This window comes from Corvus hawaiiensis, chromosome 8 (genome assembly GCF_020740725.1).
Source record: "Corvus hawaiiensis isolate bCorHaw1 chromosome 8, bCorHaw1.pri.cur, whole genome shotgun sequence".
Taxonomy (NCBI): domain Eukaryota; kingdom Metazoa; phylum Chordata; class Aves; order Passeriformes; family Corvidae; genus Corvus; species Corvus hawaiiensis.
The window spans coordinates 35,442,397-35,514,485 of record NC_063220.1 but is presented as its reverse complement, the minus strand read 5'-3'; positions in this window follow the sequence as shown (position 1 = coordinate 35,514,485).

The following is a 72,089-nucleotide window of genomic DNA, read 5'->3' as shown; positions in this document are numbered from 1 at the left end:
GTGATGTTGGGAAATGTTTCCCAGGTTTCCTGGGAAATACTAATGGATGGAAAAGCAAGCCTTAAATTGCAGCAGTGTGCTGAAGGCCTAAATCTGCAATGCATTTGGGCACATTTCAATAAATCTGTGCCCCAAAATGAACAAAGAGTATGTCGAGATATACTTACTTCTGTAAGAAGCAATCCAGCAGAATCCAGACAAAGCCCACTCAAATTCAAGTGAGAAAGCACATAAAAACTCCCAGAAACATCTCCACATCTTTGTGAATAGTGTTACAAGGCTACAGGGCAGCCAGTCTACGAAAATTGCCAGCAGGAAACCTTTGGGAATACTGCATATAGGATAACTGTGACCTTAGTATGACACTTATATTGGAGAACCACTGAAATGCTAGCAATTACGTTTGCACTGCTAAAAAAATCCCAGAATCAGTATTTGGATTTATTCACTGTAAATTAATTATAATACACAAGAAGATGAAAGAAATTTTAAGGGACAAAAAGCTGCCAATTAAAGGGGTCTGATTCTAGCAAATGTCTAGTTTCATAAAAAAATTACTGTATAAATACTGCCATGTAATTGACCATCACCTAAAAGCAGGGAAAAGGTAGATAGCAAGGGAATATTCTGGGGAAAACTGAAGAGGTTCTTCTTTTTTCTTTTTTAATTCTGTTTAAAAAACTACAGGAGGAAAACAGAAATAAGTATTTGGAGGTGCAGAATGCACTTAAAAGCCTTCTCATTTTCTCTCAGCAAATTGTGAGTTGGCAGGTGTGAAGGACCTGCCTTTGACAGGCTATCAATCTACAAGGATGAATCTAACTCTCATTACCATTAGCTAGGTTAATCACAGAAATACAATATTTATATTCTCATTTCAATTATTTATGTAGAAACTTCACAGAAACTTATAGCTATTCTCAAAGCCTACTGTTATATATACAGTTATAAATTTATGCTCGTAAGGTTATGCAAGTCAAAGCTGAAGTCACACTGTGGTTTTCCCACAAGACACAAAAACCCATCTCCTACATGAAGTCATGGATGGTCCCACCAGCAAGAAACAGATTAGCAGAACTGCAAGAAGGGCCAGGGGCTATGTCTTGGTTTAGAAACAAGTTTAGGAGAAAAACACTCTGGAATGAGTGTTTCATCTAAGAAAAAGGGTTCCAACATTCCCTTTCTGTCAGTAAGAAGTTAATAGTAGTAGATGAAAGTGAAAAAAGCCAACCGTTTATTGACAAACAGAGTGCCCACATGGCACGAAAAAAAAAACCAATAAATGCTAGATATTGAATTGCCAGACCTTACACACACACACACACAGAGACACAAAAAAAAACCCAAAATGGAAGGTAAAGAAAAAAAACCACAAGGGCTGTAACATGGTGGGGGAAAAAAAACAAACGGTGCCAGCTCCTCTATCAGGGAAGGGAAAAAAACCAAAGCGTTCACACAGCAGCTTGGGCAAAACAGGTGAGACCCTGCTGTGGGTCCCCTATTCACAGCAGATGAAGCTGGTGGATTTGGTGTACTTCCTCTTGTCTCGGCTTTTCCAAATCTGGGGCTGGGATGGGGCAGCCCCTCACCTTCTCGCAATTCCCCAGCCGATTCATCTCCCATCAATTGTTCTCTCTGATCTCAGACCAAAACCAAACTGTCCAATTCAAGGCAAAAAAAAAAAAAGACGCTGAAGGATTGCTGTCGCAATCTCCAAGGCCAGAAAAAAACTTGCCTAAGCTAACAAAAACCAAGCTAGCTAAGCAAAAACAAGAACCCAGTCCGCATGCAGAGCCTCAAGGCTCCCCCCTCCCCCAGACCCACCTTAAAGCTATGGCAACCATCTCTGAGCATAGAGCAGACGATCAGGGAATAGAAAAACTGTGGGAAGAGATGGAATAAAGTTGAGTTACAAGCTGTAAAACCTGCCTGCAGGGGCACATGGCAGCACAAAGGAGCACATGGCGGCACAGAGAGGCTTGTCTCCACCGGTCTCTGAGGGAAGGAGGTGTCACACAGCAGACCCCTATGGAGAGGAGCCTGCCAGAAGCTGACAGGCGGGTGAACAGTGAGTGATCATCCCGTAGAAGGAAGTGTGTTGCTGATGTGGCAACATGGGATAGGTCATGTAGTGAGGATTATCATATAAGGAAATACTGTGCCTTAGAAAAGTGTATAAAACCAGCTCATTTCTTTGAATAAATTATTCCAATTCCCTGCCGGTCTGGGTCCGTGCCTCAATTGCTGACAAAAAACACCCCAAGATAGATCAGCACCCAGGTACATCTCCCTGGTGGACTTTAAATGTGGACTTCCTGAAGGGACTATGCGTCAGGAAACATCCAAGCCACTCATTTCCATTCCCAGATTTGTCACTTGCATATCAGATAGCAATTTTAGAACCCAAGTTTGCCAAAGCGTCAGATATACACCTTGTACCAGTCATTAGAGACCAGTTACATCTGTCCACTTTGAGCTTGTTTTCAGACATACGGACTAAGAACTCATATTTAACCAAGCACGGCACAAGCATAGGGCTATAAAGGGCACAGATGATCACCACTGAGCGCTTAGCAATGCAGAATAGACAATATTTGTTGTGCATGAAAGATGTTAATTGAGTTTATCCTCAAAGAACTCCATAGAGTTCTTTGGAAGAATTCTTAAAGAAAACTTTGGAAGAAGATGTAAGTGCTATGTTTTTCCATGCCAATGTATTCTACTGCCTAATTATTTCACCTATAGTTAGCCAGAACTTCCCTCACTGCAGTTTAAGCCCTATTTCTCTTCATGGTACACACTTGGACTTATGAGAGCATATGGGTATTTATGATCTTTTGAAACTATTCAACAGTGTCCCTACCCAGACAGATGCCTTCTCCATTGGCAGACACAGCCAATCCCAAACTATGTACAGATCAACTACTTTCTCACTAGTAGAAACTACTGTTTGGTGCAAGGAGAGTTTTAAATTCCACTGGGAAATTTCACGGCTTTTGGGGTAGCAATGCTCTTCCTGGCCTGCTGTTAATCAAACCATCAAGTCCATCTAGGTACCAGTGCAGATTATTGCTTATTTATGCTGAAATGTTGTCATTATAGTTACCAAAAAAAATCTCATCTGGTACTTTAGGCTGGCTTTTGTCTTTCTGGTTTTGTCCTTAGCAGTTCCTCAGCAAGCCAAAAATGCCAACTAGCTCCAGTCATGTTAAGATCAACTGAGCCCAGCTCCTTTTCTGGGCTTATGTCCCGCTGCATTATCCAAATCTTTATACTTTCGGTATTCCACATATCCTCCAACTGGCTCAGCTGTGCATTCAACTGGCTGGCTTCCATTCTGCTTCATGGTACATTGAATACATTATAGACATCAGATTTGAGGTCCTCCAGATATTGCTGTGGCTAATTTCAGATTATCTAGGCTTTTCATAAGCTCCTCTCTCATACGCAGTCTTCCAGTTAACAGCACTGGAGCTGCTGCCATTCCCACCATTGGAGTCTCAGTGCTTCTCAAATTAGTTTAAGGGTATAAAAAGTACTGAACTGACTTGGTATCCCATTGCTCACAGCAGCTGAGGTGCAAGGGAGATGCAAGAGGCAGCCCGCATTTACTGTGCTCTTCCCAGGCTGACTCCCAGCACTTCCGAGAACCTCCCTTGTGATTCCCTGACTCAAAGGGCAGTGTTTAAAATGGTAATTTTCAACAAGTTTTAACATAACTTTTTGTTTAGATTAATGATGCATGTATGCCCCTTTCAACACACAGCAGTGACGAGAGTTCACTGCTCACTCAGTCAGCAGACTCACTTGTCTATGCCCAGGAATGCCTCGAGCTGCCTGGAGAGACGGCACAAGCGATCCAGCAGCTCAGCGGCTCCGATACACAGCAAGTGATAGCTGTTGGGCTATAGTCATAAGCAGAAGCAAAGAGGTAGAAATACAGCCCTGACTCCATGCCTGTATTCCTGTTTTCTTTATTCCTCCTGTCCCGAGAGGGACGAGAGAACCAGTTCACAGAAGGGGAAAGCAGGAGCAAACAGGGGCAGGCCAACTGCAATCAGCTGCCTTAATTTGGGGGAGGGGAACAGGGAAAGCAGGGGATGGACCTGTGGTAACCAGCCGCTTGGACTCTGTTTCAGGGGAGTCCGTGCTGCTTTCAAATTCTACCCACACTTGGAACAAAGGGGATTCAGAGCACATGGCAGAGACAAGTCCAGACATGCCTGGGCAGTGCCGGGGCCAGGCTACACTTCGGGCAGGCAGCAACAATTCACCTTTTTTTTTTTTCTTTAAAGCTGGGCTGTGACCCTGAGTAACCTAAAAGTGTACAAAACAGTAATAAAACAACAGTGCAAAACATAATTGAAATCCACTGTCCCTATAACCCAACGCTACCCAGGATGTCCCTAAACCAGTCCCCCAGTTCTTCTTTCAGATGGTTGATTTAGTTCTGGTCTCCTTATGAAGACGTGGAATGATTTGACTGCAAGATGTAAAGTTCATGCAGCATAACCCCTCAAACTTGTTCTAGGGCTCTGGGACAGTCCACGCTGCCATTGATATGGCTTTCTAGGAAATCAGGTAGGGGAGAAAACTCAGGAGGTTAGTCAGGACATCTATGGTATGGGGTATCAGGATGAGGATCTACAAAATAAAGTACAAAATACGAGTGCAAACAGCATAATTTAACTTAGGGGATTAACATCGAAATCCAGTGCAAAGGGCTCAAATGGAGGTGTAAAATCAGGATCTTTTTTACAGCATCTCCTCCAGAAGGCAGTTTTTACCTCCTTGACCCACGCTTGGAGCAAAGGGGATTCAGAGCACATGGCAGAGACAAGTCCGGACATGCCTGTGCAGTCCTGGGGCCGGGCTACACTTCGGGCAAGCAGCAACACAGCAGAACACTGGAATGGCTGATATATGGCCTCTCTCAATGGGCCCAGGGTACAAAGTTCTTGTGCTCTCACTGCAATCAGTTGAAGACATCAATGGGCTCATGTTTAAATAGAGAAAGAAATTAAACCACTTACGCACAGAGCTTAAGATGGGCTTCTTTCTCTCATGACAAAATGAGTAACAGCTGGCATCTGGAATTAATCAATTATTCTTCCTCCAGCAGTTATTATTACAATTGCTTTTCTTTTTTAACTAATCATTTTGGGGAGAAACAGAACTCCTTAAACATCCTTCATACTATGTCCAGAAGCAATGGGAGCCTAATACTGGCATCCTCTTTGAGACAGATACAAAAGAAGGCAAAAAGGATAGCAGGGGATCACGCAACCCTCCTTTAGCTCCATGTCTGTCTCCGTTCCTGAACCAGGAGTAAGTTGAACCACTGTAGGACATTTAGCTGTATGAAAGCCCTATGAATGCCTCCTCTTGCCAACTTTTTTGGTCCTGACAAAGCTCTCCAGCATCTAGAAGAAGGAGGTGGGTGAGCACAGGGGCATGCTTGCCTGCAGCACAGCCCCCTTACCAACTTCCCTTTCAACAACAGAAATTGTCACAAATCCAGGGAGAAATTAAACTCCCTTCTGTACAGAAGATCCATATACAATGTTCCAGAGGACATGAATTATAACCTCCCCTTGGCAATTCACAGTAAAACCTTTGAATAACATAGAGTAGTCAGTCACATTAATTATGGCTAAGACTTGTATTTTTTCCCCAAGAAATGCCTTTGCAGCGAAGAGAGGTAGGTAGTAGCTCTTTGGAAGGAAAAAAACACTGTGGTTTTGGCTTACAGGTACTCCCAGAAGAAAGGTCAACTAAGACACCGGAGCACATTGCACTAAATAGACTCAGAGAATGGAGACTGAACACTACAAACTCCCCTGCATCAACATACCATCATTCAGAGGTCCAGGATGGAAGCAAAGAGATGCCAGTCACTGTTTGTCAGGCACTCTTGAATATTGGTCAGACACCAAGGAACTGGGGGCTTTGGGGGGCTGGGGAGCTTCCCATGATTGGGATGCAGTAAGGCACTGCTGGAATTCAGTCCTAAGGGCTCTGTGATCTCTCTTCTACAACTCCAATCTTGTTGCAAAAAACTTATAGCTAAAACTTTTACTTAGGATTTAAACCTCTGCCCTCTCCATTTCCCATTCCTCAGATTAAAACTTTCTCTGATCCAAATAATAAAGAGAAGGCTCTTCATGATGCCTCGCATTTTAAACTGTTGTACAAATGTGTTTATCTCATTTAAATTATAAGTATATATCATACAGTATATATTACTGTGGGGTATGCCCAGCCCCCACGCTGGAAGGACGTCTGTTAAGGAGAGTGCTTAACCTCCCAGCAGGACTTCCTGGAAAGGCAACCACTTTTCAGCTATGGCGAGAAGACAGGAAAGGCAACCACTTTTCAGCTAAGGCGAGAAGAAGACAGACCCAGAATCCTCTGGGAGACCCTATGCAGATCCTTTGTAACCCATTGGCCTTTACCCTCTGACACCCACTCCCTGTATCCCTATAAAGCTAGCCCTCTGCCCCTGCGAGGGAGAGAGAAGCTCGTCCCTGGCCTCCCTTCGCCAGGTGCGGACTAATAAAGCTACCTCGTGCGGAACAGCTATATGGGCCTCTCGTCTCTCTCTCCCTGGTCTGGCCTGGAGATTGCCCGCAGAGCAAGAGCTGAAATCACGAGCTGACAATCACTAAAGAGCTGACAGCCTCTCTTGCATGGGCCCTCTAGCTAGCAGCTGAAGGAAGACACCAGGCCCCGGGAAGACGATCTCTCTCTGGACCCTCTCTCCAGACCGGTCACAGCTTCCTGGGTCAGAGCTACTGACACCACATCAGCAGCAATATATTACAATGCTGATTTATACACATCCTCTGTATGCTTTTATAGGCAAAATTCTTGCAAAAAAAGAATAGAATAGAATAGAATAGAATAGAATGACTGAAATTGAGAGAATTTGTGCATTAAATCACCAAGTATAGGCAAAAATATTTTGCCACAAGTAACCAAAAAACTTCACAGATGGGGAAAAAACCCATATATTCAGGAGAATAAACATATTCTGGAGATAATATTATGTGAAGCCTACTTAAAAAGGATTTGGAGAAGAAGTATGAACAACATGATCCAACAGCAAAAGAAAATGTCAGTAAGTACATCCATAAAGTGCTCTTGACAAGGATGAGGAGGATTTCTTCTTTTCAGTCAAATAAGAACAAGGCATAGAACATCCAGAGTACAGGCCAGGCCAGTCCTATTCCCAACACAAAGAATACCAGACTTCAACATGTTCTATAGTCTGAAAGCTAGAAAAGACCTTTGGGGTTCCCAAATATTCAACAGCTGAAAAAACATGCTTGTTCATCTACGAGTATTTTCTGTGTCTCTTTCACTTTCTTGCATTGTAGTGTCTGGTCTCCTGGGAAATTAAGATGTTCATATTCTTAGAAGATATGCCTAAGATAGCCTTTAATTTACCTCCAAATTATTTATTTTATTAGATACGGCACTACATCTTTCTTTGCTTTTGAATAATCCCATTTTCCAATCCAAACATTCCACATTTGTTAGAATATAATTGCTGATATTTTGGCTATATGGTTTTAGATAGAAATCATTGTTTTAAAGATATGCTACACCATATACCCCAGTGACAGGACTTTATTCTGATTTGCTTTTCTTACAGGGATTAATTGAACTTTCACACAGCATTTTTAAATTTACAGTTACTTGGCTGCCCACCTTCCAGCTAGTGAAGCAAAGCTGTCCATATATCTTACACAGTAAACTTGCTGCAGTCTGATAACATACCCCGATCACTGCCATCCCAGCCACAGGCATATTCCACATATTTTATATTTGTAAGCTTATTCTAAAACACACTTTGAAGTTGTCAGTGGTATAAAGCCAGAAAATTTTAAACCAAAATACCCTGACATATATCCCTTTCTAAATGGTCAAATTACTAAAAAGTGCTTTCTAATTCTGATTATTTTTAATAAAATTATATTAGAAGATGAGAAGGCATGGAAATCTATAATAGTCCTTTTTTAAAAAAATAAAAATCTAAAGAGGTTCCATTCTCCCCCTCGAGGAAGATTGGCTCTTTTATATCATGTAGATTTACATACTGAATATTCAGTATCAGTTACACATCTCCCTCCAGTGCCAGAAACAGGTCATTAACTTGCTTTTTTTTCTCTTAATTATGAAGTCAGAAAAATTAATTTTCCACTTGTTTTGAACAGGAGAGACAAGTTCCCAATTAACTCAGCATTCAGGCTCCATCAGTGTCGAGCTTGAAAACTTTTCGAAACACAATGGCAGCAGTACCACTGACAATTTTTCCTATTTATAGACCTTGTACTTGCCCAGTTGAAGGCACCAAGGGCCTCTGGAATGGGCATCCACAAGTGGGGGTGCTTATATACTTTTCTTTATATACCCACAGCATTTTCCCAAAGGGGAGCATAATTTCAGCTGATGTGGACCGAGTTACTGTGAATCAAGTTGTTCTGTTCCAGAGCAGAGCATTTGCAGCCTGTCAGAAGCAGTAAGTTTCTGCTGGCGTATTTTTTTCATCTGGCACTCCACTAATCACATTTCAACTTGTTCTGCTCTTCATTCATCAGTTATGTTGAATCTGAACTTCCACTTACTGTCACTGGGGGGAAAAAAGCAATATACTGCAGCACTATTTCCCTTCCTTTTCATTTAATTTTTGATCTCTGCATCATAAAATGCTCTGTAAAATTTGCTAAATGTGTTTCATTTAAAATTACTAATCTATTTCGGTACCAGGTTTAAACATTTATATGCCTTCGTTATATTTTCACCAACTGGAATACGATTAGCAATTTTTTCTCCAAAGATGGGTGGTCAACACCTCTCTAGAGCTATTTATTCTGTATCCCCTTATCCCCAAAATGATAAGGTTATTTAGATGAAAGGAAAGGCTCATCAGCACATCAGTATCCAAATTTTGACTCCTACTGACTAGTGGTTTACAAGTTCAGAAAAAACCCTCCCAGCACAGTCTGAGCATTTTCCTGTGGGGCTTACTACAAAGAGCAGCTTGGTTCAGTCATCTGCTAGGCTGGCTTTTTCTCCCTGAAAAAAAACTTGATATTCCCAGGAAATTTTCTGTAATTTTTTATGATATGAAACCTTAACACCAAAGATCTCGCATCAAGATTGAATGATACACTGCTCCTTAGGGACAAAAAGCCAGAACCATTTCCAAGTTCTCACAGGCTGTCCTAGGTTACAATGTAAGATGTAACCAAAAGCATGTATTCTATTATCATCTTCACAAGCTGTTAAAGCAGGTAGGGCAGTGTTTGTTATCTCCTACCATGACTCATCCTTGATAACTCCCTCTGGGAGCCATCTCTGTTTAGTGGGCTATCAAGCACCCACAGCATGACTCATAGAATTACATCAACCCATTATGAGATGCTCCACCCAGGGGGGAGGAGCCAAGCATTCCCACCTGGATATAATCTGGGGTTTGGAACAGCACAAGCAGCCCTTACCTATTGGATTTCCAGAGGACAAGAGCTACCACTGGACTTTCAGGTGAAGACCAGACCCTTTTCTACAGGATCACTGCTTCAACAGGATCACTTCGTCTGGACTGCTACCACCACCCTGACAGAGGGTGTCAGGTTGTATCCTGACTCTGTCAGTGTTCTTGTACTATTGCATTTATTTTAATTCTCCTATTAAATTATAATTCTGACTTGCAATTTCCCATTGGTTTGTTTTCAAACTAGTACACAGACCACTGAGTTTGAACACTGAAGAATGCTCTCTCACAGGTTATCCACAGAGATGCCAGGACAGGAATTCTGCTATTTCTGACAATAGTAGCAGACTTCTAGGGAAGTCTTCAGGGGCTGCTTTGGGTCCTTCAAATGCATCAGTGAAACTAAAAGTGGAATCTCTCAGACCATAACACTAAGAGAGGGAAAATTTAACATTGGAAGGGATAAAAAAAAGTAAGATCCCTCATAACAGTAGAGGAAAAAAAAAGAACCAAAACAACCTACATAGTATGCACTGAATGTTCTAGCTTTCTGCCAGCATGCTTGTAGAGTAGGCTCTGAGGACATTCAGACTTTAAGGGTGCAAACAGGCCTTTAACCTCAACCAAAACCTTGAATACCAGCTCCTCTCCCAGTCTGTTCTTGCTGCCTTTCAGCACCAGTCACCTTTAGTACAGTGGCAACAACCTGTATAGCCATAGACCTCTTCTTCCTTCTCCTCCTTCTCCACACCATCACTTCACTGTCTTAATGGTAACAACAGGCACAGAGACATCCAGAAACGTCAGCAATTTCCTTCATGACTTACTCGTCCTATTGCCAAGATTCTGCTGTAAAGGTCCCCTTCAGTCCTTGGAAACTGCCATCACAGCTGCTGCTGCAACAAGACAGCAACAGCCAAAGCCAATATACACAAAGGCTAAAGAAAAGGGATTTAAAAGAAGTGTTTGGAAGAACCAACCTAGATAAAGTCAGACTAGTCTGCTCTCCTCTACATCAAACAAATACCTTTTAGAGTTCCAAATAACAAATCTGGAGGCTGTAACACCAGATTTTCTCATCCTTCTCTACCTACTTAACACAGCTAACTGCAGAGCTGTGTCACAAGTTCACATGTGAGATCTTGTGAATCCACCTGCTGCAGAATCCAGGCAAGGCCCAACAGGTGGATTGAAACATTCAAAACAACCTTGTCTGTGCTCTGAAAACCATGGAGAGGTTTTCCTAATGATTTTTATTTCCAAATTGACTGTGTTTGAACAGAAGCATAAGGATCAAAGCCTGCAGTGAGCTCAAGGACATTCTCTCTCCTGCCTCTGAAACTTTAAGAGCTGAGAAGCGAGCAGCACCCAAAGCAAACTGCAAAGATTAAAAAAAAAAAATCTAAAGTAATCCTGAAAAGATGTATTAAATGACCTGTGATGGCAAATTTGAGATAAGACAATGAAGCCCATGAGCAGACCGTATTATTCAACCCCACTTCATGGACACAAGTAACAAAAAGCAGAACTGACAGATGCATTATAACAGCCAAGACGACCAGCATTTCCCTGCATCCTTTAGAGAATTTGTTTTCCAGGTCTGTCTTGCCTTGTCTTAAGGGATGGTAGTGAGCAAGTAAAAAGTAAGCAATGTTTCTCCACTGCGTCTTCAAAAATTAAGGTTTCAAAATGAAAGTTTTAAATTGCCTCGAACAAAAACTTTAGAAACTGCTTTATTTTATAAAATAAAGCACCCTGTTGAAAGTTATTAATATAGCTTGTAGTTGATACACCAGGTGAGCAAGCAGCAGACTTTTGATACACCAAGCAAGCAAGCAATAAACTTTTTGATACATCAGGCGAGCCAGCCAATAAACTTTATGAAGCGGACAGGATGTTTGCCACTCTCAAAACCCTCTATGAGCAAGTGCCCAACCAGCCACGCATGGATGCACTGCTAAAATCTACATAGTGTGTCGTGGTTTAACACTGGCCCAATGCCAGGCATCCATAAAAGTTACTCGCCTGCCCCTGCTGGGCAGAGGAGAGAGAAAAATTTAACAAAGGGTTCATGAGTTGAGATAAGGACGGAGAGGAAACACTCCAAGGGCAAAACAGGCTCAGCCTAGAGGTACAAAGTTAATTTACTGCTAACAATCAGAGGAGGATAATGAGAAGTAAAAGAAGCCCTTCAAACACCTTTTTCCCTCCAGCCCCTCACTCCTTCCCACCAACAGCGCAGGGAGACAGGGCAGGGGGGTTTGGTCAGTCCATCACCTGAGGTTTTCTTGCGCTGCTCAGGGAGAGGAGTCCTTCCCCTGCTGCACCGTGGGGTCCCTCCCATGGGAGACAGTTCTCCACAAACTTCTCCAGCGTGGGTCCACTCTCACAAGCAGCAGTCCTCCCAAAACTGCTGCAGCATGGGTAACTCTTCCACGGGGTGCAGTCCTCCAAGGACAGGCTGCTCCAGCCTGGAAGCAGGGGCTTTCTCTCTCCCCTGGGTCTCCCACTGGATCACAGCCTCCTCCAGGCATTGACCCCCTCCGGCATGGGCACCTCCCCCACGGGCTGCGGGTGGATCTCTGCATCCCCCGGGGATCCCCAGGGGCTGCGGGTGGATCTCTGCGTCCCCCAGGGATCCCCACAGGCTGCAGGGGCACAGCTGCTTCACCATGGTCACCACCACAGCTTGCAGAGGAATCTCAGCTCGGGGCGCCTGGAGCACCTCCTCCCCCGCCTTCTTCACTGACCTTGGTGTCTCCACATTGTTTCCCTCACATGTTCTCACCTCCTCCTCTTCTCGGGCTAGAAAAAAACTGTGCCCCCACTTTGTTTTGATTTTCTTCTTAAATATGTTTTCACAGAGGTGTTATCAACCTCTGTAATTGGCCCGGCTTTGGCCAGCAGCGTGTCCATCTTCAGAGCCATCAGGGATTGGCTCTGCCAGACAGGGTGGAAGCTTCTAGCAGCTTCTCACAGAAGCCACCTCTGTGGCCACCCCAGTACCAAAAACCAGGCTGTGCAAAACCAACACAATAGTGCCAGGATCTTTGCTGTGCTGTGATGTCCTTTGCTGTCCTGGCTGCTCCTATGATACTGCTTGTGTACCTCCATTCTGGTCATGCTGCCCTGGCCCTGCTCCCTTGCTGGGCAGCTCTCTGAAGAACTTCCCCAGGAAAGACCCATCACACTCGACACAGACCTCCCCCATTGCACTCATGGACCCATACTGGTGGTAACCCCTTTCTTGTGCATCTCGTAATTACTCTGGGTATTTTTCCGACTTTGCTATTTTCTCTCTTTTCTTCCTCTTTTATTAATAATAAAGTTGTATTATTGCTTTGGATCCCAACATTTAACCTCATTTGTGTCTAAATCCTGCTTTTGGGTATGTTTAGAACCCAATTTCTTTACAGGAACAGGATTGGAACAGGGATCACTTACCAAATATTACTTGAGTTGTGTATCTTCCATCTCTGCCAGAAGAAAATACCCTTCACTGAAGGCACACTAGGAAACAGTGTTTTGGTTTTAGTCCTATCCCAGCTACGTCTCTTTGGCCAGTCAGAGATACAGCTTTATGTTCCGGTTGCAAAACAAGGGATTTCTGATATTTTAATACCTGGCTCATTAAGATACTGGATACGCAATTCTGCCACAAAAGTGTTTGGTTTTGTTTTATTAAAATTCAGCTGATGGGTGCATAGGAACTTGTGTACAAGGCAATCAATGCCAGAAAGTAAGGCAAGAAATCTGGCCAGAAACTGAACCTACGCTTCACTTTTTTTTCATTAAAAGAAACATTGTGCTGTTATTTGCATTACGCTTACTGTTTAATCAATTATTCCCTAAGAGTGAATTACGCTCAGGTGTCAAACCCTTAATAACCAACAATTAGAGCCCAAAAAAAGTAATGATGTGCTATTTACTCAGCATCAAGAAATTCACCTTAACTGACAGTATGAAATTGCTGCTGTCCTGTCAGCAATGCTCATGGCTCTGTTTAGGCCTTTAAGACACCATGAATAGCCAGCTATTCCTCTGAAGGTTTGAGGAATGATACAATGCTAATCCCCATAGACTTATGTATGTAAAGGCATCTATTTGTGATATGGCTGCAAAAAGAGACTGCACAAGCATTTGTATGAAGGGTAGGAAACCATCCAAGCCTCCCTTCAAATTCCCCAAGAATGTCATGGTAAGCTATTCCACGATGCTCACAAGAAAAGTTACAAATTTAATACAAGACCCATGTTTTATATTTCTCATAGTTTGTTGTACCCTGCTTCAAAAGTAGGTCTTCAGAAATGCTGAGGTGAGAATGTATTGAGATAGCAAACACAAGACAAAAGAGAAAGAGGTGCAAGGAAAGAGGTCATATAGCAACACATCCAACACGTCTGAGGTCTCAACATCAAGAAAGTAGGAGGTGAGGTCTTGCAAGGCCTTATTGGGAAGGGCATTTGGACTTGACACTCTTGTTCACCACCTCTAAGGAAAATGGACAGAGCTTTCGTATCCTCCCTTTCTCTGGAGAGGTGGAAGGGACAATGTAAGGCTAGAAGGAAGGGACTTCCATAATCAAAGCAAGAGGGTCATTTCAAATTAAAGGAGGGACATTCCAGCTAAACTGGGGTGAAAGATAGGTAAAAAGCTAGCTAAGGTGCTGAAAAATCCTAAGGTCATCTCAACTGTTGGCTTTTCGTTTAACAGTGCGCCTCCTCCTGTGCTGCTGGCTACACCTTAAGCAAAACCAACTTTATCCTTAAATCTTTCACAGCAATAAATCCAACTCTAATAGACACAATGCACTGCTGGTCAATCCAGGGAAGCAGCCTTTACACCTGTGCTCCTAAGGCACACCAGCCAGCCCCCAGTTCCCCATCATATTCATCACATATCCCCATCACTTCAAGAGACAGAGTACTGTGTCCCCATAGACAGTGGCTTGAGAGCAGATATCCCTGGAGGTAACAGCAGATCATCTTGGCTTTCAGTACCCAAGGATAACCAAGAAAGCTATCCAGGGCAGTTTGTGAAAATACCCAACCTACAGACATGTCAGAGGTACCTGTGATACCACTGAGCCCAAGTCAGTTCAATCTTAGCCTTTTGCAGGGCTTTGACTAACCTGTATTTTATAATCTGTGTTTTAATTACTGGGGAGGACAATTTTTTAATTTTTAAATTGTGTCTTGTGTAAGCCCCCAGACAATGAAGCCGGCGGGTATTCCATTTGACCATCTTGCTGTGAAAATTGCCATCTAATGGCCTAGTCCTTTTACATCAACTCATGAATACATCTCCACAAGAATGACTGCCAAAAACATATCTGTACTTGCATATTTACAGTGCCCAAGTCTAAGAGATTAATTAGTGTTGATAGAGTTTAAAGCACTAAGTGTAAGCTAAGTGTAATTTAATGCCATTCTTACTAAAGAAATAATTTTTCAGCCCAAACTAATCACTGGTTTTGTTCAGAAGCATCTCTGCATATATTACAGCAAGTATGTTAGGTGTCAGCTTTTAGTACGTTTTCAGTTTTAGTTTAGGGAACAACAGGTAGAGTATGCAGGACATCAGTCCAAGTGTACCTGATGAAATACCACTTTTCCCAATGCAATAAAAAAAAAAAATCCTATAACTTAACTGTCAGTCATCTTAGAGATATATCTATGTTTTTCATTCTAAGCCATAAATTCTCCATAAATTTTAACATTTGACCTCCTTGTGGAAGATTGTGGCATTTGAACAATAAATCAGTAGTGTGTTATGAAACACTGGCTCACTACAGAGATTCTATGAAATAATACATTCAAGAAAAATTGGATTTTCTAGAAAGACTCTCTATTTTCCCTTTTGGGATAAATAGCATCTGACATTCAGGATCACTTTCTGTTTAACCAGAGCAAAGAAGCCACCTAAACTCTCAGTGACAGTCACAGGAAAGCTGTATCTGAAAGGTAGGCTACAACAAAAAAGGGGAAAACTTAAAGAAACTTACTTGGACTCTAGAAATACAGAGTTTAGATCCTACTGCTGCTGCCCAAGACATCTTGCTGGACACTGAACAAGCCATTTCCCCTTCTGTGCTGCTGCTCCCCTTCACACAAAGGGACATACTCATTTTTAAAGACAGTAAACTGGTAGGTGAAAGGATAAAGTCTCTTCTGAAAGGAAAGTCTCATTTTAACAAGCACAGAACATTCTGTCCTCAGTATAGCAGCTGTATTTTTCAAAGGAAAAATCTCTATTAATGACAAAGGGGATTTTGAGCTCTTTAGAACTGGAAGCATTTTTTGTATTAGCAGCAAAAGGTGTCACAAATAGACAGTAGTTCATCATAGTTCATCAGAAAGTTACAAGTAGTCTTATCAGATGCTATCTACAGCAAAAGCCAACTCCTCCTTTATTACACTTCTTTCTGTAAATACCGTATTTGATATCCAAACAAAAACACTGATAAAAAATTTCAGTTTCAAAAAAGTTTCAGAAGTTTCAAAACTTCCCACTTAAGCTGAAAATCAGTCAATAACTCGTTCTGGTAGTGGTGACATAGCCCAAACAAGGTAAATTTTCAGCAGCCAAGGAGCCAGGAGCTCGGAAAATTCTCGCTAACAGATATGCTTGTTGAAAGACTTCTCAGAGAAGATAAATACCAAAAAAGTATCAGGTTTTAATAGTCCAAGGCAGCAGCTGGCCAGTTAGGAATATTCTGGAAATGACCTGAGGGTGTACTAATGGAAAAGTTGACTCCAGTTAGTAAACCGGCTGCCAGCAACTCAGCACCTTTCATGAGCAGTCAAGGAAAAAAAAAACCCAAACCCAACCAGGTTAACAATGCCACTGGAGAGCTCATTAGAGTGTCTTTGCTTTGTCTTTTTTAATGGAGGTAAAAAAAATCCAACAAAACAAACAAAAAACCAAAAACAAACAACCAAAAAAACCACCACAAAACCAAAAAAAAAACCCCACAAACTAAAATTAAAATTCTGGTTTATAAAATCAATAATTGTTGCTTTGTGGAAAAATATCCTGCTTCCAATAAAAATCCCCTCCCCAGCCTGTTTCCTTTCCTATTATTAGCACCACTACAAGTTGTTTTCTACCACATTTAAAATGTATTCAATTCCTTGTCCTGTAAAATTGCATTAGGAGTTTTCCAGACTTGATCTCACCACACACATCTATGCACTTAACACACTGCAGGCTGTATCTTGCCAGTACTGTCAAACAACTAAATGAGAAAAAAACATTTTCCAATGTTTTGTTTTGAGAAATTGGAGTTACCAATATAGCTTATACACATTGCTGCTCCCAAGGCAGCAAACCTCTCCCCAAACAATACAAGATGTTTTTTCCTCAACCTCTCACACAACTTATTCTCCCAGTCAAATGATACACACATTACTCATACTCCTTTCATCCCTATCCTGGGCTTTTGTTCATGGTGCAGAGACAGCAGCCACATCAACTTCCCAACTCTTCTCAGCTGGAACTGTCAGTTAGGATTGAAAAGTCACTTCTTAACTCAATAAAATAAAAAGCATATACTGTTCTTTTAGCCATGGCAACTTCATTTTGTTTTCTGGAGAAACAAACCTCCAACAAGCATCCTCAGAGAACTTACAAACAGTACATTGTGCCATTCCCATAGGATGGTCTGTACAGACCCTACAGAATAAAAAAACCATATCTTGAATAGAAAAGTATGCACAACCTCAATAGAAAAGAATGAGGTAAGATAAACCAATGTCATGGTTTAGGAATGGTATTCTCCAATTTAATACTCTCACTAAAAAAAAACCCCACACTGCTCCTCCTCTGCTCCCTCCACTGGGAGGCAAAAAAGGTAAAGATCACGGATTGAGATAAGAACAATTTACTGGAAACAGCAATGAGATAAGAAAATGAACAGTGGGAACAACACTATTAATAACAAAAGTGTACAAAAGAGAGAGTGATTCACATGCAAAAATGCCCTGACAACAAACACTACCAGATGTCTTACCCACTGCTTTTTCTCAACCAGAACCCCTTCTCCTGAGAAGACAGTCCCTTTCCCCCACCACCAGCAATGGCATTAGGTGGTATAGAATAACTTCTGAGCCTTGGTCATGCCCCTCCCAGCCACTGCAAAAATTAACCCTGTCCGGGCCAAAACCAGGACAACCAACATAGAATTTAAAGACTTTTTTATCATAGCCCTCTTTTTTTTTTTTAAAGAATTCATTGCTTTCATTAGGCTTCTTCTCTCAACATGAGAAACTTGAATCAAAACTTCTCCAGTATATGATTCATCATTTTCCACACTTCTGCTCAGTGCTGGACCAGTACAATACTTGCCCATTGCAGCAAATCCACATTTACTTGCCAGAATGACCATGTGCTACAATTTATTTGGGGCTATGCTACCGTGCAGATGGTAAACGTATAACTCCATATACCGGTCCTCTGTTGTTTATTCAGAGATTCCTTAGAAAAATATCAATTTGTTTCTTTTCACATTTGGAGATTTTTACTATGAGAAAATTCATAGGAGGTCCACAAAAATCCCTTGCTCTTCTTGGGAATTGCCAACATTGGCATGACCTAAATACATTGGCATGACCTAAATACATTGGCATAGCAGGAGAAGAAGCAAGAGCCAAGAAAAGTCTGTGCCACCAAGAACATTCTGGCATCCATTCCTGGCATCTGGGGAGAGCTCATGCATCATTCCCATTTCCATGCACCTACCATCAGTAACGCAGGCTCTGGATTTTTCTTCCCCAAGCACCTCAGTTTGGCACTGAGTATCAAGTCAGACTTCGGAGCCTGGGCACTTGCACCAGCTCCTGCAAATAAGATGTAAGAGAACATGCAGCCTTAACAAGCAATTGCAGGATTGATGCTGTCAAAAGCACAGTAATATTTTGGGGCTTTCTCTTGTTAATGCAGAGATGTGTCATACTGCTGCACATTGGTAGAAATCCATTTTGGAATTACATTAATCTGATCTTTCCTTTTAAGTAAATTTTAAAAAAGCCAATGACACACACAGGTGCTTTGGGCCTCTACCAACATGCTCTGGTAAGTTGTGGGGGGTTTGCTTCTTTAGAATTTAGTGGAGTTCTGGGTTTTTCCCCCCCAAAACCCCAATAAAACTAGAAGACTTGTTAAAATTAGTAGGAAAATAATTACAATTTTTAAAAGGATGTGTGAACTGGTTTGGATTTAGCATTACTGTAATCACATCAGCAGTTTAGGCAGGCATTCAAATACATTTGCTTAGAGGCATTTCCAACTAAATAAAGCAGAGTTAGAAAAGTATGACATAGGGCACAAAAGATTCTTTTCTAATCTATGTCTATGTATACATGTATATTGCATTCAGTATGGGGAAATGGTGTGTGAATAAATGTTTTTGCACATTGTCATCCAGACTTGCTCAACATTAACTTGGTGACCCATCAGTTATTTGTATGTTATTTGGATGTGTAACAAAAAAAGGGACATGCAACAACTATACACAGCTTTAAACAACTGAAGTGAATCTGCTTGGAAATTACTTTCAACCAAGAGAGACACCTTCATATTCTCAGCATTTTCCACATTCTTTGAAATTCACCATGGATGGGGCTTGAAGAAACCTAGTGGAAGGTGTGCCTGTCCGTGGCAGGGGGTCATAATGAGATCTTTTTAAAGGTTTCTTCAAACCCCAAACATTCCATGATTTCAAGAGTCATCTTGGACACAGGAAAGCATTTCACAAGTATAAAACAAGGACACTAAACCTCTTTTAAGAGAAACTATACAAAAACAAAGGCTTGAAAACATTCAGGAAACCCAAAAGCTCCTAATATAGCTTTTTACCATTCAAAACATTCCCACCATTTCCCTGCCGGTCTAGAAGTAATCAGACCTACCAACACTCATCAAGACACTGTACCCCCCACTATCTACTGGACCCAAAAAGCTGCCCTGTTACACATGTCCTTTGAAGAAAAGGGTCCGCAGGAAGAGGGGTGGAGGATACTAAAATAATTGGCCATGTGGATCTCAAATTTGGGTAAACTTTCCATTACTACAGAAATCACTGGCATATTTGGAATCAAAGGAGGAAGAACATCAGTGGAAGTTTTCTGGTCTTTAATTTGGATATAAGCCATCACTAAGTTTATCCTTTGTCTCTCTTATTTTGTCCCCATTCATGAGAAGAATGATCACCTTTTCTACTGAAGAACTGACATCGTCACAAATACCTAAAGCAGAAGGGGAATATTTTCTAGGCTATGTCCTGACCAAATCTCTCTCAAGCAAATTCATTGATTCCTCTGCTAGTTTCAAAAGTATAAACGGCTTGTGTTGCATTTTAGCCCACAGCATTTCACAGGGAAATAATTTTTTAAAAATCTTTAAACTGTGACCACACGCATGACATGGGTTGTAAATGAATGATGCTGGTACCATGTCAATTTGGAAGCTGCATACTGCAAGTTGGAGACTGCGATGGTAAAGAGAGCAGGCTGACACCTCACAGCAGCACTAGGCCTCTAGATAAAGGCTGCCAAAGCTCATGGACAAAAAGCAAGCTGCCTCTCCCCCGGTGTTTCCAAGAGCTTACAACAGCAAGATCCCCCAGCTTGAAAGCACTGGGGCTGCCTTTTGTGCCACAAAAAGCGAACAAAAACAAGCACTACAAACAGTGCTTTTGTGTAGCTCTCCCATGAAGGGGACAGCACTGCTGCCAGACAGAGCAGGCACAGCCTAGCATTTCCCAGAGAATATCTGCTTTAGGAACTGTCTCCTCCTCACACAAAAATTCTCCAGGGGCTGTCCAGAGGAGTCTAAAATGGACAGGTAATTCCCCAACAGACACTGCAGACATTCCAAGAGACAGAATATAGCATATGTACCAAGCATGCATAGTAAATCAAGGCTGATCATCTCTTTGGGGGAATTTTGCACTAATTTAAGCATGGCACATAAGTGATGTACACCTTCGCACAGACCTTTTCCTTAACACAGGGGTGTGCACGCTTGGCAAAGACAGTGTGAGCTGCACCTGCCAATAACCATCAAGGCATAGAGATGTCAGGGCCAGCACAGGCTGCTCACAACAGCAAAACCTACACCACAGAGGAGGCAGGAGGAGAGGAAAGAACTAGATAGGCCCAAAAATTTGGCAGGAAAGCTAAAGGGTTGCATTTAGCACTCTAGGAATTTTGTAGACATTTAGCCCTTTGAGCCCAGCAGATTCTGCTGATGCACAGCACCCATCTATCTCCTGGTTCCAGTTTGACCAAAATCTCCAATCTCGAATATGCTCTCTTAGTCCCCATTAATGTCTAATTTGCATTTTCAGGATGGATATTTATCTATATAGCCTATACATTGTGCAAATGTACTGTTCCTATGTACATTTCAATGAAAAGAATTGAATGCAACCAATTCAATCAGTGAGGTAAATGAGATAAAATAACATCAATCCTGGGCAATGCACCTGGCAAGTGTCTCAGGCTTTGGAAGCAAAGCCCGGCTACTGGGCACAAAAACCAAACACATGTTATTCGTGGGTCACCTGATGTGGATAATTTCTTGACTGGACAGCAGCTTTAAACTCACTATATCCCCCACATCAATTGATTTCACTTGCATAAACTCAAGGGGCAGAAAATAAATATTTTTCTGCTACTTATTCTGGTTCACTTATCTGCTGCATACAAATATTAAAACCAGCTACAACAATAAACAGCCATGTTTCTTGGCAGAACATGGTTTGCATTTGCATTTGCTGCTAAGGCCAGCAGAATCCCTCATTTCCACTGTCTGTAAGATAGGAGGAAATTTTTCTCAGATATTGTGTGCAGGAAGTGACTCAGATCACAGGGCCTCACTCAGAAATGTGACCCCACTGATAGCATAGGCAGTTTTGAGACACACATCCTCCTCTGTGGGTTGAGATTGTATCACAGATGAGACTGGAAGAGATCAAAAAGCCCTTCCAGTCCATCACCCTGAGCCGACCTGAATGCCAAGTCAATAACAGTTAGCCCAGGGGGATATCAGTCTTTCATGCTAACACCAACTTCAGGGAAGGCACCTTAATATTATCTGTTAACTTTGCATGTTGACAGACACTTTTCTGCCTCTCAACAAATGAACTTCTCTTATCTCTATTGTAGGTTACAGGTGTTCTGTGGTCCTGTCGGGACGGCCGGACGTAGACAGTGACGGATGGAGATGAGAGATCTCTATAGGCAGGTCTTGAGACACAGCCGGTTTATTGTAAAGGGCGTGGGTATTGGGGCACTGCTCAGAGCTGGTAGACTCAGCTCTGAGCAGGCCCAAGAGAGCAAGAGAGTGAACGGGTGAGAGAGAGAGAGAGAGAGAGTAGGAGCATGAGTGGAAGTGGAAGAGAGAGAATGAGAATGAGAATGAGAATGAGAATAGAAGAGAGAGAGAATGTCTGAAGTCCTGGTTACAATACAATAAATCATCTTCTGCACTGAATATTCTAATTGTCACTAACCAATCTAATACAAGATACAAATCCTATAGCATTTACATACAGCCTATAAGAGTTCTTATATTACCATAGAGTGTTACATCTTAACTTCTAAAAACTACTCTTTGGACCCCTTCTGCTGAGCTAGTAGGGTCTGCTCTGACCCTTGGACCTGTTTGCAAGCAGAGGGTATTGTTCCATCAAGAGGGGATTACTTCAGTCGGCCATACCATTGTTTTCTAGTTGTTCAGTAACTAAGACCTGGTATTTCAAAAGTGGCTTTCATTTCGATGTTGCCTGTAGTTTTCATATTCCCAAAATCTTTTGTCAGGCAATCATATTTCCAAGGCTTTCCTGTTTCATCTTCCCCAACATCTCCCCCTTTTCGACGGACAATTAAGATATTAGACATAGTCTTACTCGTCATTTTTTGCACACACTGAAGTATACAAGGTACTGCTACTAAAACTGTAGTTATTACTACTAGAATAATCAAGCCTATTTTACAGAGTTCCCTTAGCCAGGGTGCAAAGCTCCAACCATCAAACAAACTGTCTAGCCAAGACGAGTTATCTGTTGTAATTTGGTTAGCTAGGTCCCTTAGGTTTTGTCTTTGGTTGATTTACAGGTAAAGCTTCATTATAAAAACAAAAACAAAAGGTTAAAAGCAACATGCATCTACACAAATAATGCTAAAACTCCATTCTTTTCTCGAGCTGTTTCTGGCAGACAATCTTCTCTCAGTGGTTCTGCCGAGTTCACATTTCAGTGCCGGCTTCTCGGCTTCTACTCGCGGGGTCACTGCCTGAAGTGGAACAGACAGTGGGCTTTGATGCGTGGTACAGCTTCACGTTCTTTGCTGGAATCCACTTGGTTCCTTCACCTGTGGAGAGACATGCAAATCCCTTTCCCCACATTATAAGATCATAAGGTCTTTCTATTTTTCCTGATGCTAAATTCTTAATTAAAACTGGAGGGTGCTCTTTCAGTTTTGCTTTTTTGTTGTTTAAGAAATGTCTGAAGATGGGGGGTTCAGGCTCTTCTGCAGAGCTGTTCAAGAAATTATAAACATACAATGCTTTATTCAACCTTCTTTGAGGTGTAGCCTGGGCTTTTCCCCTTTTCTGTTGATTTAAAATGCGTTTTAAAGTTTGATGTGTTCCTTTTAGGGTACTTTTTGGCAGTTGTTTAAGATACGGTGAGCAAATGCCACTGTATCTTACAGCACTTTTTAGTTCTTTAATTTGGAGAGTGGAGATGGGAGCCCACATTTTAGGACTGTCAGGCTGTTGGCTAGCTATCACAGGCTTAGTTAATAGACTAAGACTTTCATCTTTATAGATTTGGGGTCTTATTTCATGGCAATCTGTTAATTTAGAATAATCTGAGCACTTTGGAGGATTTTTTGATTCAGAAGGTAGCGCTGACAAACTTTCAGAACTCGTTTTCTCTTTCTGGGTTGCAAGATCCCCGCCGCTTGCCGGCGGGACTCTGGGGCTTATTGCAAACAAATCTGGCTGCTTTTCAGAGTTTACTTGTGTTAGATTTAAAGCATCAGCTCCGGCAGAGGGGCTCTCCGTCTCCCCTGCCACTGGAGCTGCATTATTGCTCTCGGTTCCCCCCCTGCTCGCGTCTTCTGAGGCAAGGCTGCGCTGCGCGGAGGGATACGGCTGTACGGTGTCGGGGGACCCCGGCGGGGGCAGCTGCGGCGCGGGGATGGGACCCGGCAGGGGCAGCGATGGAACGGCAGAGTTCGGGAGTGGTGCAGCCGATCTCGGTGGCAGCAGGCGAGGAGGCGGGGTGGAGCTGCGCGGCGGAGTCGCGGGAGGATGCGCGGCTGGTCCCGGGAGCGGTGCTGAGGTTGGAGAAGTCTGAGCGGACTGATACCACTGGTCCGGGAGTTGCAGCAATGGCGCATGCGCGTGTTGCGTCATCAGGTCCGCGCGGTAGGCTGTAAGGGCAGCAGTCCGTGTGGCGGGCGGTTCGGGCAAAGCGAGAGATGGCAGGACTGCAGAACCAGCGGCTGGGGCTGCGGTCGCGGGAGGCAGGAGGGCTGGTGGCTGGACCGCGGCGTGCTGCTGCTGGAAGCTTGTAGGCTGGGCTGGGGTGGGTGGTGGTGCCGCGGGAGACGGGGCTGCAGTGCCGGGAGACGTAGCTGGAGCAGGGGCAGGTACGGGGGAGACTGCAGACATCCGTGCAGGCAGCGCGGCACCGGCATCAAGTGGCTCGCGGAGCTGGGGCGCTCCCAGCGCAAGCGATGGTGTGCGGGGATCGGGGAACAGCACAGAAACGGCAGCAGAGACGGGAGTAGACACAGGCGGCTGCTGTGCCGCCACGGGGCCGGGGGACCGCTCGGGGCGTGCTGTGCGCGCTTGAACGGCAAGGTGGGGGGGTAGGGTTCCTGCGGTAACGTGCACAGGGGGTGCCGGAGACAGCAGGACGGCCGTGGCCGGCGCTCTGGGCACCAGTGTTTCGGGAGCGGCAGGGGACTGTGAAGACGCAGCAGCGGCGGACGCGGATGGAACAATGGCTATCATCGGCGCCGTGTGGGGGGGGGGGGACCTGGGGGGCTGGAAGAAGGGTCGCCGCTTGGCTTTGGGGGGGGGCCGGCTATAATGGCAGCCATGGCCATAACCGGCGCGGCTGGGGGAGGGGTAACACCCGTAGGTAGCAGGGGGGTAGGCGCTGGCCCCGCCGGGGGTACCGCCGGGGGGCGGGGCCATCATGATGTCAGCAGCGGGGGGTGGGGTAGCAATGACGGCAGCAGGGGGGGGTGGAGCCGCGGTGACGGAACCGGGGGGGGGGGCACGGAGGGGCAGGGGCAAGGGGCGGGGCCGCGGAGACACTGGCACTGAAGGCAGGGGCCGCGAGGGATGGGGCAGCGGGGGCCGCGGGGGATGGGGCAGCGGGGAGGAACGGGATGGCGGGAGGGGCCGTAGGGTCCGGTGGGGTGGCTGGGGCCGGGGGTAACGGGCGCGGGGGCCGCGAGCGCGGGGGGCGGGGCGGCGCGCGTCAGCCGGACCGCGGGTATCGGAGCCACGGGGTCCGGCGGAGGGGCGGGGGCCATGCTCCGCTGCGGGCTCGCGGCGGCAAGGGGCGGACTCGCAGCAGGAGCCGGGCTCGGCGGGGTGACTGCTGCGGGCGGCGCCACCGCAGCAAACAGCTCTACCAGCGCTCTGCAAGCTGGGATCAGCTGTGCAGCTGCCATATCTCGGTAGGAGATATTATTAAAGAGCTTAACTCCAACTGTGTCCCAAAAGTCTCTTGTAAAGACGGCTGAACGGTCAGCATTTGGGAAATTAAGTCGGGTCCATTCTAAAAGATTTTTTAGCTCGTGTTTAGGCAACTGACTTGGACCAGAGCTTATAAGTAAATGCTTAAGTTGCTTATAGAGATCTCTGTCATGGGCAGAGTGGGTTTGTCCCATTTTTTAGACCAGTATGATACTCACTTAGGTGATGTCGCAGGAGCAGCGTCCTTACTCAGATGTCTGTCGTGGGGCGCTGGCCAGGCACTCCACTCAGCACTCAGGACGCCGCTTTTCGGTCCTTTCCCAGAGCTCCGATTTCAGTCGTCGCTTGGCAACGGCTTTCCGTGCTCAGGACCTCATGGGTAGGTCCGCACTGAGCTCCAGTGCGGGCGGTGCTCAGCACTACTCGCCTGTGCTCGGGGCGTGCGGCAGATTTCCCTCCGCAGAGCTCCGGTCAGTACTGCTTAGCAGCGTGTCCGTGCTCGAGGGGTGATACGGCAGACCTCCTCAAAGAGCTCCAGGGGGCCGCTGCGCAGCAGTGGCGGCCCGTGCTCGAGGGCTGCCAGGCAATTGCCTCCAAGAGCTCCAGGTAAACCCCGTGCTCGAAGGCTGCCTTAGCAGAATTACAGAGCTCCAGCTATTACGATGCGCAGCATCGGTATGCCGTGCTCACGACACGTTCTAGGTGGCTATAACTGGTCTTTTAGTTACCGTCCATGGAGAAAAGTCCTACAGATGGAGAAAGCTGAACCGGGCGTTCAATCACGTTGTGCGCCAGGCTGCAGGTTCTGGGTGTGGGTTCGGCAATCACGGTGGGCGCCAGACTGTAGGTTACTGGGGTTCTGGGGTCCTGTCGGGACGGCCGGACATAGACGGTGACGGATGGAGACGAGAGATCTCTATAGGCAGGTCTTGGGACACAGCCGGTTTATTGTAAAGGGCGTGGGTATTGGGGCACTGCTCAGAGCTGGTAGACTCAGCTCTGAGCAGGCCCAAGAGAGCAAGAGAGTGAACGGGTGAGAGAGAGAGAGAGAGAGAGTAGGAGCATGAGTGGAAGTGGAAGAGAGAGAATGAGAATGAGAATGAGAATGAGAATGAGAATGAGAATGAGAATGAGAATAGAAGAGAGAGAGAATGTCTGAAGTCCTGGTTACAATACAATAAATCATCTTCTGCACTGAATATTCTAATTGTCACTAACCAATCTAATACAAGATACAAATCCTATAGCATTTACATACAGCCTATAAGAGTTCTTATATTACCATAGAGTGTTACATCTTAACTTCTAAAAACTACTCTTTGGACCCCTTCTGCTGAGCTAGTAGGGTCTGCTCTGACCCTTGGACCTGTTTGCAAGCAGAGGGTATTGTTCCATCAAGAGGGGATTACTTCAGTCGGCCATACCATTGTTTTCTAGTTGTTCAGTAACTAAGACCTGGTATTTCAAAAGTGGCTTTCATTTCGATGTTGCCTGTAGTTTTCATATTCCCAAAATCTTTTGTCAGGCAATCATATTTCCAAGGCTTTCCTGTTTCATCTTCCCCAACACTCTATAGTTTTAAAATAGAACCTTCACGGGTGTAGTGGTTTGGTCCAAAATACTCATTACTGTTTATCTTCTGTGAGATAAGAATTAGGAGAAATGCAAAGCAGGCACCAAACTTGAAAGAATATAAAGAAGTTTATTAACAGACCTAAAAGAAGAAAGAAAAAAAAAATTATACCACCTTCAGAACTCTCCTCCTCCCCCCACCTTCCTCCCTTCTCCCACTGACAATGTAAAAAGACAACCCTTAAGATGTTCAGTCTGTTTACCACTTCCATAATAACCTTGTTCAGTCCATTTAGAAAGAGAAGTCTCTTCTTGCCCATGCTATGAAAACATTATCACAACGAGACAGCCGCCCACTTCCAAATATTGTTCAGTCCATTTAGGAAGAGGAGTCTCTCTGCTCGCGATGTGAGTCCCTTCTCCCGACTTGCAGCTTTTCCTGCAACTGCTTTCGAGGGTCCACTCTTGAAGTTTTTTGGGGTACAATTTTAAGGTTGAGCCGTTCAGAAACAAAACCCAGAGGCCCTTCTCTTTCCCTGGGAGCAAAGGGTCTTCATCATCTTCATCGTTAGGACTATCTCTGGGAGCATCTCTAAGAACTGAGGTTTCTTCTTTCCCGTTGGAGCAAAAGTCCTCATCTGGTTCATCTCTCCCTGTCCAAACTTCTCATGAAATTACAGCTGCATCAGCATCTGCCTATCTCACCACAGGTGCTTTTGCTTACGAGTTGAACACTCCACCCCCCCATATCTTCATGAAATTACAACGGGATACTCTGCTATATTATAGCTTCACAACAGAATTTCAGCTTTAAGCATCTCCTCTCTCTCTTCCCTCAGGTTTTCAGCTCTTCACAGCAGTAAAAGGGTTAATCTCACCTCAGCCTTGCAGCTTTGCAGCTGGAATGTTGAATTTTTCTTATCGAAGTGGAGAGGGGGGAGAGCCAAGACGCTCCGGCTGCCCACAGCAAGGCAGTGAGGGGGGTTTCACAGCTGGGACAGGTCCATCGGCTCCAGGATGGCCGTGGCCCGGCCTGGCCTGGCCCAAGCAGGGCCTGGCCGGGCCTGCTGGCCCCCACAGAGGGCCCGCAGCCACCTGTCCCAGCGCTGGAAATGAGAGAGCGCTTGGGGGGGGGAGTTTGCCTATTCTTAAGTGTGTATCACAGAGGTGGTCACAACTTTAAGTGGCTTAGAGAATTGTCCATATTCAAACTGGCCAGCTGATAGGTTCTATCAGTTCCCAGAGGAAGCTGTAAGCACCCCTTAGCAAGGACATCCCTTCCGGGACTATGCTTGCTAGCCTATGACAGCAGTGATTTTCCCTGATCAATTATTCAAGATACAGAGAAATTTTGCATAACATGAATGACCAAGAGAGTACATTTTTTAAATGCTCTACATAAATTTAGGCCTCAGAGCACACATATCTAATTGAGCATCAGCATCCAGCCATGCTGCAATGCTACACCAGCCTTGCAGTTTCACATCCCTTTTACATCATTCCAAGATAACACTTGGGTGCAATTACTGGAGTTTGTTAGCATGCTACCAATTGTATACAGACCATAATTTCTTCCCCAAGCCAATAAGCGAATTACCCAGGAGGCTGAGATTGGTCTCAAATCAGTGCATCTCAAGAGCTATCTGTAAATACAAGAGGAAGAAAATACTGTGGCAGGATCCTGACTTGCTCCAGGCTTTGAGATGGCTATCCTTAAACTATGTCCTTACAGTGAGCTGCCCACCATGATTTCTTTTGAATGAAAAAACAGCTTAGTTTTTTTAAACAGCAAAACCACAAAGCAATCAGCAAAGACAAACCAGAAACAGGTGTTGCAGGTGACCCTTGCAACCCTGTAGCTGGATCTGTGCTTCCATCCTTGGGTTCAACTGGGTAAGTGACCTGCAGAGCGGCTCAGTGTCTCCTCAGTCTCTGCAGGCTCCTCATGCCATCTCGTGGCTGTGACTGCTGTTAACCACATTCTGCTGCCTCTTGAACTTCCTCAAACACACAAGAATGGGACACAGTTATGAACATAAAGAAACAAAACGGAAGGAAGGGCAAATGCTGTCAGTCACCAGGAGCATCAATACTCCAGAACAGTTGAAAGCTCCTTACTAACAAGCACCAGAGCTTGTAAAACAAGCTTTGGAAATAAAACACTCCTGCACTTACTTGCTTGGCTCCCCTGGGCACTACCTGCAGTTTCACAGGAGGGCCTGTTAGTACACTGAAAATGTGACATTTGGGGGTAGTGATCACTCTTTGCACAAGAATAACATGCTCACAGAAATAACTGTGGCCCAGACAGTATTTCAGAACTCGGAATAAAAAGCAAATGTCACTTGGACAGAGGTGTCTGAAGCCATTTCACTACCATTCACTAAAGGCCATGCAGGGTCAGACAGGGAACAGACACCCCAGCACTACAGATCACAGCTGCTGCCACAAGCACAGGGAGCAGAGCAAGACCCACAGGCAGGCAGGGGAACACTGGTACAGAATAGGCCTCCAGTTACACAGAACCTGCTCTATTAAAATCGGTAACACAAGAGGGCCAGGGCTGGGGTGTCACATGCCTGGCTCATGCCTCAAACTCTCAACACAGCTGGCAGCACACAGTGTGCCTCGGAGACACCATCCAAAGTTTCTGTTGGCACCATGAAACTTAGTTTTCAACACTGGTATGCAGCACTGGAAAACTTCTTTACATGAGCCTTACCCTTCCCAGTCCACACGCTTACCTGTCTTTACAGCTAACACAAGGAGTGGGACCACTGCAAGTTTAATTTCTCCTTTTCAGCCAATCAATGGAACAGCTCTTTTTTGGGTGTATATAGAGGAAACTTCACTCTGCTTCAGAGGAGTTAGCCCTGTAACCAAAATCAAAAGTAGCTTTCAGTCTTCTTGCCCTCACTCCTCTCCTAAAGCCATCCCCAAAAGCTAAACCACTCTTCTTATACCTTCTACTGCTGCATCAGTTTTCCCCATAGCCTGCACAGTTACCTCTGTACCCCTTCTGTGGAGATAGGGCTCAGATAATATTTACTTAGCTTTCACTGAGTAAGAACTGTACATTTCATATATACATATACACATAAATACATTTAATATTGTCTTGGTTTGAAAGACAGGTGTCTGCTAAGGAAGGCAGAAGCCTCCCTTGGAATGGCAGATGCAACCCCCCTTCCCTCCAGGTTATTATAATTTTGAAATCAATGCACTTTTAGGCAAAGACGTGGAAAATAGGAATAACAGTTCTTTACTATTATGTATCTATATGTGTATAACCAGTCAAACAAACAACAATAACTATGGCAGTAACAGCAAACAGAACCACAAACCCAGTCCCAGCCTTCTCAGCTGTCCAGCCCTTTCCCCTCGGGCGCAGTTCCGCTCGCAGCCGGCAGGGGCGCTGGCGGCTCCCGGTGAGCAGGGCAGGTGCGATGGTTCCCCCGCGGCTGCAGGGGGCGCTCCGGAGCGAGCTCAGGGAGCATGCGGCACTGGTGGCCTGGGATCCCAGGGAGGGATAGAACAAAGGCTTCACAAGCCCCTGGGCAGCTGATCCCGGTGTCTGGTTGGACCCTCAGGAACAGCAGGCTGGAATGGCAGGGACAAGCACAAATCCCGGATGGCAGACGAGATGTATCCAAACGGAGAACCCCCCGGAGGTCTAGGCAGGCAGGGTGAGCACGGCTACAACATAGCAAAAGCTCGAAGCAGCGGCGGGGCAGGGCGGCCATGGCCCGGCTCCGAGCGGGGCAGGAAAGGCGGGGCTGGGATCCCCGTCTTTCTCCAGCAGAAAGAAAAGTGGACGAAGGAAAAGCAGCTTCCTCTCTCTCCTGACGCAGACACCTACTGATCACACACCTAGGTGAAACAAAAAAGAGAAGCCAGGTCTTTTGTTCTTCTTAAGCACCTGGCCATTTGTTCCCCTAGCAACAGTATGGGGGGAAATTAACAGAAAAAAAACTAGGAGAACTCCTAAACCCCAACAAATATATACATATACTCTGTATGTATCAGCTGTATTCTAAGATAATCTACAGTAAAGTCCTTTGGAGACTCCTTAGCTAAAGCAGCAACTGTTTGGATTTATAAATTACATCATTTTATCTGTCCAGGAAAAGGGCAGATGGAGACTGACCTGACAGGACAAGTGCTGGGAGAGGGCTGTGGGGAAACAGCTCCAGTTAATTTGGTCTGGACTTACCTGATTTTCAAATCTATGAAGATATACAGACTTGTAACTGTGTTCAATGTCTTAAAATATCAGCAAGGGTAAAACAAAGCCACAAATGAGGCTACAGGTTTGGCAGACTGTAAAACTTTCACAAGTTGTACAAAGATATTTTCTCATAAAATATTATCTTGTCAAGTGGAAATATTTTGAGAAAACAGCTTGGTAGATGGATTTCTCCTTGACTATAAATAATAAAAATGAGGCATCTGGTGTGTCAAAATGGAGCCAAACACCTAGCCTAACCCCAGCTCTACTTCTTTCAAAGTCCTTGGTGAAATTCCGCTGCCCTCTACCAATGCGGAGCATCTCTGTATATCCTGCCTTTTAACACGCAATTTTATTGGGAAGGACTCTCAGCCAAAACAGAAACTGTGTGCTGAGTTTGTTTTAGCCTTTTACCCCCTTTATTTATTTAAAATAAGATAAATAAAAAGATGAAAAGCCATTTACTACCCTTTTCTCTCAATGACACTAGGACCAAAGAGCTTCAGGAGACAAAACCCTGGGTGACCCAAGCCCTGTTCTGGCTCCTCCAGCAGCATCAGTGCTCCCCAGCACTGCTCACCTAGACGGCAGCTTCTTCCTCATTTATGTCAGAGAAACCCCACTAAAGATGATAAATGCGTCAAGTTGCAAGAAAGAGAAAGCTCCTGCTTGCATAATCCTTATTACTATGATGAGTCACCTTAAAAATTTCTTTCAAGAGAGTAAATGAAACAGAACAAAATACATCAGAGAAATTACTGTAGCATAAAACAAACTCTCCCTGGTGGCTGCTATTTGAGAGGAACAACATTTCTGAACATAACTGTTTCTGTCCCTGATAACAAAACATATTTTCAAGTATGACTCATATTCAGAGAGGAAAACTTGCTCTCAAAATCTAGTGCATTATGATCTGCAGCCCAATGTTCCCTCAAGGATTAAGTTTGATATTAATGCCAAAAGATACCTCTGAGGCCCATCTCTGCTAATGTTGCTGCAGTCTGAAGGAAAGCTCCTATGGCTGGTCCCAAAGTGCTGCTTTTTCAATTTCTATAGTGCCATTTGCACTGAAAAGGAAGCTTAAACAACCCATGTCCGGTGCAGAACCTTTTAGAAAACCTGGAATTGCAAAGAGGGGCAAGAAAGACCACTCACAGCTCTTGCTGCTCAGATTCATCTTGCTCCAAGACATGGATATGCTTTCCCAGTGAGACCAGCTCTTCTGGGATAAGCTGTCACAGATGCACACTTAATACACACAATATAGGATACAAATAACCCTTGAATTACCTTGTCAGTGAAAACTATTTGGAAACACAGACTTTAGAGCAAACCTGTTATCATTACATTCTTAATACACTAAGTAATAGTATGGCACTTCAGACATAGTACAAATTACTCCAGGAGAAACCATTACTTATTCAACTTGACCAAAAGCAACAAAAAAGGATCTTTGCTAGCATCCCTCTTCCTTCAGTTTAAGGCAACAACACGTATTTAGTCAGCTCCAGCAAAACCAGGGCAAGACAAATTCTGAGAGCACTCAACAGCCCTGCACACAAGCTGGCACTTCTCCAGGGCCACCATTCGTGTTATTCCTTGCATGCACCCAGAGAGGGGCGCTACCACATGCTTTTGTCTAGGCATTCTCAGTTGAAACACTTGCTACCATTTAAAGTCACTAAAATCTGCAATAGCCAGTATATCTAATCAAACTCTTCTGGCTCAACAAAGTTTGTGAGTCTTATACTTTCATGCATATGTGTTGGCATCTAGAAATTACTACCTGCTTGCTATGCTGGAAATCACAAATGTCTGCACAGAGCCTAAATTCCATCTTTAGCCTTAATTCAGCAAAACACTGCATTCAATACAATCATTTATACAATTATTAAAATAATGCATAATATAAATTATGGAAATGCATATGCTATGCTTTGAGTTTGGAAAATGCTCTGTAGTTTTGTAGGGCAGCAGAAGAAGAACAAATAATGGGAAAAAAATAGCTTTATAACCGTCTTAAGTTTGGTTTGGTTGCAATCAGGAGAACATAAACCAGCACATTAAGGTTTGGCTTAGGAAGAATATCAATTCAGACAAAATGCTGTTTGCACTGCTGAAAAGTTGCAATTCTTTTAAATGAAGTGTAACAGCAGTAATTGTGTTTCTCTGAGTGTGCTAAGAGGCAAATGGTGCATGAATCAATAACAATGTGGTTCGTACACCATTTATCTCTTTGCACAATTCACAGGAAATCCAATTGCATAATGACATTATTCAATCCAATCACAATTGTGCCTGTGAGGGCACAGAATAACTGGGTCTCATTAGTAGGTGCATTTACCCCATCTTCAAAGGGCAGACACCCACCAAACGGGATCTGGTGGGCCATCAACCTAAGCTTCCACTAATAATGGGATCATACTCCCTGAAATTACCAGTGCCACACAACAGGACTTAAATTTTGCTATCAGAGAACCAATTGCTATAAATATCTTCAATATTAAAGACATTTTTTGAAAACTTTAAAGCCTTTCAGCTGCTATAGAGCTGCTACAGTGAGTGCTACCAATATGTCTGCTGACTTCAGAAATCAGACATTGAATTAGGATGCTCAGACACAGGTAATTTAAACAATCAAAAATCCCCTATTTAGATGCCTGAGGAAGCTGCAGGTATAGAAAAAAGTTTGCAAACCAAGTGCTAAAACAGCATTAACCAGTGCTCACAGAAATAACCTCCAGTGGATGAAGTGTCATGCTGTGGCTCAATAAGCCATAGTTTCAATGATTCCCTTCCCTATTGCTGAAGCACACATCTGCAGTGCTGAACAGTTTCTGATGCAACATTTCAGAATTTCCATTTAGGCCACTGGGAATGGGACAGCAGTGCCACCCCTCGTGACAAGCCCAGTTTGGCAATGCACTATTTTAAAGTGTTTTTTCAACCCACAGTTACCTCCCAGACAGATGGGAGCTCAGGAAAGGCTGCTGGTCCTGACCAAGCACGCAGCCCCTTCCTCTGCTCGCTGGCCAGATAACCTCCCCCCTCCAATCTAGTGCTGTCAAATATTCATCTTTTCTCAATGTAATCTATCTTGCTCTGCAAAATTTCTATATGAAACCACAGGAACCAATCCTTCTGAGCCACTTGATTTAATAAATTGCAAATTTCTACATATCTTTTATTGATTTGGAGAACACTGAACACTAGCACACTTGTGGCTAAGGCAAGAGAAGTCTGCAGCTGCAAGACAAATGCTGAGCTTCTTAAGTTCAAAAAATGGCCATACTTCAGCTGTCTGCATTTAAAAGAAAAAAAAAGAGAGAGAGAGAAAAATAACACACCTAAATATAAATTATTTAGGAATAAAAATTATTCCATGGTGCAGTTTTATAATTTGTTTTCTATACAAATTGCCTGCTTCCTTATAATCTAACCCAAATGGAGCAGATATTGACAGCAGTATCTGAAACTCAAGAGTTTTAGCCAGGAGGGACACTCAGCATTCGACCATACTGTCCTCCCTTTCCTGCAAAGAACTTCTAATCCTGCAGTGAGATTCTCAGAGGGCATCTGCAGTTCAAGCCTTTTTGCTGTGCTGCGCTTCCTGCTCTGTCCTCCCTATGTCAGAATTAAATAAAAAGTAAATATTCATCACAAATTATTTCCCTTAGTCATGAGAATGTTCCCAAAGAAGTTGTCGTACCATAGATGAGTAAAGGTCTTCCCGAGGCACAAGCAGAGAGTTAAAGGTACCCATCTTTATGAAACAGGGAGAAATTTACTGCTTCATACATCTTGTTCTGTCACAGGACTATCACTTGCATAGTTGACATGCTTAAAAGCAATACTGCAGTTTTCTGTGGCTAAAGGAAAATAGAAAAAAAAAATAGGATATGGAAAAATTCAAATAAACACAAACTACCCAGCAAGTCTTAATGGATAGATGAAGACTTGAAAAATTCAAATGCTGAAAACAGCAAATATTTTTTAAAGATATCAAATTAATTAATATGTATTTTTAATACAGTCCTAGTTTTACCACAATCATCACTTGCAAGAGAAGATCTAAACTGCTTTATTATTCAGCATCTTGTAAATCAAAACAGACCCCAGAGTTTGGCATCACGCATATGAGATGATGGAAGAAACCCTGAATTTTGTTTTGAAAATTCAAAACCACATGCAAAAGATCATTTCCCATACAAAGACCCACTTCAAGATGAACTATTCTTTAAAATAATGAAAATTTGGTGAGGATTTATCTATTGATAATGATGTATAGTCCCTACTACTCCAGGGTTTTTGGGATACAACTGAAGGTAACTTCTGTCCTAAGGATTCACAGGGAATTAGGGGACATGGATAAGACAAATGTTCCTTTTTTTGACAGATAAGAGAGTAGGAGACATTAAGAGGAGGGAAGGAATACATAACCGCATCTTACAAGAGGCAAACATTTTCATTACAGACTACTGAGGTGACAAAATAAACTAGGAGACAAAAATATCAAATTTATGTATTTTACACTCCTGATACTGAAATGTTTTATTTTAAAAAGAAACAGACATTAAAAAAAGCACACCAAACCCAGCAGCCTTTTTGCCACAGATTCTGCTACCAAACCTTTCATGCATCTTTGTCCTTACACCAGATTCCACCATCATTACTAGCACAATATGGTGTTCAGCCAAAGCAATCCACATCAAGAAGACCAAAAGTTGATATCAGAGGTGAAATGCTGATTGAATTCTTTATAAAAAGAGTAGCTTACAGAATTATTCAACTTTTATATGCAGAAGTATACTCACACTTTATCCCAGAACACAAGAATGTAGTCATCAGCATAACAGTCTGCAAAAAGGGATTTAATGAGCTCCAGAAAGAAGAGTGATACATAATACAATATTTGTCTGTGGACACAGTCATCCTTTGTCGCAGTGGGGATTACTGCAACAAGCATATTTCAAACCAGGAGTCCCATAGAAACGAAGTATATATGGACAGATTCGTGGTAGATGTTTCAGAGATGTTTATTTCTCCAGCCGCATGGCCGAGGCTCAGCTCAGGAACTCCCCCAGTCACGGGACCCGAGGGTCCTTGGCCACACCGGGGAACACAAACCAACCAATGGGGAACAAGGCTGAGCAGGGGCAGGGAAACTCCGTGTCTCCCCCCCAGGGCCCATCTCCCAGGGCTCCGTGGCAGGGGGGAAGGGACCCCAACAATCCTTCTCAGCATAACTTGAAATGCTGTTTTCTCCAAAGCACTGAACTGAAATGAAACCACTCAATTCCTCTTCTCTGGCCCCAGAGTGCGTTTGCTGCTTAGAACAACTTTGCAAAATTGCAGCTCCCAAAGAGTCCTCCTGCATTCCCTGAGGGGAGGAGGGTGCTCAGGGCTCTTGCAATCCCCAAGCAAAAGACATTGCCCCACAGCCAGGTCTTCAACAATAAACGTAACGAAAAATTCTGAAGAAGTGGATACCATTAAATAATTGTCACTTCAAAGAGACCAGAAAGTCCAAACTGCAAGAGACGGAGAAAATGCACATCCCTGGGTGGCTAAATTCTGGCTGAGCTGTAATACACTCTGGTTTACCATAACAAGCACAAGGATGATCATTCTTGTTACATTTCCAGTAGTACATAAAATAATATTTTGACAGATGGCCATTACAAAAACGGTTGTTTAATCACAGGCTTCTAAAACATTTCAAGATCAAAGGTTTGGTAGACTTATTCATGCCAGCACAGCTCCACTAGTGACTTTCAGTCTTAGATTCAACTTTGGCCCAAGGATACTAATTTATAACACCTATAATGCTTAGACAAGTTTAAAACTTAAACAAAATTAAGCCATATACATAGAGCACCTACCATGTATCGGATGCACTGATGGGTACAACATTCAACAGTAACACATCAACTTGGCACAAAGCCAACTGAAATAAAGGAAATTAGATCCTCTCCAAATGGAGGGGTGTGAAGTGACTATAAATAGACCACTCTGCTTCTCACTTTTTAGGATGGAACAAGGGGTGCTGAGAGCTATTGGTGTGAAAGCACTCCGGGACCACTCCTCAAAGAAGTAAACCAGCGGTAACATCAACCTATAGAACAAGTGGACAAGAGGGCTCTTTCCCCTCTCTAGTTTGTGAGAAGGATCATTCTGCTGAGAAAGGTATGGGATTGGCAGGGGGGGAACATTCTTTAATTTCATCTCATGGGGCATAGGAGACTGTCATAGTTTTTAGTCTTATGCATATCCAGTAACTTACTTCTTTTTAACAATTCTAAGTCCAAGATATCTAAACTGTCATACAGAGCAAGGCACATATGCAAAGACAAGATTCTTGGACTAATGGAAGCACTCTTGTGAGAAAGCTGAAATGTACTTTGTAGGCAAGAGCAACTCTCCTGATCTCATAATTTTGTATATTCTCAACTCCTTTTTGACTCAAAAATAATTACAGAGAATAACTCAGTTCCCTCAAAAGTGAAAGATTCTCCTTCCACCAAAGAACTGCAGCACCTGCCAGCAAGAACTCAACAATTCCTGTAATCCTGAAAGTCCAGAAGTTCCCAGTTATTCCTGATCACCATCAGAGGCAGGACCCCCTGGCTTATGGTGAGAAAGGAAAAGCCTCTCCCATCAGGCTTTGTGGTGCTATGCAGATTGGATCTGTCTGGTTGGCTTGCTGCTCATTCCACCCTTCCCCTCTCCCCATTGGCTTCCATTCCCTAATCCTGCCTTTCTACCGCCCCCATGCCCTCACATCATTGGTCCCTGATGCTTGCCCCGCTCCCATACAAAACCCTGGACCCACGGTTGTTTTGGGTCTTTTCGTCCCTGGTCAGCTTCGGAGATGCAGCAATATACCATTGTCCGTGGAACGCCATACAGGGGACCCCTCCTGACTCTTTTGCCTCTAGTAGTGCTGAGCTATCCAGCTTGTGTGTGCGTGTGTGTGTCCACACCTCCAGCTGCACGGCTGAAGGAGTTAGCTTGCTAGCATGCTATACGGCACCACCTGAGTGATCTCTTGCCAGGGACGCTTTAGGGAAAACGCAGCGAACTCTCCACCAAACGCACGCACTGCGCTAATAGGCCACAGAGGGAGTTATCAGGGATGAGTCGTGGTAGGCAGGAGATAACGAGCATTGCCCCAGCTGCTTTAACAGTTTGTGAAGATGATAAGAGAATACATACTATTGGTTACATTGTAACCTAGGACAGAGGGGACAAATATCAGCCAGAGATACTTCCTTGAAGACTGCTCTTTGCTTACCTATACCACATTCCTCTTTATCTGCTCATTATGCCATGCCTAAATTTTTAAATTAAATTCTTTCTAAGCCCCCAATATGGGAGTCTGGTATCTTGGGGACAAACAGTTCCCTAAGTTTTTGGGTTCCCAGTTTGCATTTTCATTAGCAGGAACAGCATGCAGCTTAGGGATTTGTGTGTTTAAAGGATACTTATTATCCAAGTACAAGAACATCTAGAGAGTCACAGCTGAAGCTGTGAACTCCTTTCAGTTTAAAATCTTCTATAATCCACAGTTCAATTTGCTTGGGTATTATGCAAGCAGCAATCAGTTCATAACAGGAAAAAAAACCAGTGCAGGGGCAGGGGGGAACAGGAAGTGGACGCAACACATGACTTTATCTTAATATCAGAAGATCCCCAAAAATATGCTAACATCAAATTTTACTTCCTATGGGAATTCAACAGCATAATTCCTCCCATTGCTGGTAACTCTGGCTCAACTACACTAAGATAAATGATACAGCAAGACACTTGGGATATTAGCAGCTCCTCTTTTTAAACAGCTTCTGCAAACCCCCATGTATTACCGCAGGCCAAGGCCCTAGGGTATATCACCGTGTTCCGCAGCCGTAGGGAGGAGGAGGAGGGAAGATCCAGCAGGCAGGAATTGTGCAGCAAGATTGATTTATTTAATTATTTTACAAACTCTTTTATAGACTTTTTTCTTCATAGTCTAATTGGACAAAGGATCAGCCACCCCTTGGGGGTGATTGGCTAAAATCCTAAAACATCCATTGTCAAAATATTTTTCTACTGTACCATAAACAAGACTTTTCAAGGTTGCAGGTGGCTTGGTTGTTTACATAACTCTGTGTCATAGGTTAGCAAGCATAGTCCCGGAAGGGATGTCCTTGCTAAGGGGTGCTTACAGTTTCCTCTGGGAACTGATAGAACCTATCAGCTGGCCAGTTTGAATATGGACAATTCTCTAAGCCACTTAAAGTTGTGACCACCTCTGTGATCCACATTTAAGAATAGGCAAACTCCTCCTCCAAGCTCTCTCTCGTTTCCGGTGTTGGGACAGGTGGCTGCGGGCCCCGTGTGGGGGCCAGCGGGCCCGGCCAGGCCCTGCTTGGGCCAGGCCGGGCCAGGCCACGGCCATCCTGGAGCCGATGGACCTGTCCCAGCCGTGGAACCCCCCCCACTGCCTTGCCGTGGGCAGCCGGAGCGTCTTGGCTCTCCCCCCTCTCCACTTCGATAAGAAAAATTCAACACTCCAGCTGCAAAGCTGCAAGGCTGAGGTGAGATTAACCCTTTTACTGCTGTGAAGAGCTGAAAACCTGAGGGAAGAGAGAGAGGAGATGCTTAAAGCTGAAAGTCTGTTGTGAAGCTATGATATATCAGAGTATCCTGTTGTAATTTCATGAAGATATGGGGGGTGGAGTGTTCAGCTCGTAAGCAAAAGCACCTGTGGTGAGATAGGCAGATGCTGATGCAGCTGTAATTTCATGAGAAGTTTGGACAGGGAGAGATGGAAGCAATAAGGACTTTTGCTCCAAACGAGAAAGGAGAAAACCTCAGTCCCTAGAGATGCTTCCAGAGATAGTCCTAACGATGAAGATGATGAAGACCCTTTGCTCCCAGGGAAGGAGAAGGGCCTCTGGGTTTTGTTTCTGAACGGCTCAACCTTAAAATTGTACCCCAAAAAACTTCAAGAGTGGACCCTCGAAAGCAGTTGCAGGAAAAGCTGCAAGTCAGGAGAAGGGACTCACATCGCGAGCAGAGAGACTCCTCTTCCTAAATGGACTGAACAATATTTGGAAGTGGGCGGCTGTCTCGTTGTGATAATGTTTTCATAGCATGAGCAAGAAGAGACTTCTCTTTCTAAATGGACTGAACAAGGTTATTATGGAAGTGGTAAACAGACTGAACATCTTAAGGGTTGTCTTTTTACATTGTCAGTGGGAGAAGGGAGGAAGGTGGGGGGAGGAGGAGAGTTCTGAAGGTGGTATAATTTTTTTTTCTTTCTTCTTTTAGGTCTGTTAATAAACTTCTTTATATTCTTTCAAGTTTGGTGCCTGCTTTGCATTTCTCCTAATTCTTATCTCACAGAAGATAAACAGTAATGAGTATTTTGGACCAAACCACTACACTCTGCTACCTCTTCTGTGAGAGAGAAAAGTCTCTCACGGACTTAGAAAATAGCAAGAAAATCCTTGCTAGCAGCATTTTTGTATCTACACCCATGGACAGTGGGACACTGAGATCAGAGTGGCCTACATCTGCACTGACACAATGGACTGTTGCTTGTTTGGGTTTTCACAGGATTTCTCTATCTGCAGATAAAACCTCAGAAAAATCTATTTTCTCTGTAGTTATGTTGCATGAACTTTAGAAAGAGAAACTCTACTTTACATAAAATGCTCGGTTACTAAAGTACAAAGTTGGTTAACGAGGCAAATAAAGGAAAAATATTCTTGTAACAAAGAAAATAGAGGAAGGAGAAAGTAAACATGACATCTTGCCTTTTTCAAACCTGCACACACATTGTCATCACATTACGAATTTAACTGCAAGTTTTTCATACGAAAGCAGTGCTCATCACCTGAGCTGGATTTACCCCTTCCACATGGCTAATGAAAACAGTTACAGTTACAGTTACAGTTACAGTTACAGTTTTGTCACTGGGAAACCTGGGAAAGGGCTCCTGATGACCCACATCAATGGAAGTGAGGGAAAACAGAGGCAGACCCTGAAGTCAATTACTTAACAGAATGTAGCAAAGCACAAAAACACTCTTCAGTTGAAAAAATTCCAACATTACACCACATAATGGCATTTTGTGCTGAAGATGGTATTGCATTCTGTTTTCATTATGGGGACATTTGATAGGTATTTAAGGGATTTGAAAAACTCAAAAGAGCTCCTTGAAAAATAGGATAATCTTGTGGTCTTCAGTGTTTTAATCAAACTCTAGAATTGAAGCACCAAAAAAAGAAGCATATTGTCTGAGGTATCAGATCAAATTATTAATCTGGCTGCCTGTATTGTAACAGAGCAAGAAGTAAGTTATGTTTCATCTGCTTAATCTGTACCAAAGTGAAGAAGATGGTGTGGGTTTTCTATGTTTTATACATATCTGGACAGTTAACACTAAAAAGAAGTGCTTTTAACACCAGAGGACAATTTACCCAGAATACAGGGAAAAGCCCAACACAGAGTAGACATTTATCTATTTGGAGAGATAATCAGTGCTTTTTGCATTTTAATTCTTCTCTTCATCACTACATCTTCCTTTTTCTTTTGTTCCCCCTTCAGAGAATTTGCACACTGAGCACAGCTGTTCAAGCTGCACAGATGCAGGTATTACTGATGCCAGGAGATAATGTACAAATCTACAAGTATAATAAAACTATTTGAATGCTAGTTTGGCCACAGTCCCAAGCTGCCAAGGCCCTCTCAAACTGGCCTTTGGCATATCTACATTTGGGTTCAGCTCCTGTCCATTCCCCTGAATTGAGACCCAGGTTGAATTCCTATCTTTACACCTTCAAGTCATCCAAGAGCTCTCATCCCAAACCCTGGCAGCATTCATAACTTTTGCAGCTTATTTAGGACTGTCTTGGTTTGAAAGACAGATGTCTGCCAAGGAAGTCAAGAACCTCTCTTGGAATGGAAAATATTATCCCCTTCCCTCCAAATTAGTATAACCTTGAAATTAAGGGGCTTTCAGGCAAAGACATAGGAAAAAGAATAACAATTCTTTACTAGTATGTATGTGCATAACAAGTCAAACAAACAACAACAATGGCAGCAACAACAAACAGAACCAGACACCCAGTGCCAGCCTCTCTTGGCCACCAGCACTTTCCCCTGTGGTGCAGTTCCGGTCACAGCCAGCAGGGGCGCTGATGGCTCCCGGCTGGGCAGGGGGATGCGGTGATTCCCCCGGGGTTGCAGGGGGCGCTGTGGCGAGAGTTCAGATGCCTCTTCAGGTGGGTAATGGAGGATGTGCCAGTGGATGAGATAGAAAAGGGACCTCCTTTACAAACTCACGGGGGGCAGCTGATCCCAGTGCCCCTCCAGGTGGCAAATGGGTTGCAGCAAGAGCCTTGAAGCAGCAACTGGAATGGCAGATGCCAGCAAACCCAAGAGTGGCAAGCAAAAGGTAGCAGAAACTTTGGGGCCATGCCCAAAGCTGCAGGGTGTCTGGGTGTCGCGTTATAGTGGTGCAAGAAGCTCTGAAGCAGCGGCAGAGAACAGCAAGGCTGAGTGGGGAATCACTCCCCTGGGTAGCTCATCAGCGATGGCTGGTCCCTGCATCAGGCTGTGCAGAGGGGGTGGCCCCTGGCCCGGGTCCCAGCACGTCATGCACCGGCTTTGGCCTCCCAAGCAGCAGGGAAGTAAAGAAGCAAGCCAGTAAGCCCAGTCACAGCATCAAAAGAAAAGAACAAAAAGGAACACGCAAAACCCACAAGGCAACAGTATCTCTGGTCAGAGACACCATGCTGCGTGGCCCTTGAGCCAATCACCCCACCAGAAGAGAGCACCATCCCTCCCTGTAACTCTCACAGGAAATCCTGGCTGGCTCTCAGCCATCACAATACTCCCAGAGCCGGGGGGGGGGGGGAGGGGGGGGGGTGGTGGTGGTGGAGTGAAGGGAGGGGGCAGCGACTACCCTAGACACAAAACAAAAACAAAAATGGTATGGGATAAAAAACATCCCCACAACAAGGACTACCTTTGTGTTAGTAATTGGGCATTGCACCAAATAGGGGTTAAAAACCCTCTGGCATTCCGCTTTATGCCTCAGTAATTTCACTGGTTATATGTACTGATATCAGCACATCTATATTGGTTTTCAATTGTACTCTTCTTAAGCTGTGTCCAGTCTCAGTTAATACTTCCAGTAACTATGTTTAAAAAAAACAGCCCAAGTGACCTGCAGAAGGAGCTTTGCATCATTATTTTTTTCTCTTAAAGACAAATTCTATCCAAGATTAGACAACTGAATTCATTTCTGTTAAAATGAATTTTAGGGAGGTGGCTTTCAATAAAGAGTTGATCATCAGGAGGTATGAATTGACTATAATTGTGACAGGCTGTTCAAAGTTATTAGTTGACTTGATTGTTATAGTTAATATTAATTGTTCCACGCTAACAGGTATGAGGGTTCAATATTTAAATGTTCAATTGTCAAAAATAAGTCGATATTTTATCACATAGGAATGGATGTAGAACTTTCTAGAAACTGATGAAGTAATACAAGGAGAAGGCGTTCAATAAGAAGTTAACATAAAGGGATAAAACAAGGAACAGCATTGGATGAACGGTAAACCAACAGGAAGACCCTAGACAGTGATCCAACAAAAATGAGCCAATCAAGATACCCAAGATATCAACAAGCCAATCCCAAAGGTTTTGGTGGGTGGAGGAATGGGCGGTCTAAGGGCAGGGTTTCGGGGGTGTAAAATATCTCGCCCTCAAACTGCAGGCGTGCCTCTGGCCGCATCTGTTCACGGCTATGCACCCAGCGCTGCGCTTTGTTTTGTGTTAGGCAGACCGCTGCAGTGGTTTCCAATCATCTCTACTTCAGCTCATTGGTTCCGCATTTAAAATATTCTTTAAACAATTAAGATTGTGACCCCTCAGTTTCTCACAATCTTTTGGGGAATTGTCTGGGATAGGAAGCTTCATCTCAATGGCCTCGAAGAGTCTCGGGAGAGGAGTGCGCACCTGCTGGATTTTCAGCAGCTCGACTGAGCCTCTTTGGCACCACCGACACTTGCGGAAACCCCAGAGAGACGAGAAGGAACCAACATAAAACAAACCAGAAGGACACAGTACCAGTGGCTCCTTCAGGCTTTGGGATTGCCCACAACATTGTGCACAAACCCATAGGCGAACAGGGGACTGTAAGTAACCTGCGGGGGGGGCAGTTGAGGGCAAAATGACTCTGTGGGTGTGAATGAGACGCGGACCAAGCAGCTCAGATCTGTGAAGCGAGTGCGGACCCCTTATAGCCACGGTTCCAGACTCCTGTGAGGGGACTGGCCGGCAAAGGGGGGAAGCAACTGTGAAAAGGATTGAGTGAGCCCTCGGGATTTATTTCTTCCTAACCGTCGGTGGGGTGTGGGGAGGACTCTAGGTGTCCTTGACCCCTGGGAGAGGGGGTGCCGTAAGAGAGTCCATAACCGCATCACCCGTGGCGTCCCTCAGGCTTTCCGAGTGTAGACTTGGCTCCAATAGTGATGTGTCTGTAGGGAGGGAAGGGAACGGGAAGGGAGCCAGTTCCTTTGGGTCAGTCCACCAAAGGACCACAAGTTGGGGAAGGTCCACCTGAGGTTTTCAGAATCTGCTTCAGGAGAAGGGGATTCTGAGGATATAAACTGGCATTTTATTTGGTTGCTTATAAAGGGAGTGAGTGGCACTTCTGTGAATGTGTGGGTTCAAGGAAGGTTGGATAGTGTGAGCTGGTGGGGGATCGTGTGTATGAGTAGTGTTACGTTGGGCTGTGGGGTTGATGGTGTTGTTGCTCAACATTTTGCAAATTTAGGCAGGAAAGGGTGCCATTTTGCAGATTTAGGTGGGAAGGGCCGAAGGGTGGCTGGGGTCTGGAAGCCCACCAATCTGTAGCTTCTGGTGGTGGCCAGCTCTGATGGAAGGAAGCTGTCTTTGATTAGTGACAATCTAGTCGGGGCAACATCAGGTGTGTAGTCCATTTTGTTGAAGAGATACAACAGGGAGTGAAAAAGGGAAGAGTATCAGTCTGGTGAGAATGGGACAGAAGAGTAGTGTAATGTTTTGTGGAAGGAACAGAAAGGTTAAAGGAAACATGGCGGATATTCCTCCCAACAGCCCCTTGGGAGTGAAATTGAGTTACTGGAATAAAGATCCTTTAACTAGAGATAAAGATAAGAGGAACATGGTACAATTCTGCATATTTGAGTGGACTAAGGAGGAAATCAGAGGTGATACAGTGATGTGGCCTAGGTATGGATCTGAGGAGCAGTGGATATGCCAAGTACTGTATGCACACATTAATATGAAAGAGCCGTTAGACCTGGAGGAGGTTGAATACACTGCCTAGCGTATGTTGGTTGAATAGGCCTAGACCTAGAGTTTCAAGGACAAAGGTTTTTAAGGTGTCAGAAGTGGATGAGGAGCAGTCTGGAAGGGAGCAAAGGGAAAAGCAGTGGGATCCGCTGGACACCATAGCTCCGCCATATGTCCTTCCCCAAAATATCCCTCCCCAGAATTTGGTAAGCACCTCAGGAATTCTGGCCTCCTCAAACATGACCTTGCCCCCTCCTCAGTCTACCCTGACTATTCCTGCAGAGCCTGATCATACCCATAATGATATCTTGGTGGCTTCTAAGCCTTTGGGAGAACCTCCCTGTATCTCAAAGACCAAGGATATAGCTGGAGGGCCTTATTTGAATACACACAGTAAAGGTGCTCTGAACCGGGAGGAAACATCAAGAGATAGACATCTACCACAACTAGTCTTTTTTACCTAAGGGAAGTACCCGTGGGAGGGGCTCTGGGAGGAACAGGATATGTGAACGCCCCCTTAACTTCATCAGAAGTAACGGGCTTTAAGAAGGAAATGAACGGTCTATTGAAGCACCCACTGGGATTATCAGATCAATTTGATCAAATTTTACGCCCTAATACCTATACCTGGGATGAGCTTGACTCGATCTTGAGAAGCCTTTTCTCTCAAGAGGAAAGGCAAATGACCAGGACTGTGGGAATACGCATATGGAAGAGGAAGAATCAGCAGACACCTGCAGGGGAGAACAAAATGCCCATGACCTCTCCAAACTGGGATCCTAATGAGGAGCGAGGGAGGAGAGAAATGAATGATTACTGGAATTTAATTATAAAAGGTATAAGGGAGGCAGCGCCCCGGAATAATAACATGAAAGGAGCCTTTTGTGGCCAACAAGGCAGAGACGAGACACCCACGGATTGGCTAGAGCGCCTGAGGAGACACATATAATGGTGTTCAGGGATAGATCCCAAGAGTGTGGCAGGTCAAACCCTATTGAAAGTACACTTTGTTACCCACCGTGGCCGGATATTCGCCACAAGTTAGAAAAGCTGGAAGATTGGCAGGGAAGGGAGTTGGAAGGTTTGTTGAGGGAAGCGCAGAAGGTTTACGTAAGGAAAGACAAAGAGAAAATGAAAGCTAAAGCTAGGATTATGATGGCCAGCAGTTATCCAACAAAAAGGTAGATATCCGAAGAAAGAAGAAAAGGAGGGCAAAGGGTCGGAGGACTGGGAGAGGAGCGCAGGATTGTGTCTGGGGCATGCTATTACTGTAATCAGGAGGGTGCTGGGGTTCCCCCCCCTGCCATGTGGTCCTGGGAGAGGGGCCCTGGGGGGGAGACATGGGGTTTCCCTAGCCCCTGGTCAACCTCGTTCCCCATTGGTTGTTTTGTGTTCCCCTGCCCGGGGAAGGACCCTCTGGTCCCGTGATTGCCACAGTTCCTTGGCAGTCGCCGACCACACGGCTGGAAAAGTAAACATCTCTGAAAATATCTACCAAGAATATGTCCTTATATTTCTTTCCATGGCCCTCGTTGTCTGATACACGTGTTGCAAGTATCCCCACTGCAACAGGAGGGGCATTACAAAAGGGATTTCCACAGTGGATTAAAGATCAGAAGATGTTCCAGGCCATACACCCCAAGGGGCCAGAGGATTAAGGGTGTCAAGGGCAAATATCCTGGGGCACAATTTCCATTGGGAGCCCTTGATAACCCTCCAAGTAGGTCCCCAGGAAGAAGAATATGAATTCCTCATCGACACAGGGGCAGAGAGAACCTGTGTGGACAAGATACCGATGGGATGTGGGTATAGTGTGGATAAAATGAGTGTGGTAGGGGCAAAAGGGGAGCAATTTGCAGCACCAATTATTAGACAGGTGTCGATTAAGGGCAACTGCTGGGAAGCAAAAGGGGATGTTCTTTTGGTGCCTGGGGTGGGGTGCAATCTTTTGGGAAGGGATTTTCAAGTTATGTTAAAATTGGGAGTGGTCCCGAGTGAAGGGAGGATGGTAGTTAGGGTGTTGCATTTAAGGTCAGAGGATGAGAGGGAAATAGATGAGCAAGTATGGGCAGGAATAGGAAATCGGGGAAAAATGGACATAGCACCTATCCGGATAACGATTATAAATGAGACTCCACCAATCCGGGTACGACAGTATCCTATCTCAATGGAAAGGAAGAGGTGTTTAAGACCTATTATAGTGGACCTCTTGAAAGATGGCATATTGGAAACCTGCCAATCTCCACAAAATACCCTGATACTCCCTGTTAAAAAGTCCAATCGAAGTTACCAGTTAGTCCAGGATCTTAGACAAGTGAATAAGAGAGTACAAGCCAGATACCCATTGGTATCAAATCCGTACACTTTGTTAAGCAGGGTATCACCACAGCACTGTTTGTTTAGTGTGGTGGATTTAAAAGACACATTTTGGGCCTGTCCCTTGGCAGACCAGAGTCAAAACATCTTTGCATGCACCTGGGAAGATCCCAACACGGGATGCAGACAACAGATCTACCCCAGGGATACACAGAATCCCCCACACTATTCAGGCAGGCCCTCAAAGAATTGTTACAGACTTTTCCCACTGCATCGGAGATACAAATTGTGCAATATGTTGATGATCTTTTAATACCGAGAGAGCTGGAAGGCTCTGTCAGGAAAGGGACTATTGACTTGCTGAATTTTCTGGGTAAGAACGGATTGCAGGTTTCGAAGAATAAATTGCAATTAGTGTAGAGGGAGGTTCGATATTTAGGCCACTTAATAGGGCAGGGGAGCCACCGACTGACCCCAGAGCAAGTGGCTGGGATCCTCTCTATACCCCCTCCCAAAACCAGACAGGAAGTGAGGAAGTTACTGGGAATTGTGAGATACTGTCAGTTCTGGATAGAGGGATACACTCATTTAGTAAAATTTTTGTATTAAAAACTTGCGGAAGAAGAGCCCCTAAGCTGGATGGAACCAGATGCAATAAAGCTAGAGGAATTAAAGTCAAAGCTAACTTCAGCCCCAACTTTGAGTCTACCATCCTTGGACAAACCTTTCTGTTTATATAGAAACACGGAAGGTGGCATAGCGTATGGTGTATTAGCCCAGGATTGGGGTGTGGGGGGAGGTAAGAAAACCAGTGGCCTTCTTATCTAAAATGCTCAACCCAGTCACTAGGGGATGGCCTATGTGCATCCAGGCCATAGCGGCCACTGTGGTACTTACAGAAGAGAGTCAAAAGTTGACCTTTAGTGGGAGATTAATTGTCCATACCCCCCATACAGTGAAAAGTTTGTTACAGCAGAAAGCAAGTCAATGGTTGACCAATCCTCAGATGCTGAAGTATGAGGCCGTACTGGTCAGTAGTGACAATTTGGACCTAGTACTTGACAAGAGCTGTAACCTGGCTCCGTTTCTTTATGGAACACCCCAGGAAGAGTTGGTCCATGATTGCCTGGAAATTGTAAATTTCCAGACCAAAGTGAGGGAAGATCTGGTTGACCAACCCCTCCTAGATGGGGAGAGAATATTTCTAGATGGCTCTGCAAGATGCGTCCAAGGGAAAAGATGTTTGGGATGTGCCATAGTAAATGGAAACACCATGAGGGTGATTGTGAAGGAAAAGCTGCCTGCCTACTGGTCAGCCCAATGTTGTAAACTTTATGCCCTTAAAAGGGGATTTGAAGGCCCAGAAGAAAGGGACAATTTATATAGACTCCAAATATGCTTATGGTGTGGCCCATACATTCGGTAAGATTTGGGAGAAGAGCGGGTTGTTGCAGACCTAATCTTGGAAGTGTTTGGGGCTCTGAGGTTGCCTGAAGAAAACGCTATTGTCCATATTAAGGGTCATGAGGGAGGTTTGACGCTGGAATTCAGAGGCAATAATTTGGCTGACCAGGAGGCTAAGGATGCTGCAGAGAATGGGAAGGAAAGAATCACGTTGACTAAAACCGGGGAGGAGGTGGAGACTGAACTGGAGATACCATTTTTTGATGAAGCCAAGGAGGAGGGGTTGAGAAAGATGGGTGGTATCAAGGAGGAATCAGGAAAGTGGAAATTCCCAGACGGAAGACAAATTCTGAATAAGCCCCTGACTAGGAAGATTTTGGAAAGCATACACATAAAAACCCATTGGGGAACCCAGGCCCTGTGTGATCAGTTTTTGCGGTTGTATGGATGTATTGGGGTATATGAACTGGCCAAAAGGGTGATGGAGGGGTGTTTGATCTGCCAGAAGACACCAGGAAAGTCATGAGAAAACAGGTGGGTGGTGGTATGGGCCTGGCTATGAGGCCTTTCCAATGCATACAAGTTGATTTCACAGAGTTTCCCCAAGTACAAAGGTGGAGATATTTGTTAGTAATGGTGGACCACCTTACACACTGGGTGGAAGCAGTACCCACCACCAAACCTACCGCAAATGCGGTGGCCAACGTCATCTTAGAACAAATTGTATTTAAATACAGTGTGGTGAATAGAATCAATTCTGACCGTGAAACCCATTTTACATCTTGTGTTCTGCAGCAGGTGACCAAAAGCATAGGAATCGAATGGAAACTGCATACCCCATGGCACCCTCAGAGCTTGGGTGGAGTGGAGAGGATGAACCAATCCTTAAAAAGTACCATCAAAAAATTAATGTTAGAAACCAGCTTAACTTGGGTCAAATGCCTACTACTGGCATTGGTGAGGATTCGGACGCAACCAAGATCAGACTTAGGAGCCTCCCCATACGAGATGATGTTTGGGCTGCCATTCCTAATATCTCAGCATGAAGTGGTCACATATGAGGGAGGGGATGGCAGCGTTAATAAATATATACAAGTTATCTCGAGGAATTTAGAGGAACTGAGGTGCCAGTGATTGTTAGCCCAAACCACACTTCTAGATTTCAAAATTCATCACGTAAGTCCTGGGGATTGGATACATGTTAAAACCTGGAGGGAAAAGTCACTGATGCCCAATGGGAAGGTCCGTTTCAGGCTCTACTTAACAACCAAGGCCGCTGTCAACACTAAGGAGAAGGGGTGGATGCATGCTAGTCGAATCAAGGGACCCATAAGGCTACCTGGGACTTGGGCTGTGACCTCAATGCCTGGAGACACCAAGATTATCATCAAGGAAGGAACTGAAGACAGCTGAGACACAGTTCCTGGAACTTTGGGGTTCAAGGGTAAAACTTGGACTGAATGGATAAGCTGTGAGTGGTATACATGTTAGGTTTATGGGAAAGGGTGTAAGTTGTGAGTTCATAATAGTTCTGTTAACATCTTCCTCTAGGAAGGTTTTGCAGGTTTCACCATGCTGATACTTTTCATTCCTGAAAACAACTAGCTTCTGGACCCTCACCATGATACACAAAAGAAAGCCAAGACCTTTGGAGTAATAAAGCGGGGCAGAGAGATATGAGATCGTGCAAGACCCAGAGAGGTAAGGAGGATATGGGGGAGTGGAGGTTGCCCCTGCCTCATAAAATCCCCTCTGTGGGTGGCAGCCCTACAGAAATGGTGGGAGGAGGTTGTCTTTGGGTGACTTTATGATGTGTATCCCATATCGCTGCCCTATGCCCAGAAATTAACTTTGTGCCTTTCTATGCCTCTAAACTAAGCCTGAGAGGGGGAAGGAAAAACTGAGCAAAACTTTTTCAAAGCAGTTTGCAGCTTGTTCAAGGTCACATAGAGATAGCAACTTTTTTTTCCAGCTGCGGCAGGGGAGCAAGGAAGCACCCAGCTTGCTGCTTTCCAGTCAGCTTTTGGCCAGTTTTTCAGCTTCTTTTCTCTAGAGAGAGACTGAGAGTTGAACTTTTCTTTCTTTCCCTGGAATTTTGGATTTTCTCCCTTTTCTACTGGACTGCTTCAATATCAGAACACATCAGGAGGACTTTCCACCAGCTCCGAGGAGACCAAAGGGAGGACTCTAACACTTTCCCAGGTTTTCTCTCCACAGTGAGAAATTTCATTATTTAGCATTATTTTCCTTTTCCCATGTGTTTGTTAAATAAATAGTTTTTATCTCCTTCACTTTTCTTCGAGGAAAATTTATTTGTCCTGAACCTGGTGGGGGGAGGGGTGGTTCCTGCCTTCTCTCAGAGGATATATTTCTAAATTTGGCCAAACCGGAATAGAGGTGCACCCCAGCTCTGGTCTATCTGGCATGTCCTCTGCCTCTTGCCGATTATACTGCTCGGAGTAAGTGCTGACACATGTGACAAGTACTGTTGAACCGAGCATGGAGCGAACTCCACGCTTCACACTCACACTCATATGGACAGTGCCTGTTTTGATCAGGCCAAGATAGGGGTCTGTACAGAATAGGGAAGGTCATATTGGCTTGCAGACAATTTGGGTACTTACCAACAGAAAAGAAGCGGTGAGTGTCCAGAAGAGGAACAGTGGTTATGTTTTGAATATAATCCTGGCTACCTAGATTATAAATTCAGTCACCAGGATAAGGTAAGGGAACAGATAGTAGCCAGTAAAGAACCTCAGGAGAACACTGACCTAGAAGAGGACGGCTTGGACGCATGGTTAACAACAAGGAAGAATCTTTTCATGGAGCTAGGCGAGGCCATAAGCAAAACACTGAATGTAAGTGATTACTGGGTATGTGGTGGAACCCTCATAGTGGAGCAATGGCCATGGAGGGACAGTGGCTTGGGCTCCTCTGAATTCCTCAAATGGAATTATTCCAGGGCCACAAGCAAAGTTCAGACGCGTGAGTGGACACTTAGTACCTCAGTGATTAGGGAAGAATGCATTTGGAGGACTGGGGAAAAGTTCACAGAAGAGGTAGGCACCGCTTCATGCAAACGATACATTGTAACCAATGGGCCTGCCACCTGGTGGATTCCTCAGGAACCAGAGTTACATTGGTCCCAGGGTAAACGTAAAAAGGATTGTTGTACTTACAGCTGCCTGGAAGGGCTGTATTTGTGCTACACTCCAGGCAAAAACCGCTACTCCAAAATCCCAATAATTTCAAAGTACTGGAAAAACGTGAACATCAGGGAACCACAGTTCTGGGAGGCCTCAAGTGGTTTGTTTTGGATTTGTAATAACAAAGCCTACCCGGTACTACCCCCCCGAGCTGTACTTTGGGTGTGATACAACCAGGGTTCTTTTTACTCCCAAGGCAGAAGGGCAGTGAATTGGGGGGGCCACTCTATGATAACGTAGAACGAAGCAAAAGGAACATTATACAGGAATCCCAAAGATGGGGCAATGAGGAGTGGCCACCAGAATGGATTATAGAGACCTATGGGCCAGCTACTTGGGCACAGGATGGGAGCTGGGGGTATAGAACCCCTATTTACATGCTAAATCACATAATAAGACTACAAGCAGTTATGGAAATTGTCACAAATCACACAGCTTGTGCCCTGGAATTAATTAGCCACCACCAAAAACAAACCCATGTGGCAGTTTATCAGAACCGGTTGGCCTTACATTGTCTCCTGGCAGAGGAAGTTTAATACTTCTCATTATTGCCTTCAAATTGACGACACCAGAGAAGCAATATTAGAAATCACCCAGAACATTCGTAAGATCACACACGTTCTCGTCCAAAGGTGAGAGTCCATCCTAAAATCAAAATGGTGGGATGATTTCATTTTTACCTGGTGGTGGCAAAAGGTGGGGTTTTTCCTATTGTGTTCTGTGGCAGGATTGTTATTTTTACCATGTCTAACTCCATGTTTCATCAGATTAATTACCAGCACAGTCCAGGGCATGTTGGTGGCTACGGATCTGGGAACTGTAAAGAAGATGGAGACCAATAAGAGTGGAAAAATAATGATATTGAAGGGTAAAAGGGCAGCCGGAGAGGTTTCTCAGGAAGCAGAATTACTGTGTAACAAATACAAGTGTATCAATAAGGTGAACGAGGAATGAGAAAGCCAGTGCATGTAACCAAGAAAAAAAGGAAAGATTTGTTATAAATGAATTTTAGGGAGGTGGCTTTCACATTCAATGAAGAGTTGATCATCAGGAGGATATGAATTGATTGTAATTGTGACAGGCTGTTCAAAGTTATTAGTTGACTTGATTGTTATAGTTAATATTGTTTGTTCCATGCTAACAGGTATGAGGGTTCAATGTGTAAATGTTCAATTGTCAAAAATAAGTTGATATTTTATCACATAGGAATGGATGTAGAACTTTCTAGAAACTGATGAAGTAATATAAGGGGCGGGCATTCAATAAGAAGTTAACATAAAGGGATAAAACAAGGAACAGCATTGGATGAACGGTAAACCAACAGGAAGACCCTAGACAGTGATCCAACAAAAATGAGCCAATCAAGATACCCAAGATATCAACAAGCCAATCCCAAAGGTTTTGGTGGGTGGAGGAATGGGCGGTCTAAGGGCAGGGTTTCGGGGGTATAAAATATCTCGCCTTCAAACTGCGGGCGTGCCTCTGGCCGCATCTGTTCACGGCTACGCACCCAGCGCTGCACTTTGTTTTGTTTTAGGCAGACCGCTGCAGTGGTTTCCAATCATCTCTACTTCAGCTAATTGGTTTGACGTTTAAAATATTCTTTAAACTGTTAAGATTGTGACCCCCTCAGTTTCTCACAATTTCCATTATCACCTTACAGAAGTTTTGACATACTACTATTCTACTGTTAGGAAATTATCTTCCAGGAATCCACTGTCACACTGCTTTAGCTTCTGTCACTTAAAAGCACTGTTTGCTTAAGGATGTTCTGGATGCTATTGTTACACCCTGGTGACTTAATTCCACGGTTAAAGCAGGATTCTTTTGCTCTGGGTAGATGCAAAGGAGAAGATCCCAACCAGATATTCTCAAGAGGTAGAAAACACACAAAAGTTGACTGGCTAACTATAGACAGTTAAGGAACAAAGAGTAAATACAACACAAGATCACTTATCACAGCACAGACTTAGCCAACTGAACATAGAAAACCTTTAAACCAACTCGATGTTACATTCTATAAGAAGAGAGTTAGAAGAAGGAGAGAAAAACAGAAAGACAAGAAAGACAGAGAAAAACAGACATCTAGCTACCAGCTCCTGGATTCCAGCAGTTTAAAACTCCAAGATGAAAGTAGGGTTAAAGGACAACATGCTTGCCTCATGGTGACCCTTCTTTAATCTTTTTGGCCCATCCTGGGTCTTCCTCCCAGGAGGGACTTCTAGTCCCTTGGCTACTCAGGCACTGGGTTAGGTAAACCTGGGACGGCCTCCAGTGTGCCATGATTAACCAACACTGCGGGCCTGGGGGCATGGGGGGTAGAGCACCACCTCACCAGAGCAAGGCCTGACCCACCCCTTACCACACATTCCAAGCCCCCAAGATTTCTCAAAAGAGATTACCTTTTCCAGTCTCTGACAGCTACTTACAGGGATCTGAGATGAAGCAGCTAAGTTCTGTAGAAGAGAAATCCATGAGAGTTACAAACACAGAGAAACTTCTTCACCTTTGGAAAAACTTTACTCAAAGGTCAGAAAACCAAAAATGGCTGGAAGTCAGGGAAGAGGATAGACAGGCAAGAGGAGGGAGAGCATTTTTAAGGTTTTTCTTATGATCTTCCTGAGGTGTCCACTTTTGATCACTGATAAAGGACCTTAGCCTGGACTTGGCCTGGTCCTGCTCAGTTGTCCCATATTGTGTTATCTATCATAGAGTGTAACACTGGGGAGCAGCAAGGAGTCCTCAGGCAGGTGCAAAGGAGGACTTTTATTTACAAAAAACCCAGCCTTTTTATGCTGTTAGTCTGTTGTTAGTTTACATAGTTTTAAGGCAAAACAAACCAAATTTAACCAACCACCATACACCATGGTGCAGGCACGAGGCATTCATGCAGCAAGACTTACTTCCTCTATTCTAGCTGAGTCATTCTCCCACAGTCCATTTCTAACTTAGGCTAACTAACAGGCCGGAGCCATGATTTTACCAGGTCTTCCCTGTACAAAGCTTTACCTATCGGTCACAATAGAGGAACCACATTTGGAAAAGTGAGGTGGAACACATTTCCCATAATACTAGGCAGTTATTAATTAAGACCCAGCTGCAGCTGTTCCTTGGGATTGTACATAGGAGAGAAAAAAAAAGAGCCACAAACTAGGAATTAAAGTATAATCAAAATTTCAGAGAACTTTTTGAATAGGTTTACCTTGCTTAAGTAAGGAAGTACCTTGGTTACAGTCTTGCTACAGAGAACAACATTGCTGAGTTAGGTCCCTGGTTTAAATACACCATGAAATTACCTTTTTGAAATTTCACTGCTGAGAAGGTCTCACATAGGCTGTGCTGATGTACACAGCACATACAGGTACACACTCAAATGGTTAAATGCAAGCAGCAGTGTCCTTCAGATATGAAGCACAAAGCTGGATTATTGCCCAGTTGTCCTCCACAACCTTTCCAAGAGATCGCTGCTACCAAACAAAATGTTGAACATTCAGCTGATGTTACATGAAAAAGCACTCTGCCACCCTGGGCACTACTGGAGCCATGGGCAGGTGGTATCAGTAGCCTCCTGGAAGGCCTGCGTGGCTGAAATGTGCAAGTCTCCCTACCAAAGAGTGGCCAGGCACCTTCACAAGAAGGACCTATTCCATGCAAACACACTGCCACCCTAGACCATGCTTATTTAACTGAGTCATGTATTTAACGTTTATCATTATATTAGCAAGACATGAGATTTCTCCTTTGGTTCTGAACATTCCTGATAAATAAATGTACCCCAAATCCCTATGCATCAGCCTTGCCACAACCCCTCTAATGAAACTGAAGGCTGAACTAATATGAGTTAATACCTTCACTAAGAAGATGTTTGTGTCCCATCCCGCTGTAAGGGGAGTTGGAGAGGATTCTTTTAGATAGATTTCTCAGAGGAAAATAAAGCACAAATGCGGCAAATATGATATCTGAGAACTGCTTATTGATAAAAAAAGGCTATGGTCCTGAAAGAGTTAAAATCATTGTACTTGGGCGTGCTTTGGTATACTGAAACTAGAATAAGATACATGGCAACCAGCATAGAAGCTAGCTGAATAACTTGGCAGAAGATAGGGAACAAAAGCTTGCTAGATCCAGTGAAGAAAATGCTGAAACAGCTAGCAAGAGACTCTGCACGCCTAGGAAAGAAAGGTGAAAAGTGCAAAGTGAGGAAGACGTTTGGCCTTCATCAAAGCGACCACCAAGCCTTCCTCAGGGGGACCACCAGGGAGCACTGCGCCTGCGCTCCGTGTATGCTAATGATAATAACAAGTTCTAAGAAGTAGTTGGCATAACCACACCTTTTCTAGGGAAAACTATGAATATGCATACATTGTAACCATATATTGTAAACTGCTGTGTGCGTGTTTGGAGGAGAGATCCGTGCCCAGCCAGCGCGCTGAATAAAGCAAATACCCTCTTCTTGGACTTTGTCTTGGAAGTGTCTCTTGGCCCGGTTTGGGGAAAACCAGTCCCGACCGCAAGGGGACAGAAAAGAGAGCAGAGAGGGGAAAAGAGACGGAGAGAGAAACAGAAGACAGGGACAGACCATTACCGCTAGAATCCTGGGACGCCCCGTCAGCATCTGCTCGGCAAGTGGAGCATGTGTGCTGCAGGCTGCGGCAAGTCTGCGCGGTTCCCGTGGCGGGCCAGGCGCGACTTGCAAGCAGCAGCGACAGCATGTGTCCCACATCGGGAACCACAGCTGTGGGTGGGCTGCTGTGAGCTGGTGCTGGGCAACGCCCGAAAAGCGGCAGCAACTATGGCTGCGGGCAGGCAGCAGCAACAGGCGGCGGCGCAGCAGGTTGTCACGGCAACGGGCTGCCTACGGGGTGCAGATAGGGAAGACAGGCAGGGAAGAAGCAGGACCACAGGGAGAAAAAGACGAGTAGGGGGCGGGGGCCGAGCTGAACCTCCGGGCGAGGCCCTGCTCCCATAAAACCAAAAACAGCGGGCTAAACTGTGGCGCAGTTAACTGCTTTTATGCGCTACGACTCCCCCCATAGCCCGATTTCCTGGTCATTTTTTTCCGGGCATCCAGGGCTCTGCCGCACCGACAAGGGGGGCGGGGGGGGGGAGGAGGAGGGGCATCGCGTCGCTTTGCAGCCTAGTTGTAGAAGTTTCTCCCCTGCCTGGCTGTCAGCAAAGTTCCCCCAGAGACAGAGCCGCCCTCCATTTTCTAAACGGGCTGTCCGCTTTGGCAGGCTCCTCCCCCCTCACGTGCCCTAGCTGCCTCCTTGATGTGACAAGTGCTAAGGCTCCTAGCACGTGTACAGCTCCTACAGTAATTAAAATCCAGATAATATTGAGGCATAAATAAAAATTAAATTGGTTCCTCTCAATTTGTAACATGAGGGACTCACAGGACAGCAGTGGGATCCCAAATGCTCCTCAGACTTTGGAAGAGGCCAAGGAAGAGGATTCTAAAAGCTCAAGTTGTAACAAAGCTACTGAACTGAAAGGTGTGCCTTGGTGGGGCTCTCTGTCACATCAAGAAGCTGACAGTATAAGATATTTTAAAGTATTAGTGATTTGATTTAAAACTCATAGGAAAGATGTATGCTAATGTCTTTGCAAACAATTCCATGGGTGAAGGTATGGGTGTTAACGTCTTTGAAATGCGATTTATTGTCTCTACTAACTTTGGGCAGCAGGTTTGTTGCAGAGGCCAGACTGCTTGGCTCTGGAAATACAAAAGAGTATGCACAAGCCCGAATTTCTGAACTTTGGGGTAAAACAGTAGGTTCAAGGGGGGAATATGTGGTAGGCAGTTCGGGAAGGCTGTACCTTCCTAGTACCTCAGCCAATGGGAAAAGGAAGAGGGCACAATGTGGCTGGGAGTTCAGGATAAAAGGAGGCTGCACACTCCGACACCTCTAGAGAGAAAACTCTGCGGGCATATGTCCCAGTGGACTCTCTTCCTTTATTCGAATAAAGTTGCAGGACTCCTCTGTTGCCTTTTTGGACATAAATCTCTGGTTTTGTGGATTTTCCTGACAAAACCAACAAATAATGCAATGTTTAAAAACAAATAGTTCAGAAAAGTCTATTTCCAGTATGAGCCATAAGACATATTCCCAGAGAAAACAGCTAGTATTCCTCTGATTACAGAGCATGTGGGGGTACAGAAGTGTCTCGGTTTGAAAGACAGGTGTCTGCTAAGGAAAGCAGGAGCCTCCCTTGAAATGGTAGATGCAACCCCCCTTCCCTCCAAGTTATTATAATTTTGAAATCAATGCGCTTTTAGGCAAAGATGTGGAAAATAGGAATAACAGTTCTTTACTATTATGTATCTATATGTGTATAACAAGTCAAACAAACAACAATAACTGTGGCAGTAACAGCAAACAGAACCACAAACCCAGTCCCAGCCTTCTCAGCTGTCGGGCCCTTTCCCCTCGGGCGCAGTTCCACTCGCAGCCGGCAGGGGCGCTGGCAGCTCCCGGTGAGCAGGGCAGGTGCGATGGTTCCCCCGCGGCTGCAGGGGGCGCTCCGGAGCAAGCTCGGGGAGCACGCGGCACTGGTGCCCTGGGATCCCAGGAATGGATGAAACAAAAGCTTCACAAACCCCTGGGCAGCTGACCCCGGTGTCCAGCTGGACACTCAGGAACAGCAGGCTGGAACAGCAGGCTGGAACGGCAGGCTGGAGTGGCAGGGATGAGCACAAATCCCGGATGGCAGACCAGATATATCCAAATGGGGAACCCCCAGGAAGTCTGGGCAGGCAGGGTGAGCACAGCTACAACGTAGCGAAGGCTCGGAGCAATGGCGGGGCAGGGCAGCCACAGCCATTTGCTCCCCTAGCAACATGTATGGGGGAAATTCCTTTAATAGAAAAAAAAAAACCCAGGAGAGCTCCTAAAACCCCAACAAGAAGTAAGGCAAGAAGAAAGATGCACACCTATCTTGATATATAAACCTCGGTCCTAGGGAGACCCTTGCAGAAACCAGGATTAACCCATCTGAGGCTCAGGTAAATCCTTGTCTGGCTCAAATAACCCCCATTACTCCTCAAAAACCACCTCATGCTCTGCAACTGCAAATTCAGAGGTTGGTTGGTTTGGTTTGGTTTGGTTTTAATAATGGAGTAAGAGCACTTGCCCAGGAGCTGCTTACATTTTGTTCGCTCTTCTCCTTTCCTTCAATTGTATCAATTATACCTCCTTTCCTACAATTGTATTTTATATGATTGTATCAAATTGTATCAACAAAAGATAAAAGCAGTCTTTAGGCAGTATTTGGGAAAAATCACATTAGGAGGGTAAAATATTGGTACTGTGTCCCGTCCCTTGTCACACTGCCTAAATCAACAACTGGAAAGAGAATATTGCTGATATGTTGCACCTAGCTTCAGGTTTCTGAAGAGTAAAATAATACTAAACAAGCAAGAAGAAAAGCTTCTGAAATTAAAATAAACCATAGGCTATTCATTGAGGGAATGAGGAAGGAGGAAGGAAGAGGGAGAAATTTGACAGAATAATCACAAAATACACACTTACAAGCAGGTAGAAGGGGGACCAGTAATCTTTCCCAAATTGCCAATTCCTATCTAGCACTTCAAAAATATTAATGCATGTAAACTGAGTATAAAAAAGTAACATTTATTTCCGAGTTTATTAGCTGTTTCTGACTAATTGCATGGATCTGTTTAAAAAATACCCATTATTCCCCAGCAAAATCTCATTAAAATTTTTCCATCTTCCTCATTTGATTTCCTGGATAAATCACGTGATATCGGCAGTAGATTTCAAGTAGAAAAGATTGGTGTATCAGCACCAATGATATGCAGATTTTTTCAGGTATAAAAATGCTAACTTAAATACAAGAAGAAAGATCTTTATAGAAAATTCACTCGGCAGGCACTGATCATGTACATATAGATATTCCAGAAGTTCTTAAGTGACAATGGTTTGTCCCTCCTTGCTGTCCCGAACAGTTGGGAAATGTTGGAAAGCTACTGCTTCTTCCAGGGATTGGTTTTTGTGATCCACCCAGTCACATTAAAATAATAACTACACTGAAAAGCTCATTTTTCTGCAAGCCTCCAAGCAGCCATAGGACAGTAAGGATGTGTATTCCAACACTAATGATCCCTGTTCATAACATTTCAACTGCAAGTTACTGCAGTCAGAAATACAAGTTTTGGTAAATGTGAGAAATGGACTCACTCTTGTAACGTTTTAACAGGTTTTGTTAACTAAACAATAGGGGACAAATGATAGTAAAATCAACCAGCAAGGCAGAGAAACTCAGCACTGGGTGCTCTGCTGCTAGAGACAAAGTAGACAGAGAACCCCATCAGGCTCTGGCATACAGCTTTTATATCTCCTTAGCCCCACCTTCCTTCTATGTCCTTATTGGCTCATTGTCTTCTCCAATCCCGCCTTCTCATTGCATTCTCATTGGCTTGTTGTTCTTAGGGCTTTCTCATTGGCTGGTGAATGATCCAATGGCCGTTGTCTGGTTCTTCCTTTATGCTGAATAGGCCCTCAGGGTTAACACCCACCCCTCCTCTCCTTGAGAAGAGTCCTCAGCTTGCTACCCAGTGGCCAAAGGGGAACATAACAATTATAACAATAGAACAGTGTCATTACCATTCATAATAAGTCTAACCTTTAACAACTATAACAGCTCTAACAGTAACATCAACATTATTAACTTATTACAAAAGCCAATTTTTCTAATCGTGTTTATAACAGTAAGTGGCTACAAGCTGCTCATTCCCTGGTTTTGTAAACTTGACAAGGAAAATATCAAGATATTCCATCAAGAAAAGCTATAAAGAGCCAGGCTAGGAAAAAAGGAAAACCCAAGAAGAGCAAGAATTGTCCCTGAGAAATTTTGCTGAAACTTCTTTCTAAAGCATCCTAGAAGGAAATATGTGGGTTTTTTATAAGATCCAAAATTTCAAATGCTTCTAAACACAGAATTTGGCTAAATATTTGGCTTCAGAATCTTCTTATTAAATAGATATTTTATATATGCCCAAAGACAGCATTAGGTAAAATCCATGTCAGTTTTCACATAGAGTCACTCCAGATTATCAGATCTTTTAACCATTATTTAGTTTTTTCATAGCTGTAGCAAATGGAAGTAAATTCACTTTCATTTCCTATGACCAAATGACCTAGCATTTACTTACGATAACAAAGATGTGTGCTAATGTCTTTACAAACCATGGGTGAGGATACGGGTGTCAACATCTTTGAAATGGGTCATAATGTCTCTATCAACTTCAAGCCACAGGTTTGTTACAGAACCCAGACAGTTTGACTCCTGAAACAGACAAATGGGTCCACACAAGCCTGAGTTTCTGAACTTTGAGGGAAATGACAGGTTCAAGGCAGTTCAGGAGGCTGTACCTTCCTAGTACCTCAGCCGATGGGGAAAGGAAGAGGCAACACATGGCCAGGAGTTCAGGATAAAAGGAAGCTGCGCACTCCGAAACCTCAAGAGAGGAAACCCTGCGGGTGTGTGCCCCAGTGGACTCTCTCCCTTTATTCAAATAAAGTTGTAGGACTCCTCTGTCTCCTTTATGGACACTGGCTTTTCATAGCGTGATTTTCCATACGCTTACACATGAAAAAGAACAGGAGACCGCAGTTACTGTGAACTAATCCTGCACGTATAAACATGTTCATCTCCTGCCTACTGCTGCAGGGAGGTTCATTGCACACTCTGTGACCTTTCAGCTTGTGTCCAGTGGCTCTAGAACAAATGAGTTTTGATGAATGCAGTAAAATCTTTCACCTTCCACATATGGCTAAAATTACTATAGTGAGTGTTGTAGCAGGAGAGCAGCTGAGCCCAAGGACTGACACGCAAGTGTGAAACTAAAATCAATGGCAAAAATTCCCAACATATCTAAGGGGTGCTGGAAGAAAACCCACTAAAGGAGAAAAACATTTCTAATAAACTATGAAGACCTTGAAGTTGGACCAAAGAATATTGTTTAGCAGCAATATGCTGCATGGGACTGCTCATTGAATATAATTCCCCTGCCTCTGTAAGCAGGAAAATCATGATCTGCACTGTTCCTTTGCAGCATGCAGAGACAATTATACTTTTTAAAAGTGCTAAAAGAACACACCACTTTCCTCAAATGTGCATCTTGACATTTGCCAAGATTTATATGCCAATTCAGTCAAATAACCAAAGATTGACAGGTGAGTGAACTGCGAACAGAATACTTCAGAAGAATCTGAAATATTACACCATTCCTAAAATGCAAAGCTGGTGACTCCAGAAGGGTTTGATAATAAGGATCAGTATGAATATTTGTAAGCTGGCAGGAAAATAAAACCACAGATACTTAGAATAAAACCAGGCAGTTACATTTCATGTCATACTTCAATGTCTGTTTTTAATAGAATTATATGCATGTTCCTGAAATGACAGGAAGTACATATTCTGAATTGAAATTAAGAAGCACCTAGACCTCTTTTATTTGCCATATCACTGTTTTTTCCAAAGACAAGCTTCCTGGACATAGTAATGTAGTCATGAATTAGATGCCAGCATTTCCAAAGCCAGCTGCTTTCTTCTGGCTCCTCTGTCTTTATGAGCTGTTACTGTAGCGGGTTAGGTTTGAAACCGGGCAGAAACACCAATTTAGTGTAGTGGTTTGGTCCAAGATACTCATTACTGTTTATCTTCTGTGAGTTAAGAATTAGGAGAAATGCAAAGCAGGCACCAAACTTGAAAGAATATAAAGAAGTTTATTAACAGACCTAAAAGAAGAAAGAAAAATTATACCACAACTTCAGAACTCTCCTCCTCCCCCCACCTTCCTCCCTTCTCCCACTGACAATGTAAAAAGACAACCCTTAAGATGTTCAGTCTGTTTACCACTTCCATAATAACCTTGTTCAGTCCATTTAGAAAGAAGAGTCTCTCTTGCTCATGCTATGAAAACATTATCACAACGAGACAGCCACCCACTTCCAAATATTGTTCAGTCCATTTAGGAAGAGGAGTCTCTCTGCTCGCATGTGAGTGAGTCCCTTCCCCCAACTTGCAGCTTTTCCTGCAACTGCTTTTGAGGGTCCACTCTTGAATTACTGGGGTACAATTTTAAGGTTGAGCTGTTCAGAAACAAAAGTTCTCTTCACCCATCTCTGGGAGCATTTCATCTCTAAGAACAGAGGCCCTTCTCCTTCCCTGGGAGCAAAGGGTCTTCCTCATTTTCATCATTAGGACTATCTCTGGAAGCATCTCTAGGAACTGAGGTTTTCTCCTTTCCCGTTTGGAGCAAAAGTCCTTATTGCTTCCATCTCTCCCTGTCCAAACTTCTCATGAAATTACAGCTGCATCAGCATCTGCCTATCTCACCACAGGTGCTTTTGCTTACGAGCTGAACACTCCACCCCCCATATCTTCATGAAATTACAACAGGATACTCTGATATATCATAGCTTCACAACAGAATTTCAGCTTTAAGCATCTCCTCTTTCTCTTCCCTCAGGTTTTTAGCTCTTCACAGCAATAAAAGGGTTAATGTCACCTCGGCCTTGCAGCTGGAATGTTGCTTATCCCTGTTGGTCACCTGACCTCTGCCGGACAGTGGTGCAGCTTTAGCTGAAATCTTGGCTGAAGTGGGGGGGGGGCGAGCTGCTCTGGCTGCCCACAGCCCTGCTGGGGGGGTCATCCTGGAGCCGTGGCCCACTGGCCCCCGCTCAGGCCCCGCAGCCACCTGTCCCAGCACCTGAAACGAGAGAGAGCCTGGGGAGGAGTTTGTCTATTCTTAAGTGTGTATCACAGAGGCGGTCACAACTTTAAGTGGCTTAGAGAATTGTCCATATTCAAACTGGCCAGCTGATAGGTTCTGTTAGGTCCCAGAGGAAACCGTAAGCACCCCTTAGCAAGGACATCCCTTCCAGGACTATGCTTGCTAACCTATGACAGTTACCAAGAAGAGGCAATGATTACAAACTCAAAACATGAACTGATACTCATCTTGCAACTCATGCTTTTTCTTCTTTCTTCAGATTTCAAGGTGAATAAAGAATAACAGGTTTTAACTACACAAGGTGCTTCATTAATGGCTTCTCCAAGGATAACACTGAGGTTTCCTTCAGTGCAGAAAGTCAGCAATAAACTTCCAGTGCTGTGATGGCTTTAACTGTTGCTTTATGCACTTTATGCCAGGTCCTTATCATACAGAAGCAATCCGGCCAAACAAAATAAAATTACATAATTTAAATGATTTAATATTCTTTGTCAGAGAGCTTCTAAGAAGCCATGGGCTTTGGAGGAGCTCGTTCCACATTACTGGCATATTTATTGCACAAAGGTGGGACGGTTCCAAGAGACTCGTCTGTGTAGGAATCATTTCAAAACCCGCTAGTTCCAGATAAGACTGAAACGGGATTTTTAATAAGCAACTTGACTGTTTAATAACCAGAAAAACAACAACATTCAAACCTAACCATTGTCTGGTTGTGTTCCCTTGATTTCTCAGTGGCATTTGGTCACCCTGAAAAGAAGAAGAATTAAACAAGCCTTAAATCTTAGGCCACTGCCTGCTTCTCAAAATACACAGTAGCCACAGTTAGATCAGGGACACACATATAAACAAGATGAATACTCAATGCTTTCAGATAGATTTAATGCTGTGCTGGGTGGGTAGAGGGTTTCGTAATACTTTCTTTTTACCCTAAAGCAACAAAGGCAACTACAAACAATGTGGTGATTGGAATGAAAATGCATTTGAACCTTTTGCCATTTAATCAAAGATAAGAAAATGTATAATTATAATTTCACAGGTTTGTGACAATAAAAATACATCACATTTTAGCTATGGTACTTGCAGAGGAAAGTCATTAAAATACACTAGAAGTCACACATCTTCCTTCTATTTAGGAATCTGAAAAATAGAAATCAAGGATGCCATACTAAGGAAAAATTTATCATGTTTTATTAAAACTAAGAGCCATTTGAAATTATATTTGGCCTTAACATATGCGTGCAATTCTATTATTTATTCACAATTACTTGGTGGTATCTGAATCAGATTCAGATTTCTGGGCTTTAGTTTTGGGGGGCAGGGGTGTTATTAATTTATTTATTTTTAAAACTTGTGTCTTATGTAACATGTTTAACAGTCTCTGCCCTCAACAGATTCAGAAACTTGCTCCTTCGCTCTAGGCAGACCACTCCACAGCAGCTCCATGCTGTAGCTAAAATTACACTGAAATGCTGTTTTTCCCCTGGTGAAGTTAATGAAAGCAAGTTATACTCTTTTTTATTTCATCCAAGTTTCAAGTTGATTCTGATAGCTTTTATGACAGCAAAGAATAATACAGAAAAACCCAAAAGAGAGAAAGTTGTCAGCACACCATTCCCAAAGTTCTTTATTCTGTGTCCATTTTAACAAAACCCATCAGCCCTGAGCTGTTTCACATAGCCCAGAACATATTTATTCCTACATAGTGCATATGGCTATTAATCTGTACACTCTGTGACTCCTATTTATGCTAGAGGGAAACCATAGCATCCAAGCACTATAAGTTACTTTAATTATTTTTCACATTGCAATAAGAATTTTTGAAATTTAGTAAAATCTGTAGTTGCCACACCCACAGAAGAATAAGCTGGTTTACTTGATATCAACATACGTTTAAGACAAAAGATGCTACTTTCCTAGAACAATGTAGGAAAGACATCATTAGGTGGTCTTACCAGTAGGAAAAACTGAGGAACCTTTATCTTCTATCTCCTTAACCTTCTTGCCTCTGTTAAAATGGCCCTACCTTCTCCAACTCCTTTCCCAGAAGCTAAAGGGGAAGGAAGTCATGAAAACTAGCAGTTGTGTGTCCTCTTCCTCCTGTTTCAAGGTCTTAATCTTGTCTGGCCACCACTTCCAACACCAGTAACTCTTTTCTCCCCATCACCCACTAGACGTGGACAGAATCTCTGTCCTCCTGCCACCTCCTACTAACCACTTGTGCCAGTTTGGACAAATTTGGAGGAAAAATATCCTCTGATAGAAGACAGGTTACAACCATCCCCCACCAGGTTCGGGAAAAAAGAAATTTTCCTCGGAGGAAAGTGAAAGAGATAAAAACTATTTATTTAACAAACACACAGGAAAAGGATAATAATGCTAAATAATAAAACCTCTCGCTGTGGAGAGAAACATGGGAAAATTTCAGAGTCCTTCCATGGCTGATGGAGTCTCTCTCCTCCTCCTTGGAGCTGGGTCATGGGCCCACCTCCAGGGCCTTGGTGGAAAACCCTCCCAAGGTGTTCTGATGTTGAAATAGTCCAAAAAAGAAGAAGGGAAAAAAACCGAAGTCCCAGGAAAAAACAAAGTTCAACTCTCCATCTCCCTCCAGAGAAAAAAAGTAGCCAAAAGCTGGTTGAAAAGCAAGCAAGCTGCTTCCTCCGCTCTTGCTGCTGTTAGAATAATGCAGAGGAGTGTTTCTGTCCTTGAACAAACTGCTTTGAAAGTTTGCTCATTTTTTTTCTCTCCCTCCTCTCAGGCTCAGTTTAAAGGCACAAAAAGGCACAAATTAATTTCTGGGCATAGAGCAGCGATAGGGGATACACATCATAAAGTCACCCCAAGACACCACTTTTGCACTGTTAGTATCAGGCTCGCAGCCCCTCCAACTCTTGTAACTTTCCAGAGGCATTGTACAAAGCATTACTGGGAATTAAATGTGCAGCCCTCCCAGAGAACTCACAGGGATAAACCACCCCAGGCAGTGAAAATGGGGAAGGGGCAGCCTTTCCTCTGGCTAGGAGAAGCTGCTGGTTTTTGGCTTTTTCTGAGGAACCTTCACCAAGCTCCCCCCTTAGCTGGGTGAAAGGTTCACCAGGAGAGTCACCAACCTATCCAGCCCTTTCCTTTCCTACACCCCCCAGACCAGACTGGCAATGAGGTGCCCTCCTGGCAGCATGGAGGTGGATGCTTCTACCCTAAAAGCTCATAATCTCCAACTCATCCCGAAGACATTGCAGCTCTTCTCCACTGCAAAATCTCACATCTACATATTGGGAAGAGAGGCCAGTTCAAAAGCCCCATCCTTACATGCTTGTCTAGAACAGGGCAATCACCCATTCCAGTTTCATCCCAGCAGCTTCTGGAGTTTCTCTTACAGCTGAGCACCTACAGGAGAGATTTAGAGGCTTATACCCCAAAAAAGCAATTGGTTACTGACTGGGACAATGCAGTCATGGTTTGTATCCCTTCTCTGAATACCTAGCTGGCACTGACCAAGTTACAAATGCTACAGCTTCTCCAAATGGGCCCCTTATGGACTCTTTACTCATAGAAGAGGAGAGAAGACCCAGAGCACCAACTGGCCGCATGTTTACCAGGGGTGTTTTAGGCATGGGTTTTCTTTTTGTTTGTTTTGTCTGTTTTTCTGCTTAAAGAGTAGTTTATTTAGACAAATGCTTAGTAATGTGTCAGCTAATTTATTTGTGTGCTTCAGGTCAGGAATATGAGAGCTTCATTATGTCCATGCATTCGGGATCTCCCCGTCTTCACGGCAGCAATCCAGCCTGTGTCTGGTAAAAACAGAGGATTGTTACTTCCATGTTAATGGAAGTCAAAATACAATTAAAATAAAACAGGTATAGGATTTCAGTGAACCAGTTAACATTTTAGGGATATACACAGTTTAACATCCAAGATTAAAGTCTTCCACACATGAACAAGTACCACTTACACATATCTCCACAATTTAGTATTGAGCACCCCTCTCTCCTAACATCCTGAATAAAATTGTTTCAACATGACACACTGGAAGGCTTAGAAAACAAAGACATATGGTGTGTTTTCATCTTCCAAAAATTACTGAATTCTTTCTCAACATACCTGTTTATTCATGTTAAAACAAGCTCAATCACTAAGACCCAGGGATTTGAACCTCAGATTAATCTGCTCAATTAGATTTATTAACTCAGATTCTTGATTCTGTCTTCTCACTAGCTTAGCAAGAACATCAACTTCTGAACTTCAAGTCCTAATAAATCTAATTTTAACAATGCATATTATCACTTCAGCTTTCTTTTTTGTTCACTTTTAAACTTATAATTACCAGATTTGTAACATTCCTGAACTTCTGCCAGATGCAGCAGGACTCATACATGCAGGTCTGTGAGGTTTAGTCTGCCACCTCCCAGCACCTTTTCCCCACACATCCTTTTGGCTTCCTCTCTTAGATTACTTCCCAGTCCCACCTGCCCAGAGAGCATCTGCCCTTGCAGTTAGAGACAGTTCAAGTGTCCTAGAAGTTAAGCTTTTTTGTTTCTTACAAAAACCACCAGTAGCCAAGACAACAGTCAGGGCTGCAAGCTAGGCTTAAAAATGCTTCTCTACATCATTAGAACAATCTGATTGCTGGAAAGCCCTGGTTATGCCAAGAATATGAACTTTTGAAATGCCATGACTAGCAACAAAAACACAACCAAGAAATGAAACAAAAAGGATGCAAGCACCTCTTGCAGTTTTAACTGTCCTAAGGCTTAAAGCTGAGGTTAAGGAATCATCAACATTTTCTACTTAGCATGTGATTCAGAATGCCATTCACATTTTCCCTCTCCCAGACACTGGAAACAGTAATCCCACTCTGACTAGGCACAAAGTAAAAAAAAAAGATGAGAGGAAACGGGATTTTCTGACATGTCAGAAGAGTTTAAAGTTATAAACAGTTCCCCAGGTCCGGAACCTCTGTGCATAGAACAAGGCATGTGTATGGGGAGCTGCCTGAGGTCAGCAAGGGGGCTGAGAAGGGAGTGAAAATAAACCTCCTTCTGCAGTCACTCATTTTTGCAGCCAGATAGCAGAATTACAAGTTTAAAACTGACACTTCCTACCTGTATCACTGCAAACTCAGCCACATTATCAGGAGGCCACTGAAATGATAGAGGAGCTGATGGCTTAAATGGAGGAAAAACATTCAAAAGATACAGCAAAGGCCAAGCCTGCTGAAGAGGTGAAGTTCCTTCTTTAGCTGGCTGAGTAAAACTTACTGGAGTTGTCCCAAGTAATCAGTTCCTCAGAAAAGTATGTTTGAACAAACCATGCTTGGTGTTTAATTTGAAGGTGCAAGTTTAGAGTGCAAGAAAAGGATCAAACCAGCTGCTTTTGCAGGTACAGTCCATCCTTGGAGTCCCCCAGTGTTTTGGGGGATCCAGAGGTAACCTGCAACCTGGGGCAAATGGGCTGCCAGGAGAGGTGGGGGCATACCAGTAACACAAGGATTACATACATGAAAATGTGACAATCATGCCTTGAAAATCACTTACATACTCAATTCTGCTTATATTCTGGGTTCTCCATATGCAAACACGAAGACAAAGAAAATTGAAAAGTTTAGTAGTAGCAGAGGCACATTTTGTAAAATTATTTCATTGAAACAACAAAACAAAACAATGAAACTACTTTAAAATCTAAGCATACTTAAAAAAAAAAAAGTAAGCCCAAAAGCAAGCACACTTGTACACATCTACAAAGTAATAGAATCAACAAGAAGCAGCAGAGACTCAAAGAATTACTCCTGACAAATAACATTTTATTTAATAGTAGTATAAAACTAAAATCTGAGGGGAAATAAGCAACTACCATTTATAGTTACACTGAGTATTCTTGAGAAATAATGCTTGAAAATTAATTCAAGTTGATGGGAATGAAAAAGCACTAGAGGTTGAAAGCTACATGGAAAACTACAAATAAAGGGTATAATACATGAAAAGTCCAGGAAAAGGGGAATGTTAAAGGTATTTTTTTACAATCCTAATTAATCAGCTAAAACAGACATAAAGTAATGAAACTTAATGCAAAATTACTAGGCACCGCAAGGTTAGTCAGAGAAGGGTGAAAGATTTAACAACAGAAACATTGCCTGAAATCAAATAAAGCCATCACCGGAAAGATGCAGAAACGCAGCTTCTCTGAAATAAACATGAACTTCACCAGAATCAAGACTATCTCAGTACAGACTAGACAACAATTATTTGTGCCTTTGCAGTGTTGCTTACTTTAAAGATGAAAATAAGCTAATCAAATTCAGGCTGTGTCTGCACAGGCACTGAAGAACACTGAAAAGAGATAATAGACTGTCACACTGCCCCAGTACAGCCAAAGCAAGCCTTGCTTGTTATTCTCAGTGCTATTTTCAGGATCACAACAGCAGTGTACAAGGAGCTCCAAAATAAGAACTCAGGAGAACTTGTAGGAAGCATTTCTGAGAGCTCACTTCAGTTTGACGCTGCTCTGCAAGGCAACCATGACCCTGAACCACTTACTAATGCTTCAAAGATTCTGTGGCTTCTTTGTGTACTAATATTATTTTGGGGGCTGTCAAATAAAACATAGGAAATGCTTGGGGCTCCAGGAAAAGAGTCATGGTTATATCAGCCATCAGGCACCAGAAAAGTCTCAAGAGAAAAAGCTGTTGAAGTCCCAACACTTACATTTTCTGTCCTAATTGTTTCAAATTCTGCAATAAAGGACATTATATTCTCATTTTTCTAAGAGGCTTATTGGCCTAAGTACACTTTGGCATCCTTTTACATCTGGGAGTGCTGGTCGACAGCCGACTGAACATGAGCCCAGAAGGCCAACAGCATCTGGCCTGGATCAGGAACAGTGTGGCCAGCAGGACCAGGGAAGTCACTCTTCCCCTGTACTCGGCACTGGTGAGGCTGCACCTTGAGTGCTGTGTCCAGTTCTGGGCCCCTCAATTTAGGAAGGATGCTGAGATGCTTGAACGCATCCAGAGGAGGGCAACAGGGCTGGTGAAGGGCCTGGAACACAAGTCCTGTGAAGAACGGCTGAAGGAGCTGGGGTTGTTTAGCCCGGGAAAAAAGAGGCAATGGGGAGACCTTGTCACTCTCTACAACTGCCTGAAAGGAGGTTGTAGCCAGGTGGGGATTAGGCTCTTCTCCCAGGTAATGACTGACAGAACAAGAGGACACAGCCTTAAGCTACACCAGGGGAAGTTTAGGCTAGACATTAGGAAAAAATTCTTCACTGAAAGAGTAATTGGGCACTGGAATCTGCCCAGGGAGGTGGTGGAGTCACTGTCCCTGGACGTGTTAAAAAAAGACTGGACGTGGCACTCAGTGCCATGGTTTAATTGATAAGGAGGTGTTAGGTCATCGGTTGGACTTGATGATCTCAAAGGTCTTTTCCAGCCGAGTTCGTTCTGTGATTCTGTGATATTTAACTTGCACAATTTGCAAGAAGTGGTGGAGTGAGACAGGGAAAAGACAGCTGGGAGACACCACAGGAAGGAAGTGCATGGGGGAGTAAGAACAAGAAAGAACCAATTAAAAGAAAGAAAGAAATTGAAGGACTTGTTTAAAGTCAGACTCCGTCTATCAAACACCACTGCACTGCTATTCATGGCACAACTGAATTATGTGTTACTTAAGATTTACAGACCTTTTCTGCATGAACAACCATGGCTTTGAAGCATTTTTTAGTTGCCTTGAGAATTTATGATGCGCTTGAGTAGTTTCAGTAATTTCATTCAAACTTCTGAAGTTTGAATCCGCAAGATGAAAGGTAGGGGACCGAAAGGGGAGTTAACTCAATGTCGCAAGGCAGTTCTGCTTTTCTGGGGAATAAATAGTTTCTAGTTTACAGTGCCATGTTCAGACTTGCAGGTAAGTCCTTTTAGAAACATAGAAAGTCTGGGCTGCCACAATTTTCACAGCTGCAGCAATGCCAAGAGCAATTATTTTTCTCCCTGTTGTGAGCACTTCGGAATAAAGAAGCTCGTATAGAAATGTGCAAACAAATTTCACAAAAATTTGTAACACC